The sequence below is a fragment of the Cannabis sativa genome, chromosome 8 (genome assembly GCF_029168945.1).
Source record: "Cannabis sativa cultivar Pink pepper isolate KNU-18-1 chromosome 8, ASM2916894v1, whole genome shotgun sequence".
NCBI classification, from domain to species: domain Eukaryota; kingdom Viridiplantae; phylum Streptophyta; class Magnoliopsida; order Rosales; family Cannabaceae; genus Cannabis; species Cannabis sativa.
Window position 1 is genome coordinate 36,066,288 of NC_083608.1, and position 72,089 is coordinate 36,138,376.

At 37.3% G+C, this 72,089-nt stretch overlaps 4 protein-coding genes across 5 annotated transcripts; 2 read left to right on the plus strand and 2 right to left on the minus strand.

Moving 5' to 3' along the window:
• Positions 1–24,266: 24,266 nt before the first annotated feature.
• On the plus strand, positions 24,267–44,928 carry LOC115700547 (uncharacterized). The gene is made up of 20 exons (XM_030628108.2): positions 24,267–24,624; positions 25,562–27,439; positions 27,597–28,038; positions 28,314–28,702; positions 28,806–29,177; positions 29,444–31,096; positions 31,651–31,764; positions 31,856–31,993; positions 32,069–32,557; positions 32,987–33,970; positions 34,252–34,377; positions 34,477–34,620; positions 34,709–36,793; positions 37,188–38,768; positions 38,963–39,181; positions 39,260–39,379; positions 39,598–39,816; positions 39,895–40,014; positions 40,116–42,473; positions 42,574–44,928. Exons 1-20 carry the CDS (start codon positions 24,583–24,585, stop codon positions 43,216–43,218), a joined length of 14,118 nt encoding a protein of 4,705 aa, XP_030483968.2. The 5' UTR covers positions 24,267–24,582; the 3' UTR covers positions 43,219–44,928.
• LOC115700548 (methyl-CpG-binding domain protein 4-like protein) lies at positions 42,818–44,613 on the minus strand. Its single transcript, XM_030628111.2, has 2 exons — positions 44,307–44,613; positions 42,818–44,222 (listed from the first exon to the last, which is right to left on the minus strand). Exons 1-2 carry the CDS (start codon positions 44,604–44,606, stop codon positions 43,581–43,583), a joined length of 942 nt encoding a protein of 313 aa, XP_030483971.2. The 5' UTR covers positions 44,607–44,613; the 3' UTR covers positions 42,818–43,580.
• Positions 44,929–45,627: 699 nt separating the features above from the next.
• LOC115699110 (pescadillo homolog) lies at positions 45,628–49,686 on the minus strand. The gene is made up of 13 exons (XM_030626349.2): positions 49,536–49,686; positions 49,362–49,447; positions 48,681–48,929; positions 48,461–48,586; positions 48,222–48,306; positions 48,005–48,115; positions 47,762–47,855; positions 47,381–47,661; positions 46,984–47,091; positions 46,773–46,894; positions 46,307–46,526; positions 45,959–46,159; positions 45,628–45,852 (listed from the first exon to the last, which is right to left on the minus strand). The coding sequence occupies exons 1-13, from the start codon at positions 49,557–49,559 to the stop codon at positions 45,769–45,771; spliced, it is 1,791 nt and encodes a 596-aa protein (XP_030482209.2). The 5' UTR covers positions 49,560–49,686; the 3' UTR covers positions 45,628–45,768.
• An 11,655-nt stretch (positions 49,687–61,341) lies between these two features.
• LOC115698659 (protein ANTHESIS POMOTING FACTOR 1) lies at positions 61,342–65,215 on the plus strand. 2 transcript variants are annotated; one of them, XM_030625789.2, is made up of 10 exons: positions 61,343–61,692; positions 61,906–62,006; positions 62,989–63,101; positions 63,184–63,250; positions 63,744–63,843; positions 64,052–64,168; positions 64,245–64,382; positions 64,536–64,617; positions 64,763–64,812; positions 64,960–65,215. In XM_030625789.2, exons 1-10 carry the CDS (start codon positions 61,618–61,620, stop codon positions 65,125–65,127), a joined length of 1,011 nt encoding a protein of 336 aa, XP_030481649.1. In that variant the 5' UTR covers positions 61,343–61,617; the 3' UTR covers positions 65,128–65,215. The 2 variants fall into 2 exon arrangements, with proteins under 2 accessions (XP_030481650.1, XP_030481649.1); XM_030625790.2 differs by lacking the exon at positions 61,906–62,006 and having other exon boundaries at positions 61,342–61,692.
• Positions 65,216–72,089: the final 6,874 nt, after the last annotated feature.

A 72,089-nucleotide genomic window follows, 5' to 3' on the forward strand; every position in this document is an offset into this window, starting at 1 on the left:
ACAAATCATGCTAGAGGTCCACGAAGGGTTCTGTGGAGATCATACGGGAGGACCCAGTCTCTCAAAGAAAATATTGAGGCAAGGGTACTTCTGGCCAACAATGAAAAAAGATTGTATAGACTATGTCCAAAAGTGTGACTCGTGCCAAAGGTACGCGAACATACCGAGAGCCCCTCCAAACGAGATCACCCTGATGACCAGTCCCTGGCCCTTCGCGGTCTGGGGAATAGATCTCATCGGGTCTCTACCAACAGGAAAAGGAGGGGTAAAGTATGCAATAGTAGCAGTAGACTACTTCACCAAATGGACAGAGGCTGAGCCTATGAAGACAATAACTGCCAAGAAGGCATTGGACTTTGTTATCAAAAACATAGTGTGTCGATACGGCCTGCCTCACAAAATAGTCTCCGACAATGGAAAGCAATTTGATTGCGAGTAATTTACTGACTTCTGCAACCAACACGGAGTAGTGAAGAGCTTCTCCGCGGTAGCCAGGCCTCAAACAAACGGCCAGGCGGAAGCGGTCAATAAAATCCTAAAGGTCACCTTGAAGAAGAAGCTGCTGGCCTGCAAAAATAACTGGCCTGAAGAATTGCCAAGGGTATTATGGGCCTACCGGACGACCCCCAAAACCACAACCGGTCACTCGCCTTTCTCAATGGCGTAGGGTTGTGAAGCAATTGTCCCGGTAGAAACATTATTCCCATCCCACAGAAGGACGACTTACGATCCTGCCACAAATCAGGCACTGCTCCAAGAAGCTTTGGATCAAGTCGAAGAACTCCGGGATGAGTCTCAAATACGGATGGCTGCTTATCAAAAGAAGGTGACCAAGTATTTTAACTCTAAGGTTAAAAACAGAAAATTCGCTATTGGGGATATGGTCCTAAGAAGGGTTTTCCCAGCCACCCAAGAACCCGGAGTGGGGGTACTTGGGCCAAATTGGGAAGGACCATATGAAATCGAGGACGAGATCGGTTTCGGCACTTACAAACTAAAAAGAATGGACGGAACCATCGTCCCAAGAGCCTGGAATGCCGATCACCTCAGAAGATATTACCAGTAGCGAAACAAAACTTAGACTTTGTTCAAAGGGTTTGTACCGTCCAAATGTATACCTCCTCTATATGTTAAATAAAACTGAGTGCCTTAAAAACAAAGTTTCTATGCCACTCAGGGGGGTACTAGGGCATACCGCACGGACAGACAGAAAAACAAACTAAGTAAAATATCCTGACCCAAAGGGCAGGTCAAAAAGTATGCACAAAAAATAAAAAGCATAAGTATAAAAACCCTGATCCATAGGACAGGTTAAAAAGAAGTATGTGGCAAAAGAAAGATCGCATATAAAATATCCTGGCCCAAAGGGCAGGTCATATACATATAAATGGCCCGGGGATAGGCCTTAAAATATAATTGTCTCCCCTTCGAATAAAAACTGCTACCTACATATATTGTTCTAAGGCAGCAACAAATATGTACAAAAGAAAAAAAAGAGCATAATAAAAGAAGCAGATGGAATCTTGGTTATACTGGGTCGGTTGTACAGCAGCTCAGTCAGCGCGCGGAGGAAGGCGAGGTCCGATACGTGCCTCTAACACGGCATCAAGCTTCTTCTTCTTTTCCCGGAATTTGGCAATCATTTCCTCGGGTTTGGGATAAAAAGTAAGCTTGATATTTTGGTCGTTGGTGGACCAAGCCATGTAGACCCCATCGTCAAAGCGCTTCGGACACCGGGCGCAGGAAACAGGAGAAAGGAGCTCGGCTCTTTTTGCCTTCTTGATGGATTGCTCCTTGAAGTCCCTGAGCTCCTTCAGCTCCGCAGCTAGAGCGGCCTTGGACTCTATGTTCGCCTGGTGAGTTTCCTCTAAGGATCTCACCTTAGCAACCATCTCGTCCAAAGCCTCCCTGGCCTCCCGGAGGTCCCGCCTGGCCTTATCAGCAGCCTCGCTTTGAGCCCTCAGCTCCTCCTGGTGTTGGGCCTCCATCATGTCCCTCCGCTGGGCCTCGTCCCGGATCATGGCTTCCGCCTGAGCCTCCCTACGTTTGGCCTCCTCTTCCTTGGCCTTGGCAGCAGCCTCCTGGCGCTCGGCAGCCTCCTGGTAGATCTGCCTCTCCGCTGTAAGGTCCTGAAGGACCTTCCTGACATCGTTCATGTCCCCAAAGTCGGACAGAACGAAGCCGTGGTTTATGAGGTTCTTGGAGAGGCGGCCAGCCTCAGCAGCAAGCTGAACAATAACACAAGTGTAATAAAGAAAAATTTCCCAAGAAGAAAAATAAAAGGAAAAGCAAAAATTGCGAAGTACTTACCACGGTGAGGGAATGACTGAGGTCCTGGACCTGGAAGATGGAGTTCAGGGAGGCGCAAGTGGCGAACCGCTTAGGCGCGCATCGGGTAAGCTGAGAAGCGAACTCGCCGGTCATCTCCGCGGCAAAAGGAGCCAAGGTGGGCCCAAGGAAGCGACAGAACCAGTCCGATAGGGGGTCCAGATTAAGGTCCCACGGATCCTGGTACTCCGGGTGGTTGATACTCGCCTCTACCTCAGCCCGCAAAACCCTCCTAATTGCTTCCACCTCGGCGTACCCCCGGGAGTACTCGTCCATGGCATAGTTATGCTTGGCTATCCGAAGCTCTTGCCTCACCTCGTCCCCCGGGACCGGAGTAAGCACGATGTTGGGAGGAGCAGGATTTTCTTCCATGGGGGAGACCCCGCCGTCAAGACCATGAGCAGGAGTGTCGGCTCTCCGAGGCTTCTTGGGCTCGTCCTGGGCAATCATCTTGCCCTTGCGCTTACGAATCAGAGCCACCTCAGGCTCCTCTTCCTCTTCTTCAGCCTCCTCCGAAAGGGCTCGGAGCTCTCCCGCACCCTCAGCGACTTCCTCGGAGAAGTCCCACTGCTTCCCTTGGCCTTCTCCCGGAAGCACCTCCTCATCATCCACTAAATCAATAGTGTCAGGGGGAGCGCTGGAAGAGACCTTCAGGGAAGGGGCCACGGGAGAGGAGGTAAAGGCTGGAGGAGCCACGGGAGTATGAACTCCGGCAAGCTGCTCCAAGATGGCGTCCATGGAGACACCTGTTTCACAAAATAAACAAGTGTTAGGTATCCGTGGGGAACCACTTATGCAAGATACAACAAATAAGCTACTCCTACCCGAACTTCCTAATTCGGCCCTAGCAAAGTCCTGAACTTTAATGATGGCAGCATCATCTCCTAGATAACTGTCCGAAGGCCGGAACCAGCTGGACGTCAGGTAAGCTGAAGGACCTAAGGGAATAGGTTCCGGAGGGCGAGAGCCCATCCGGGACCGACCTAGGAAATCTCCTAAGTTTGAAAAATAAAATTCCTTCAAACGATCCCCCCACCAGGTCGATGGCATCCTAAACCTATGAAGACGCTCGTCGAACCCTACAGGCCTATGACTGGCGTATTCACCAATGGAAGGAACATAACGAATTATCAAAGGAGACTTACCGCCGGCACCAGAGGTGCTAGCACCAGGAGCCCCCGAGTTTGGCTCTGGGACCGAAGGCAGTGGCCGGGGGGTTTGCCTCTCCGAAGAATCCTCAATACGAAGGGGCCTCCTGGCAGGATGATCCCCAATCTCTTCTTGAAGAAGCTTGTCAAAAAATTTAGCTTCGGACTTCCCGGCAATCGCCTGGCTCCTTCGCACCACCGGGCTCCCCACGCGAAGTCCCCTCCCAGAGGCAGCCTGAGCCTGAGAGTATGCCTTCTCCTGGGCCTTCCGGTAGAGATAGTCTTGATATTTTTTCTCTGTCGTGGCAACAAGCTCGTCCCGGAAGGCCTTCTCCGCGACCGGCGCCCTTACATTGGGGCAGATGACCCGTGAGAGGTTAGAGTCCTCCACGGATTGATGCGGAAGGATAAGTTTGGCCTTCCTGCAGTTCTCCGTGGTGACCAAACCCCCGACATCGAGATCGGCGCGGTCATAGGAGGCAAAGGCTTGGGCCCTCCGGAGGAAGGTCTGAGTAGGGGCCGTCCGCTGAAAAGGTGGGATCCTCACCCACTCAGTAAGGAGCTCCGGGTGATCCACTGCCCTGAACCCGAAGGAAAAGAAAAAGCGATGGCGATACTCCTTGACGTGAGTCTGCCTATTATACGGAACCACCCCCTCGTTAGCGGGATGGATCCGGAACCCATAGAAACCGTCCTTAAGTTTGTCCCCTTTCTTAGGGACGGATACAAGTTCATAAAAATACAAAATTTCCGCCGGGCTGGGAGATCCCCATCCGCGGGCGGCATAAAAAATAAATAAGCCTGAAAGCAGGCGATAAGCTTGAGGAATGAGTTGGTATGGCGCAAGGCCGACAAAAACAAGGAAATTAACAAAATAGTCTTGAAGTGGGAGCATGGCACCGGCCATCAGGTGTGTCTGGCTCCAGGCTCCGAAGCCGCCGTAATTGTGGTTAGGCGTCTCCGAGTCGCGAGGTGGCCGGTGATAGGTCCCCGAGGTGGAAGGTTTGATCCCAGCAACATCTATAATATTCTCCAGCTGATGAGGACAGGTTAGGGTGGAATGAAGCTCAGCCGCTTCCCACCCGGTCGCTCGGGATTTATACCCCTCCTGGGCAACGGGTCCCAGGGAAACCTCCTCCAGAGTGGCCATGCGTATCCCGCTCTTCTTCGAAGACTTCGAACCAGAGGCAGACATTTTGTATTTTGTGAAAAGTAAAAAAGAAAGAGAAAATTCCAGCAGTTAGGTCCCATACCAAACCCTAAGTCAAGAAAAAGGGAGTGGGGGTCCCCTAACCGCTGGAAAGAGGCCCCCTCCGGACACGTGTCACACGGGAAACCCTAGAAAATTTCCCTGAACGAGTGTCGGGTGCAGTAAAATCGCAGAAGGCGGTTTTACACAGTAAGGGAAACAGAAAAAGAAAGACCCCATTCTATGCCCTAAGCAACCGTCGAACGAAGAACATGTGGTCTTCTTCAACAAAAATGCACGATAATAACAGAGGCATAATAATGACGATCCTACAACTAAAGCGGTAAACACAAAACATAACACATGGAGAACCTAAACACTTGCATGCCCAGAAATCTCAAAATGTGAACCCAGAAAAAACAAACAAAGCAAGTAAAAGCATGTCATTACCAAAGGATGCAAGAAACTTACAGTAAAGTGTTGAACTGGGGGTCCTGAGTTTAGTCGAGTAAAGACGAGAAGGACTGATGATAGCGAACAAGGAAAAACTGGGAAAAAATGGCGAAGTGTTCAGAAGGTTCGTGCTGTTTTTGAAGAATTTTCTCTCTGGGAAATTCGAGCAAAAATGGCAAGGAATGGAAAGTAACCGAAATGAAGGAAAGATGGTGGCTTTTATAGGCAAAAATGCATGAGGAACAGGCGTCACCACCTACCAATCATACGGTGGGGGAAACGCACGATTCAAATACCCAAAGATCAACGGGTCAGATTGAGTTGCCATAAAGGCGGTGGAAACGTTTGAGTATCCGTCTGACACCATTAATGCGCCGCATCAATCAAAGGGCGTGAAACGAATCGACCTCTGCAAAAAGGCGAATCGCTGCATTTAATGCCATCATTAGAGGCACCCTCACGCGCCCCAAGCTCGTGCCGAGAAACTGAGGAGGCGGCCGGAGACGCCTCTGCAAAAAGTGAATCGCTGCATTAAATATCATCATTAAATGTGCCCCCACGCGCTTTGAGCTTGAGCCAGGGAACCGAGGAGTCAACCGGAGGCACCTGAGCAAGCCTTGGTTTACTTTCCAAGTAAACAAGGCTTGGGGGGTAAATGTTGCCCCTGATTTCGCCCAATATACGTGGACCAGTCAAACAGGGACACGTGGATTAGATAACTTGTAAATATTTGATAAGTCTTTGCACGCCACAAGGAAGCACCCTGGGCATAGGTCCCGGAGGAGGCACCCGGAGTACAAGGTGCTCCCGGAAGCTCGCATAGCATAAAGCCTCTCCAGGAAGTGTCAGGCCTCTCCTGAGCAATCAAGTCGCATTTAATGCCGCATGGGAGGAAGCGTGTTGGGACTGCAACACGCAATAAAGTCTGACGGCACAACCTCCAAACAGCAGCGCCACAGTAATGATCATTTAAGTCTAGCGACGGCTACTCTGCGAAGAGTCACATCAATCACAAGGCAAAAAGGACATTCCTCATAAAAACCTTACAGCACCTAGGGATTTGACCATGCATTACCCATGGCATATTCATTGGGAATACCCAACTTTATGGATACTTATAGATACGTTTGTAAGAACAATTCTAGGGATTACCCCACCAAAACACTATAAATACCCCCTCAACACTCATTGTTATAGTGAGATTTCTCTCACCTAGAAACTCGAGACCGGACTCCTCTTTAAAAGGATACATGTATTCAGATTCCCAATGAAAGCTGAAATGTCCCGGAGAGACATTCTCGAAGTTTAGACCTCGCCCAGGATAAAACCAGCGAGATGTTGCGGGTGCGACCTAGTTCATACCGCGTAACCATAATCCTCATCATGCGGGGTAGACCCAACTCGCGTATGTCAGAACATGCGCGAGTGTCTCCCTCCATACCTCCGCGACGAGTATGGAGACCGATGCCCTATGAGGTAGTTTTTGGTCCTTGCGACCCAACAGCCCTAACAGACCAATATAAGTTCGCATGTCCAGATGTTACCAGCTTCAACATGCGACGTCTACAATGGGCGATTACTTAAGGACGCAGACGCTCCAAACGTATGTACGATCCTACGAGCTCAACAGACGGAACATGAACGGTCAACTCGCAGATGCGAAAGACGCATACGTTGATGAATTCAGTAACTGTCATACATTTATTAATGTTAACGTTGTTTGAGTTTAGTCATTGCAATTCAATGTGTAAATAATGGATTAACAATAAATGTGATCCTCATGTAACCGATTGGACACCTGCTTTGTATATAAAGGGGTGATCCACCGTGAAAAGGCACCTACGAATCCCTTGCTACAGTGGACTAAGCAGAACGAAATCTGACTGAACCACTATAATTCACCGTCTCATTTATTTTTCCAGCTTTGTTGTTTACTTTCGCATTCCTATTCGAGTACTCGCCACTCTAGGTTGAATACTCGCATCTGTCCTCTCTCAAATTATTCTCTCTTTTTCCAGTTAAATTATACTTTTTGGTGTTGCGAAATATCAGTAACAACATTTGGCGCCGTCTGTGGGAATTCACGACTGTAAGTTTCTATTCACTTCAAAGAACATCACTCAAACATGGCTGGAAATCACGCTAACGGATCTAACAATGAATCCATCAACATTGGAACGATGAGCGTACCATTGCCTGGAACCGGAGTGCCACCTGTAGACGTCATCAACGGCGGGGTAGGGAGGAGCAACATCAGACCACTCAACCTATTTCCAGAAACAACTGGTCCTCAAGTCGGAGGCACGTCCACACCACCAGCAACCATGCACTTTCCCCCTGTCACCCCGGCGGTCGTATCCGAAGGAATGGTCCAGCTCACGACTGATCAATACGCCGCAATCCAGGACCAGCTGCGAGCACTGCAAGCCGAGGTGGATGGACAGAGCCGAGCTCGACGCCCTCCTCGGGTCCCTGCCGTTCGTAACGAAAACCCTCAGGTAACGGTTTCTCGACGTCAAACTAACCATGCACGCAGGGAACGAAGAACTGATCCTGAAGTCTTGGACTTGAATCACCCGACGTCAAGAGATCAATACGCAAGGTTGCCTAACCAGAGCACACAAACCGACGAGGATCCTGAACGCCGCAACCCTCGCAGTCGTCACCCTCGGGATAACGACGCAGAGTCAGCCTCTTCATCCTCGCATGACCGTACTCCAAGCAGATATACGAGGTCTGGCTCTGTGCAGACACAGCAAGGAGGACGCTACCGTGTACACCGAGGTGATCTGCGTGATCATCTCAATGCAGTCTTTAGGGCGCGCTCCCGCGGCCCGCATAATACGGAGACGCTCCGTGATCCCCATACGGGCGATCAGGGCGTCAACACAGTTACTAACCCGCCCATCGCGCCGATCGCGACCACTGGGATTAATATCCCTTCGAACCTTGCCGCAGTGGCTGTGGGCCCAACTGTTGTAGCAGCTCCACCTCCTGCTACAGGAGGAATCGACCAAAGTATGCTTCTGCAAGCTTTGAAGATGCTCGAGCAGCAACGTAAGCCCATATACAAGCTGCACGGCACCTCGCCCTTCACCGCAGAAGTGCGACAGGCCCAACTTCCAAAGGGGTTCCGTTTATCCGAATCCCTCAAATATAAAGGTACTTCTAACCCGTTAGACTACCTAGAAAAATTTAACACCATAATGGAAGTGGACCAGGTGCCACAACTCGCGAAGTGTCGCATTCTCGCGGCCACACTCGAGGAGAATGCCCATGATTGGTTCACCCAATTACCAGAGGCATCGATATCGACATGGGAGAACTTCGTCGATCTATTTCTCACACATTTCCAGGCCACGATGACGTATAGGCCACCCTATACGACTTTGGCGAACATCAAGCAAGAACCTGGTGAGTCTTTGCAGAATTATTTCAAGCGTTTTAACGCTGAAGTAACAAAAGTTGAGAAGGCCCCCGAGTCTTCGCTTGTTTGTATGTTAATAACAGGTGTCTTGCCAAGAACCGACTTTTGGAAAGAGCTACAGGCCCGCAGGCCAGAATCCTTGGTAGAATTCTTCGCCATGGCCGAACCTCATAAGAGGATCGAGAACTCCTTGGCGGAATTGGAGAAGGGCAAGAACAAGCGGCGATCACCCATACCGTGGTCGCGGTCCCGCAGCCCGCGAGGAAAGAATTCCAGGGGCCGAAGCCCCAGGAGACGCAGCCCACGCAAACCGCGGAGCCCGAAGTTGGCCAAGTCGCCTCCAAAAAAGGAGTCCTCGCCCAAAAGAAAAGGAGGACCTCGCTTCGTCAATTATACCGAACTTGCCGTACCTCGAGACCACATCTATGCGGTTGAGGAAAGGAACGGCGTCTTCAAGAAGCCGCCCCCCATCAGGGGAAATCGCGACCGAAGGGACCCCAAAAAGTTCTGCAAGTACCACAAGGATATCGGCCACACTACCCTTGAGTGTTGGGTCTTGCAGGACGAAATCGAAGAATTGATCAGAAGGGGAAAATTCGACAAGTATAAAAGGAGCGAGGAAAGTCACCCCCGAGCGGGTGACAAGGAAGAAAACCAGAATGCGAGTGGCTCCAGAGCACCTCGCAATATCCTGACTATAATCGGAGGACCTCACATCGCAGGCGACTCTCGCAAATCACAAGAACGATATGCCAGAGAAGCCAAAGAGAAGCCGCTTACCAATGTGAACAATCTTGGTGAACGGCCAGAGAAGCTCTTCAAGAGAGAATGCGAGGACATTGTCTTTATGGAGAGCGATGCGAGATGGGTTCATCACCCGCATTCTAACGCACTTGTGATAGTCGCCAATATTGGTGGAGATAACGTCCATCGCATCTTGGTCGACAATGGAAGTTCGGTGAATTTACTGAACTTCCAAGCCTTCAAGCAAATGGGGCTACAAGAAAAAGACTTGCGAGCAATGACATCGAGCATCTACGGTTTCACGGGAGATGTCATAGCTATCAAAGGGATGATCAAACTCCCAATCACTTTGGGAACTGCCACGATAACTGCCAAGTCGATGGCCGACTTCGCAGTCATTGATCAATACTCAGCATATAACGCCGTAATTGGACGGCCAATTCTGAAGGAGATGAAGATCGTAACTTCGATCTATCATCTAACAATGAAGTTCCTTACTCCCTCTGGAGTAGGATCAGTGAGGGGAGTCCAATCTGACTCTCGAGAATGTTACAATGCGGCTGTCAAGCTCGCAGAAAAAAGGACGGTGAATGTTATCCACCTTTTGGACGCACCACCACCTCGCCAGGAGATCCTCAGGATCGAGGAGGTACCGCACATAGACAAACCGGATTTGGATCCAAGAATCCTAGATCATACCGCCGCCGCCCAAGCCGCGGAAGACACAATCGAGATATGATCGGGATATCTCCACAGGTCATGTGTCATCGCTTGAACATTGACCCCGAAGTGCGAGGTGTCCGACAGAAGCGCCGCAAAATGGACCCCGCGAGGTACCAAGCGCTGAAAGAAGAAGTTGACCGTCTCCTTGCCTGCGGCTTTATACGGGAGTCATTTTACCCCGACTGGTTAGCCAATCCGGTACTCGTGCCAAAGCCCAATGGCTCATGGCGTACATGCGTCGACTTTACAGATTTGAACAAAGCCTGTCCCAAAGACAGCTTTCCTCTTCCTAGCATCGACCAGCTTGTCGATGCCACTGCAGGCCACGCGCTGTTAAGCTTCATGGATGCATACTCGGGATACAATCAAATCCCGATGTACGAACCAGACCAAGAACATACCTCGTTCATTACTGATCGAGGATTATATTGCTACAAGGTCATGCCTTTTGGTTTAATAAACGCAGGGGCGACTTACCAAAGGCTAGTGAATATGATGTTCGCAGATCTGATTGGAAAAACAATGGAGGTATATGTCGACGATATGCTCGTAAAGTCGCAACATGCGGACGACCATATCACGCACTTGCAGGCCATGTTCGACATATTGCGACGATATAAGATGCGTCTAAACCCCTTAAAATGCGTCTTTGGGGTGAGTTCCGGAAAATTCCTCGGTTTTATGGTGAATCAGCGAGGAATAGAAGCCAATCCTGCGAAGATTAGAGCATTGGTAGAAATGCCGTCTCCGACTAAGCCAAAGGAGGTTCAGAGCCTCACAGGTAAAGTCGCGGCCTTAAACCGCTTCATATCCAGATCCTCTGACAAGTGTAAAGAGTTTTTTCAGATCCTGAAGGGTAACAAGAGGTTTCAATGGGATGAGAAATGCGAGCAGGCTTTTCAAACGCTAAAAACGCATCTGGGGCAACCTCCGATTCTATCAAAACCGTTGCCCGGAGAGGTCTTATCTATTTATTTAGCAGTCTCCGAGTATGCGACCAGTTCAGTACTTGTTCGCGAGGACCAAGGACGTCAGCACCCGGTGTACTACGTCAGTAAGCGATTATTGGACGCCGAGACACGTTACCCTCAGATGGAGAAACTAACTTTTGCCCTGATAATATCCTCAAGAAAATTGCGACCTTATTTCCAGGCTCACAGTATTGAAGTTTTGACAAACTTCCCCTTAAGGCAGGTTTTGGCAAAGCCAGAGGCATCGGGGAGATTATTAAAGTGGGCTATGGAGTTGAGTCAGTTCGACATCAAGTATAAACCGAGAACCGCGATCAAGGGGCAAGCCCTAGCAGATTTTATACTTGAGTTCCCGAGCACAGAGGTAGCGGTTGTAGAGGGTGGAAATAACATCGCCATGATAGACAAAGAGGTATGGACATTGTATGTCGATGGGGCCTCAAACAATGAAGGTTCTGGCAGTGGGATATTGTTAATCAGTCCCAATAATTTCAAGGTACACGCTGCTCTACGTTTCGAATTCTCTGCATCTAACAATGAAGCCGAATATGAGGCTTTAATCGCAGGTCTGAAATTGGCCCTCGAGATGAAAGTCGAATACCTACAAGCATTTAGCGACTCTCAAATCGTGGTATGTCAAGTAAGTGGAGAATACCTGGCGAGAGGCGGAAGATTGGTTAAATACTTAGCCATCGTTTGCGAAATCATGCAGAAGTTCAAACATGTAGTTGTGTCTCGAGTACCGCGTATTCAAAATGCCCATGCAGACGCCTTGGCCCGACTGGCCTCCACTAGAGAAGCCGAATTACTCGATGTAATTCCGGTAGACGTATTGTCTCATCCAACCATAGATCGAGAAACAATCATGGAGATCGATGACGTTCGGGAGATTACCTGGATGACCCCTATCCTCGCATACCTTGACAAGGGGCTCTTACCTAATGATAAAATAGAAGCAAGGAAATTGCGACAACGAGCAGCCCGCTATGTGATATATGACCAGAGCTTGTATCGCAGAAGTTTTAGTCAACCACTTCTCAAATGTATCAGTGGAGAAGACTGCGGTTACATACTGCGTGAAGTACACGAGGGAATTTGTGGCAATCACACTGGAGGTAATTCCCTTGCCTTAAAAATTATGCGACAAGGGTATTACTGGCCAACATTGCGACAAGATGCCCTCGCATTTGCAAAAAGGTGTGATAGATGCCAGCGAATAGCCACTTACACACACCAGCCCCCGAGTAACCTCTATTTTATCACGAGTCCCTGGCCCTTTGCAATATGGGGAATTGATTTAATTGGCGAGTTACCCAAGGGAAAAGGCGGAGTCAAATATGCTGTAGTCGCGGTTGACTATTTCACAAAGTGGGCTGAAGCGAAAGCACTCGCGACCATTACAGCAACGAAGTTGCGCGAGTTCGTCTACACTTCCATCATCTGTCGCTTTGGCATCCCGCACAAGCTCATTTCAGATAATGGGAAACAGTTTGACTGTAAAGAGATGCGACAGCTATGCGATGATTTAGGAATTAAAAAAGCCTTTTCTGCAGTCGCTTACCCGCAGAGCAATGGGCAGACTGAAGCAGTCAACAAAATAATTAAGCACACCATAAAGGGAAAATTAGAAGACCGCAAAGGGGCATGGCCAGATGAATTACCGCAAGTCCTATGGTCTTACAATACAACCCCTCGATCTACGACTGGCGAAACACCCTTCTCACTTTCCTATGGGTGCGAGGCCATGTTACCAGTAGAAGTTGGGGTAGGATCCTTGCGTAGAGATGCTTTCGATATCTCGCAGAACAGCGAGAATCAGTTGTTTTGCCTTGATCTTTTAGAAGAAAAGCGTGATAAAGCGCAACTACAAAACGCGGCTTATCAACAACGAACAGCAAGGTACTTTAACTCGAAAGTAAAGATAAAACCTCTACGAGTAGGAGACTTGGTCCTTAGAAAAGTAATGCCAAATACCAAAGTCCCAGCCCACGGAGTCTTTGGAGACAATTGGGAAGGACCATACAAAATCGCAGATCAAATTGGCGATGCCACTTATCGACTCGCAACACTCGATGGAACCGCGATTCCACGAGCATGGAATAGCGAGAGCTTGAAATTTTATTATCAGTAATATTCGCGTTATTCAGTTATGATAATTCGAGTACTTATACTTAGATATTTTTTGTTCCAAACACTTCCTAAGTATAGGGGCATGGTACCCGCATGTATTACTGATTGCTTGAATAAAATCACTTATTAAGTTTTTTCGAGTAATTTGATTTACCGAGTTTTTCCTACTTTATTACACCAAGCTGTAATTAAAATCGCATATATATATATATATAATTGCATTCACACCAAGCTGTGATCAAAGTTAAATATATATAAAATCGCAAGTACCCGTGTACTGCGTAAATATTAAAATGTAAGCTATCCCTGCGAGGATAGAAATTTGTCCAAAAAGTAAGATAAAATTCTCTAAGTACAGAAGTGCGAGTACCCGTGTACCGCATAAAATTCTCTAAGTAAGAGTGAAATTAAACAACAAAAGATAGAAAGTAATCAAACGCCTGGAGCAATGGGAGTAGTCTCATCAGGAGCAGCCTCGTCTGCAATCTTGCTCACGACTTCATTCTCGACCTCTTCAGCCTGTACTCCCTCGGTTTCATCAGGAAGGTTACCCTGAGTCTGGGTGGGAGACATCGCACGAAAAGCTTCAGCCATTTCTGCAGCTTCGGCTCCAAGCAGCGAGAAGTCGAAGTCAGGGACCTTGGAAAGAGTAGTGTAAATATAGTCAGACACAGCCTGATCGTACTGTTTCTTCCCACTCTCTTTCTCAGCCTCCAAGTCGCGAGCCATCTCAGCGACCGTGTCCTGCGACTTCTTGAGCTCGAGCTCCACCTGTTCTTTTGCCCTGTTGACTTCCTCGAGTTCCTTCTCCTTGGCCTTGTTGAACTCCTCCATCCTCGCCACCTCCTGCTTCAGCTTCTTTATGCTCTCTTGAAAATGGACGTTCTGCCTCTTCAGCGAATCAGTTTCCTTCGAAGGAGTAGCCGCGGCTTTCATGAACAAAGCCATGGATTGCACGGCCAGTTCAGTAGATCGAGAAGCAAGATCCTCGTAAGGAATCTCAGCCAGTAATTTTTCCTGCATGGCTAGAAAATCGCGAGCACGAACAGGAGAGTCGATGACGACTTTCTTCCCCTTGTCCTGGGTAGTCTTAGCCAACTTCTTGGAGGAATCTGCAGCCAGCGAAGTCATGACATCGCTCTTCCTCTTCTGGGCAATGACCGGCGAGGTCGCTGGTGTTCCACCCTTCTGCTTGATCTTCAGGACAGGGGCAGACTTCAAAAAAGTCATGTCTGCAAACACAAGAAACAGATAAGTAAAAATCACAATCCTACCCGTCAATTTATAGCAAAAGGACGAGTTACCTGAAGTTTGTCGAGGAGTTTGCTTCGAAAGACGTTTATCTATCCGCTCCTGCTGTTTCTCAGAAGGTTCTTTATATACTGGCTCCCGTTGAAGACTCGCGTTCTCAGGGATCAGTTTGTGTTCTCGCAATTTGGCAGTCGTACACAGTAATCGCCAGTCGCGATCTTGTACCGGAAGACTCCCAAGAATTTCAGCTACCCCCTTTTTATTCGCGTCAAGCGTTGGTCGAGCTGGTCTATCTGCGATGACAACAAAAAAAAAACGAGTTAGCAAACGATCTCGAAAAATAAAGTAACAGATTTTTTCTAAAATATGCGACATACTGGGTCTGCGATTAAAGTCGGTCCTGATCCCAGGAACCTTAAAAATATAAAACCATTTCGACTTCCAGTCGCCCATGTTCGAGACCATCCCCTCAACACCGTTTATTTCAGAAGTCGCCCATTTACTAAAACAAAAGAAGCCATTATGAAGACCCACGCTCTTTATGTCATAGAAGTAACTAAACTCTTCTACTGACGGAGCCCTATGGGCGTACTCCATGTACATCGCATAAAATGCTAGAACAGTGCGATAACTGTTAGGTGTTAGCTGAAAAGGCGACACGTCATAACGCCTGAGAATGGCTGCGACGAAAGGATGAAACGGGACCGATACACCACATCGAAGAATGGGTATTGAAATAACCACGTCCTCTGTAGGGATGATCGCAGGGTTGGTGAACGGAAGATGCGCTCTCTGAGAGGGTTTGGGACTTTGAAACGCGAGTCGCAACAAATTCAACCTCACGAAGGTAGTGAACTCAGATTTGACAACCCTCGAGACTAGGTCTTCGCATGAGAAAGGTTCGTTCAATTGCGAGTCGTCGACCGAGTCCGTCCCACTCCCTTCCGCTTCCTCTTCTTCCTCACCTGATTCGCGGACCGGAGTAGTCCATTCCTCCTCCACCTCCTCGACCTCGATGTCGGGCGCATGTCTCGTATGGATGAGGTAGTCGCGTGCTGACACTGTAGATTCGCTATCTCGGATATCGATTGTCCCAGGTTCAGCGAGCTCTTGTACCATCCTCTCGATGTCTACAGAAGACATCGGACCTAACTCTATCTCCGCAGCCTCCATTTCGGAGATGTCCGTAGGGAGAAAACTGTCTCTCTCTTGTGACGACTCCCCGTCAAAAGCGCGACCTCCTGAACCGAGCCGCCGTCGTCCGACAGATCGCTCATCTGAAAGATAGAAGATCTTTTCAGCGTGATGGATGTGTGAAAAAATAAAGGTAAGTGATCTCACCCGCAGTAGAGTATAAAAGTCGCATTCGACAAGAAGGTCAGGCTCCATGCGAACACTGACCCTCCTATCAGCATGCGAGAAGAAATGTAACTATCTTTGGGCGAGTAATTCACGCATCCTTGGTTGTGCGGTATACCTCCAGAAACGGCTGGACGTATCACAGTGACTCAAGAAGTATGCATTTTCGAACATAACCCTGAAGTTACTGTGAGACACCCACCGTTTCGAGACAACCTACCAACCAAAGAGTACGATCATTTGAGTATTGACGCACGTCAACAAATGGCTGGGTGTATCTCAGTATCTCAAGGGACATATATTCGAATATATAGCCATTAGAATACTGTGACACACCCACCATTTGGAATGGCAATCAATGCTCTCACCACTTAGCTCGCGACATGTAAAGATCCTAAAAAGTCTAGTCAACAGTAAAGCGGAAATAAGTCTTGGAAATATGCGATTATTCAAGTTGTTCAACCGAATACCCGCGAGCATTCAAATTGTTCATCCGAATGTCCGCGAGCATTCGAGACGTGAATCAGTGCCTATGAATTGTATGCGGTTATGTCAGTTTACGGGTCCTACACTATGAATGTTACCCAGTTTCATTGACCCAGAACACATAAATGCCCACTAGCATACACTCCTAAAAAGTTCTCAAAAACATCCAAACCCAGAAAACAAAGCACATTATCTCCAAAAACAGAAAGCGAAAATGCAATGATTTAGAAGCTAACCTTTAGTTTTGATTCCTGCGGTTATTCTCGATCACTTCTGAGAATGAAAATGTTGTGGAAAGTGGCAGAAAATCTGGGAGTGGATTTTGTCTGAAGTGTATACACTGGAGGGAAGTTAAGAAAAGAGGGAAAAATGGGAAATTTGATTCGTATCAAAGCGTTTAAATACCCATATCCCTTATTAATTGGGATCGTGACACGTGGCAGTCAGAATGCCTAAGGTCGCCCTATCTAACGGCCAATTATGGCCACGCCTACACGAAAACCGAAGGGTTTTGTGACGTGGCATCCTAGAGATAATGAAAATTAATCATTACAGCCGTCATTTTTCGAAACCCTCGATGGGACAACCAAAAGGTCACCTCCTCGTGACAACCTTTCACCTGTCTCTCGAGCAATAGTTTCCCTCAGTGACCGCACTAGTCACGTCGCGAAACTAGGGGCATGTGTTATAGTGAGATTTCTCTCACCTAGAAACTCGAGACCGGACTCCTCTTTAAAAGGATACATGTATTCAGATTCCCAATGAAAGCTGAAATGTCCCAGAGAGACATTCTCGAAGTTTAGACCTCGCCCAGGATAAAACCAGCGAGATGTTGCGGGTGCGACCTAGTTCATACCGCGTAACCATAATCCTCATCATGCGGGGTAGACCCAACTCGCGTATGTCAGAACATGCGCGAGTGTCTCCCTCCATACCTCCGCGACGAGTATGGAGACCGATGCCCTATGAGGTAGTTTTTGGTCCTTGCGACCCAACAGCCCTAACAGACCAATATAAGTTCGCATGTCCAGATGTTACCAGCTTCAACATGCGACGTCTACAATGGGCGATTACTTAAGGACGCAGACGCTCCAAACGTATGTACGATCCTACGAGCTCAACAGACGGAACATGAACGGTCAACTCGCAGATGCGAAAGACGCATACGTTGATGAATTCAGTAACTGTCATACATTTATTAATGTTAACGTTGTTTGAGTTTAGTCATTGCAATTCAATGTGTAAATAATGGATTAACAATAAATGTGATCCTCATGTAACCGATTGGACACCTGCTTTGTATATAAAGGGGTGATCCACCGTGAAAAGGCACCTACGAATCCCTTGCTACAGTGGACTAAGCAGAACGAAATCTGACTGAACCACTATAATTCACCGTCTCATTTATTTTTCCAGCTTTGTTGTTTACTTTCGCATTCCTATTCGAGTACTCGCCACTCTAGGTTGAATACTCGCATCTGTCCTCTCTCAAATTATTCTCTCTTTTTCCAGTTAAATTATACTTTTTGGTGTTGCGAAATATCAGTAACAACACTCATTTAATGGGATCGAGAATCTTGGGTTGCATATGAGCAAGAAGAGCAAATACTCACCAAGAACATTCTCTGTATTTATAAGGGTAACATTCCCTCAAGTGTGGAATCAGTATTAACTACATCCATTAATAACAAAGACTCGTGGACTAAGGCTCATTAACGCCCCAACCACGTAAAAATCCTTATCTCACTTTCTTACAGCTCAATATTATAATCATATTTTAATAGTTGCCGAAAATCTCGGTCAACAATATATATAATATTATAGCTAATAACATAAAAATAATTTAGTTAAAAAAATTATTCTCACTGACTAAATATATATATATCGTAATATTTTGTTTATAATAAATCAAAATATTAATAATATTTAAATTTATTTATTAATTTAAAAATACTATTCAAATTAATATATTGGAAGAGAATAATTTAATCTCACTCTTTTTTAAGGTATCAATATTACTTTCATTAAGGGTACTTATAATATTACTAAGGGAATAACATTTTAAGGTTAAACTCTCAAAACAAACAAAGTAATGTTTCACATTACTATTACCTTATTAACATTAGCTCATTCAAAATGTAAAGTTTAAAGAAAAATTACTATTTAGTGTGGATATTCAAATAAAAAAAAACACCATGCAATAAAAGTAATAATAATAATAATAATAATAATTTGAGGAATTTAAGTTGATTTTTTAATATTGCAGGAATTTTATACCACATTTTTAGTCATTTACTTGAAATTATTATAGTCTTCTCAGTGCTAAATAGATGGTGTATAATTTAGTATAGAACATTATTATCAAACACCAATTTTTATATATATATATTTATATATATATATAATCATGTTGTTAGGCTTGATGACGTGACGGTCTCTATAAAATTTCTTATAATTTTCTTGCTCTCTCATTCTTTCTAATTTTTTAGACTTTTGTTAATTTCTTTCTATTTAATATCAATCAATTTATATGTATTAATATAAAAAACTGATCATAAGAGTAATAACATATATAAAAACATTTCTTTTCTTACATTAATATCATTTAAACCTATAATTGTAAGTTAATCGATCTATATTTATTAATATAAAAAACTGATAAGTGTAATAACATATATAATATATTTCTTGGGTGACTATTCAATGTGTACATTTTTATTGTAACCATATGATTACATTTTTCTTTGACCTGTAATAGCAGGTTACTAATAGGTTGACATTCTTTTTTTTAGAATAAATTAATTATAATTAACTATTTTCCTAAAATAATTAATTAAATATTTAACAAGACTTCTTTTAGCAATAAATATTTATATTTAAATTCTTACTTTAATTATTTTAATAATTAAACCATTTAATTATAATATTTACAATAAAATTTATTTTTTTTACAAAAATTAAACTTCTTTTGACACAAATTAAAATTCTCTTCTTATAATAAATTTTGAAATAATTAATTATTTTTAAATGATATTTAATTATTTTGTTACAATTAGATGAACTAAGTATGAGACCTTAAGCTAATCAATCGATAACAAGTGTAACTATTTTTTTTCTAAAAAATCCTTTAACTTATTTCACCTTTTACTTTTTAAATATTTAAATAAAAAAATTAAATAATTAAGTGTAATAATTTAAAATTAAGATTACAAGTATAATAAAATTTAAATTATGAAATTTTAAAAAAATAACATAAATTATAGATATATATTTTATATAAAATAAAAATTATAAAAATAGTGTTTTTTAAATATTGTTAATTTTGGAGCAATTAGCCAACATCAAAAATGCACCTGAAGAAATGTTGAGAATCATGGGGTTCCAACTCAAAATCAATTGGCAATGAGTGGAGTAGCCCATGTTCTTATATATGGCTCAATTCTCTACCATTTATTCCATGTGGGACATTGTCCACAATATTCCCCCTCAAGATGATAGAGTGGACATGGTCACTATCTGTATAGGTGCGGATCGGATATGATCACTTGCCCGCAAGGGATATGGCTCTGATACCATGTTGAGAATCATGGGGTTCCAACTCAAAACCAATTGGCAATGAGTGGAGTAGCCCATGTTCTTATATATGGCTCAATTCTCTACCATTTATTTCATGTGGGACATTGTCCACAATATGAAATAATAATGATAAATTTAAATGTTATGTAAGCTAAGCTATATTTAAAATGCTGGTGGGTATGGATTATAAGAAGCTGAAGTCATGCAACTTTAATTATCACAAATAATTAAATGGAAAAATCAGGCATGGAAGGAAGATTTAAATAGAATTGAAAAAGCGAAATAAACTATTAAAAAACAGCATTTTTTTTCTTCCCTCTTAAGTTCTATTTTTCGTTATAATTACACCACTTTAAAGAACCATGATGTATAATAAGCTACAAGACTCTGGAAAGTGGCAATAATCAGCCCATACAAATATGACCTTGATCGATTTATTTTCAAAGGATAATAATATCAGGTAATCCTATTTTAATTTTTATTAGGCATACAATTGTAACCTTAAAGTCCACAAAAAAAAAATGATATAATAAAGAATTTAGTGATAATAAGGAATAGTTGATGCACCATGCAAGCATTCTCTCTGACCCACTAATATATTGAAGAGAAATACTAAAGGACACCAAATACAAGCTAAAGACTTTTTTACGCCAATAATATCGCTATCGGCCTAATTAAGTATCGAATTAAATATAATTTAATATAATAACTTTTAGGGAGTATCGTTAACCAAGCGCAACGTGACATGTTAAGAAAGTGATAGCCACCACTGGTACCTAATCACAATACTCGTAGAAAGCTTTCAAATGAACAACAACGTATATGGGCGGTGAAGAATAACAAGTACTTTTGGTTTGGTCGGTTTAATAGGGATTTTTCTCTTGTAATGTTATACTTTTTTTGTAGCTATTATTATTATTATATGCTTACATGAGCAATGACAGAGTGACAGATAATTTGACATGGCACCAATGAAATTTTTTGGCTCTGAATGATATTTGTTGGGTAAAATATTATATTATATTAGTTTCAATTTGTAGTAATAATAATGGTTTGGCGATTAGGGCGGCACAAGTAGGGCCAGGGCCATGACTCATCAAGATCAATTATTTTAGCTGGTGGACCGCCCAACTTTATCAATTCCATTTTCAGCCTCCAGGACCAAGAGTTCAACATCACCATTATAATATATAGAATAGAAATCTACTAATCTTTCTTACTACATTACAATTCGATTGAAGAATCTAATACAAAAGTATTAACAAATTGAACCAATTTTTTATTAAAAAATAACATGTTGGGTGGCAAATTTCTCAAGATTGTATTATATATGTTATTATGTACATGGCCCATGCGTATTTTGCATGCTAATTCGATTATTCTTCAAAAGGTCAAAATCCAATGAGTCGTAGGGGAGTACACTTTTGTACTAAATATATTATATAGTATAATAATATTACTGATCCACATCGGATTGAAGTACCCACTCGATTTTTAAGAAACAAAATTAATATTAGGGGTGTTCATCCGATTCAATCCGCACTTTTTTGGTCAAACAACATCCAATCCGCACTAAGTGCGGATTTCATATTTTGGATCCAATCCGATCCGCATAATAGTTTAAATCCGATCCAATCCAATCCGCAATAGTGCGGATTGGATCGGTTATTTTGGATCGGTTATTTTTTTAATAATAAATTATTTAATATTTCATAGAAAAAAAATTAAAATAAGACTATTGTTTCTTAATCTCCAATAATAATCTATTTCCATCTCCATTTATATATAAATCAAACCCATATACATATATGTCAATATATAATTTACACTAAAATATATATGTATTTATTACTAAAATAAATAAGTTAGTATATATATATATATTTAAATTTGTGTGTATGTGTCTATGTGAATAGAATAATTTTTCTAGTGTTTTTTATTATAAAACAAATAAAATACACTAACTCAATATATTACTAAAAAAGATTAATAAATTAGAAGTATGTGTTTTTTTTTTTTTAATATTACTAGAAAATTAATATATATTATATATTATAATTTTTTAAAAATATATATAATTAAGTGCGGATTGGATTGGATCGGTTACTTTTTGAGGTCAAACAACATCCAATCCGCACAAGTGCGGATTTTAGATTTTTCAATCCAATCCAATCCGCGCAAGTGCGGATATCCGCATTTTGCGGATTGGATTGGATTGGATCGTGCGGATTGGATTGGATCGGATACTTAGTGAACACCCCTAATTAATATACAAGTAAATATATGTATAAAAAAAGAGATAATTAGATAAAATACAATTTATTTTTTCTAAAAAAAAAATTACATTTTTACGTTTATATAATTTTTTTTTATATATTTTTACAATTTTCTATAGAAACAACAAGAAAACTATATAAAAGTAATATAAAAATAACATTAAAATAACAACAAAAAATAACATATAAATAATAAAAAATCAACAACAAATTAATAAAATTACAACATAAAAAGACTGTATTTTCTGTAAATAAAATCAAAAAAATCGTAAAAATATTTAAAATTTCATGAAACCATATTTTTGTAATTTTTTATTATTTTTGTGTATTTGTAAAAAAATCACTAAAAAGATAAGAGAACAGCTTTCCTTAAAAAATAATGGAAGAGAAAAGAGATCATTCATTTAATAGTTTAAACAATTTTTCATTTATAGATTTTTCTTTCTCTCTAAATTCTAACATGAAACTTAATTTTATTTGTTTTTTAAAAGGAATTTAATAAATTCTTTTCGCATATCTTTTTCAAATATTCATAACACGAAAATAAATCAAATAAATTTGTACTTTCTCACTTATTAGCTTTGAATTTGTTTATTCTTTCCCCTTTTTATGTTCCTCGATTTTTTTTTTCTAAAATTGAAGTAGTTAGATGTATTATCAACACAAGTAGTTATTTTCTTCACTCTATTATTATTTCTTAATATACATAATAAAGAAATTTGTGTTAGATTTTTTTTTTTTGAAAACAATTTGTGTTAGATTTAATTTAATGCCAAGTTAACACTATAATAATAGATAAAGTTGCGTGACAAAAAAGGAAGCTTTTATCTAAGGATACTTTTTTGTAAGTTAACATTATCTCCTGGCCTTTCCTGTGTTATTATATATTTAAGTTTTTAAGTATATGTTTCGTCATTGAATTGTAAATAAATATAATTCTAGCTCCAACTTAATAACAATTATTTTTACATATGAAAGAATGAATTATTAACCGATGGTTGGTTTCTCACATTCTTTTACATGGAAATTCTGTGAAGGGAATAATTGAACAACATATATATAACATAAATCTCAACTTATTAGCACACTATCATGTTGGACCTAGCTGGATAAAACTAGTCTATCAATAGGCTTTTATTATGATAAAGAGAATCAATAGATTCTGAAACTAAAGTACAGTAAAAAAACAAATACTAAGAGACATCACAAGTTTCCAGTTAAATCTTAGTATTTCTCAATATACATTGTATCAAACTAATGAACTATAGTATTAGTAACATAGTAATAATTTAACATCATGTTGAGAATGGTGGTTAGTTATAATTTCTAATTATCAACTGTATTGGACAACTAATACTTTTCCAAGTAGGAGTTGATATTCAGTGAGATGGATGACTAGATGGCCTAACGGTGGACCCTCCAACACATGTATATGTTGTCCCACAAGACACAAGATTCAACCCTTTCTGTATGTATTTAAACATAATTTTCATCGTTATCCTAAAAGAGAATAAAATCTTTAGACTCATTTCAGAAATAGCCAATCAGAGCCACCTGCATCTTTGTAATTCTTCCTTTTAATTAATTGCCTTTGGACATCTAAGATCTAATCTCATATAGTAATTATATTACCCTCTGAAATTAACCAAGGAGTCCCCAATTTGTACTGTGAAAAGTGAAATATTTGATATTAATGTGTATTATGTGGTAGACAGCTAAACAAAAATGCCAAGAGCATAAAATAAAATGATGATAATATTTGATACTTCTACTAATAGCTAACTCCAACTCCAAGAAAGTTAAAAGTGAAAAAAGTTTTTAAGGCACTCGAGATCAGCAAGCAAGGACTCAAAAATATTTTCATATTTGATAATGGACCAATCTCATTATCAATTAAATATGGAGAAAAATCAAATTAATACGACCATACATTTACATAATTCATAATCATGAAGCTTGATATTAAAAATAACAACTCAAATAAATAATAAAGTCTAGATCAGCAGTCCAAATCTGAGGTGGTCCTTAAAGAAAATTTCACCATCTCAAGAAATGACTCTATAACCACATATGATCTCCCATTTTGACAAAAAAGGAAACTATTAAAACGTATAGGTAGTCTCTTTCTGAAAGTTAAAAAGAAGTGTTCTCAACCTAAGAAAATTGATGTAAAAGACTGTGGAGTTTCACTAAAGCAGGATTCATAAAAAAGTATATGAATGATCAATGTAGGACCCCTGTATTAGTGGCCAACTCATCAATTACATTAACATATATCAAGTAGCATTTGTCATTAACTGCCTACTTTTTGCAACTTAAGTACCAGGAGAACACTACAGATATCTAATGTTCAAACCAAAAAGTTAAGAAAGAAAATTCAAAATACACAGGTCAACTTAAAAAGTTGACAGAATTATCAGAAAAACAAAAGCCATCAAGCTAGTTTTTGAGTTTGGGATCAAACTATATATTTATTTCATATTGTTTCACCCTGAACACAACTAGTTCCTGCAGCATATGAATGGCAACTGAAGCTGGTATTCCGGATGTCATATTAGATACGGTATGTTATCGTAGAACCTTGATCGATTCTTTGTCAAATAGCTTTTCCTGTGTTTTTGCATGTCATGATTTTGTTTGATGATATAATATCTAGGATATATACTTTATAGAATCCTAAAGATTCTAAACTGCATCATGTTTTTTCTGTACTTGTTTTCCTTTTAGAATAATTAGCATTATAAATGATGACTAATAAAATTGCAAGATCATTTAACATATAGAAGAATAGGGAATTATCTTTACTTTGTTTCACCCCTTTGACTAGATAGTCTACAAATTTGATTTCAATAGAGGAAAAGGCCAGTGCATGAAGTACCCATCAAAGCATAAATAGATTCAACGAACACTAGTTAAACTATATGGTTTAGTTTAAAGCTTTGTTTTTGTTATGCATAACAAATCAATACAGCCTTTTAGCTTTCTTTCACGCTATAGCAGATTCTTTTAATCATTTTTTCATTACAAATTTGTTTTTACACCTGCAAAGTGCTATTTGAATGTGAAAATTATCAAGAAGAAAGAGGTCCAATTTTCATAATATTTACGGATCAAGGTGATTCTAGCTTTAAGAAACTCCAATTGCCATGTATGGAATTGGCCTTTCACTTTTTAGTTGATTCATAAGACAAAGCTAAATAAATCAAGCTTACTCTAAGACAACTCTCAGATCGTCACACAATTTCTCAAGTTATCAAAATCTTTTAAATTGATCTAGGAAAGACATTTATGCCTAGTCTGAAATAATAGTTTCTATGAATCTGGCCTCATTTAAAGTGAAAGAGAGCTATGATATGGTTTTTGTGTGTGTGTGTGTGCAATTTAATTTCATTACTAAAGTAAAAATGAGAGAAAATTGTGACTATAAGTACCTTTTTTCACGTCCAACTTTGGCACTCTGCCTTTATCAAATCTAATGTAAGTAAAATTTCTTCATGCAGAAAGGTCAAGCGGAAGACGTGTCCTTAACTACTGGACAGTTTGAAAAAACTGTCAATGAAGATATCTCTGTGGAATTGAAAAAATGCGAAAGTCATACAAGTGAAAATTCTGAAACTAACAAAGTCGTATCAGAAAACAAGCAAGTTTCAGATAGCACCAAGGTCGAAATCATAAAGAATGTAGTTGGCAAAAACTTTGGGAACTTAGAGGATGGAAGTTTTTTGACAGCACCCTCAGCTCCCATTGTTTGCAAAGAAGATGCTAGTAAACCAGAACGTTGTCTGGTTGACGAACCGAATTCATCTGAGAGAGAGATTTCGAAGAAAGCAAAGCATATGCAAGAAGGCCAAGAATTTGAGGTTTCACAAGAAGCAGCAAGAGACGGTGAATTAGTGGAAGAGAAAAACCAGGAGTCAGATTTTGATGAAAGAAATCATAATATTGGAACGAGTTTGCATGCTGTAGAAGTTGGAGAGACAGAGTTTGAGTTTGAACGAGAAGAAATCATGGAGGATAAGATTATTCTCGATCAAAATGTGAGTGTAATCTTGCATCAGCAGGATTCTGTTGATGAAGAAAGTACTGAAAAGGAGACAAAAGACTCGGAGAAAGATGAAAGAGAGAAAATGGAGGAAAGCCAACCAGAGCTAATTAATAAAGATGTTCCCAGCATATTAGAGGCTACGTCCGATCACAATAATGAGGTCTCAATTCATACCCCTGATTCGAGCTTAAGCAGAGATGATCAATCAGAAGAATATGCAGAAGAAAGGGAATTCAAAGGCATCGAGGAGGAAGACAAGTGCATTGATTTGGTGACTGAGAAGAGAGGGTCTAAAGTAACTTGTTCTAGTGAAGATATTGGCAATGAAGATGAGAAAGATCGTATAATGTGCGACAGTACTGGGGACGCCTCCATCTCAACCACAGGTTTAAGTCAAGAAAGTCAGAGTAATAAAGCTGGAGACCCTGTGAAGGACAAACTTGAAAAGATACTTGTGGCAGATGAAGTGGGTGAGCGAGATGCTGAAATTACAGAAGAGAAGCATAAAGAGGTTTCTGGAACACCATGCCAAGAGACAAACCAAGACGATAATGAAACAAGCAAACTAGAGAAAGATGAAAATCCAATTGAAAACGAATTGCAGGATAAGAGCAGCTCAGTTACTCTCTTTGATACAAAAGAAGAAGATATTAGCTCACGAGAATTAAGCGATGCAGAAATTCTTAAAGAGTACTCTGAAAGCAGGTCAGATTACATTGCCAAAGAGAGCAAAATCGAAGTTACAGAGCCAACTGGGGTCGTTGAGGAAACTGTTCTAGTCTGCACCACTCAACATGATCTTGACAGTTCATCCAGGAAACAAGAAGACATTCATGAACAAGGTGAGAAGCTGGATATAACAAAGGCTGCAGAAGAGGAGGCACAAGAAACAGAAGGATCCAATCTTGTAGCCACCGATGACTTTAATAGTACTGTCGAATGCGTCCAAGAAAAAATTACAGACTTGGATTCTAGAAATCATGGGGCTGAAGCAGAGGAGGCACAAGAAGCAGAGGTATCTGGTTCTGTGTTGGCCAAGGGTACCAGTACTGTCAAACTCATTCAAGCAGAAGAACTTACAGAATTGGATTCTACAAGGGATGAGGAGCACATAGACGATAGTTTGTTGCAGCAAAATAAACCAGAAGAAAAGAAGCTTCAAACAGACTTGAACGTGATTTCTGAGATTAACCATGCAGGTTTTGGTGGAGATTCTGCAACAATTGCCTCTGTCATCAAGGATGGAGAAACTGAAAACATTGAAGAAATCTTTGAGAACAAAGAGAAGGGAGAGGAACCAGACCCTACTTGCGAGTGCGAAACAGAGATTATGGTAATACATGTTTGGAACCTCTTCTTTCAGTTTCTAAAGCTTTTAAACTAAATGAAATTTATATAGTAAATCAGGTCCTTCTAAAAGTTTTATCTCTTGACATTACATTATACTTTTTTCTAACAAATAACTAACGGGTGCCTCTTCTTTCTAGCAGAATCCCTTGTCAATTCATTCAGATAATAAGATTCAAAGTACAGTAGCTGAATTCCTGATAAATGAAGCAGACAATTCACATGTACCATGTCTCTTGGTTGAACAAGCAGAAGTTCAAGAAAAGGTTGACAAAGCAGATCAAGAATCGCATGAAGAAGATTACAAAACAAACGAAACATCCAAAACAGATGAAAAGCCTTATGGAGATGAATCAGTCTATCAAGGCTTAGAGAAAGATAATTTGCAGCATACAACATCCGAGAGAACAGTGCAAACTAAAATAGAACTGGAAATAAGTGAAAGCACTGAGAAGCTTGAGGAGGATTGTGGATTGCACTCTAAAGGAAGCTTAGAGACAGAAGCTGCTAGAGAGGACATATCAGGGGAGGTGAAAAAGGAGACCGAATTTGTTGATGTGGACACACAAGAACTCACTACAAAAAGTAAGTTTTAGATTTTCTTTTCTCTATCTATCCAGTATAAGCATCTATGTTGTGACAAGAAAATGCAAACTTGTATCAAACTATAGGTCGAAGGCCAAAATATGCAAGTTGGGAAAATTGTTTTAGCTAATCAATAATTATAGTGTTTACCATTGGAAACAATAAGGAGAAATTTAAATATGGAGATTAAGAGTGGAAAATAGATAATATATTTTATGAGAATGTTATAATGTTTGGAGTTTATCAGAGAAGTAATGCATTTGCATATGATGCAGGTCATGAAACTGAAGAAGGTTCAATGTTAGATGACATTAAAGTCGACGACACAGTAAGAGAGATGACGGACAACCCAAGTGTTCAAGTGGAGATTCATGAGGATGAAGCCTTGACATCAAGAGGTGATGATGAGAGCCAAAAATCAGAAAGCAAAGGAAATGTTGATAAAGAACACATTGTTGATGATGTCAAATTTTCTATACCAGAAACAATCCAAGGTGAAACCAGTAAGAGAAATCAAGACACGGTAAAAGATGCAGAAAAGTTAAATGAAGAAGAATACACTGCAGAGATCAAAAAGGAAGGTCATACAGCTGCATTTTCACCAGAGAATGTGCAAGAAACATTAAAAGGATATGAAAATGAAGCAGAAATGTCCAAAAGAGAGGTTAGATTATGCAAAACATTATCAAACCAGCTTTGTATAATTGGAAAAGTTTAGACTTTTAGGTTAAGTCTAGTGACCAATTTGAAAATTATCTATTTTGCAGGTTGTTGAAGAGGGAGAAAGAATTGGAGCAGGTGAAAGCATTCCATGTGAAACAAGAAAGGACATTGAAATATTTGTTGATGCTTCATCAGTTAAGGAAGAAGGCAAAGACCTGGATCCCATTAAAGCTTTGATAAAGGAGAATAAAGTTGAGGGAAAATTCTCTACCAATGTTTTGAATGACAATGATAGCGATGAAGTCAAAGAATCAGAAAGACCACTAGAGCTAGCATCAAAATCTGAAGAAGATCATCAACAGGCTGTACAGAAAGATGAACCAGAAGAGAAATTTGAATGTTTGCTACAAGTGACACCTAATGAAATTGGGACAGAACCATCTAGTGAACATGCTAGAAATATAACCTGCGTAGAGGTATGACTTCTAAATTTTTTTAATATATTGGTTCCTTGTGAATCGTACTTGCATAATGTTCCCATGCTTCGGTAACTAGAAAAGAAAATGATTGAGCTTGAAAAGCTTATGGACTATAATTAGGTAGAGAATATCAAATAAAATTAACTATGCATTGCTGCATATTTCCAATTATAATTTTCTGGTTTCTTCATTAAATATCTAGTACATCAAAAGATGTAGTGAAGAAGATAAATTGTACTCTAACTAAACAATTTATTCTGCAGATCTTCGAGGAGTTAGAAACAACTGGAGCAAGTGACAGCATTCCATGTAAGACAAATGAAGATCCTGAAAACTTTGTTGTTGCCTCATCTGTGAAGCAAGAAGATCAACATGAAGTAGATAAAGAGCTAGATCCAGTGCACACCTTGGAAGAGGAGACTAAACACGATGACTCATTATCTACCAAATCAATGGAAGAAAATGAAGACAGAAGTTCAGATGTAGCATCAAAATGTGATACAGATCAACAACATGCTCTAAAGGAAGAAGAACCAATGAAGAAGCTTGCAGAATTGCTACTTGCAAGGCTTGAAGAAACTGAGAAAGAGCCAGCAAGTGAAGATGGTGAAAAGTTTGTAGTTGCCTTGTCAATGAAGCAAGAAGATCAACATGAAGTAGTTAAAGAGCTAGATCCAACAGAAATCTTGAAAGAAGAGACTAAGGTTGATGACACATTATCTACCACAACAGTGGAAGAAAATGAAGACAACAAAATCATCACTACAGACAAAAGCACAAATATAGCATCTAAAGATGATAAAGATCAACAGCATGCTTTGCAGAAAGACGAACCAAGGGAGAAGCTTGCAGAACTGCTATTCGCAATGCCGAAAGAAATTGAGACGGTGTCAGCAAGTGAAGATGCAAAAAAGTTTGTTGTTGCCAAATCATTGAAGCAAGAAGATCAACATGAAGTAGATACAGAGATTGATTCATTGGACACCTTAAAAGAGGAGACTAAAGTTGATGAGTCGTTATCTACCAAAGCAGTGGAAGAAGATGAAGACAGCAAAATAATGACTGTAGATAGAAGTACAAGTATAACATCAAAAGGTGAGATCAGTCAACAATATGCTCTACAAAAAGACGAACAAAGGGAGAAGCCTGAAGATTTGCTACTTGCAGCGGCCAAAGAAATTGAGACAGAACTTGCAAGTGAAGATCCTGAAAAGTTAGATGTTGCCTCATTAGTGAAACAAGAAGATCAACATGAAGTAGATAAGGAGCTAAATCCAGCAGAAGCCATAAAAGAGGAGACTAAAGTTGATGAATCATTATCTATCAATGCAGGAGAAGAAGATAAAGATAACAAAATCATGACTACAGACAGAAGTACAGATATAGCATCAAAATCTGACACAGATCAACAACATGCTCTACAGAAAGACGAACCAATGAAGAAGCTTGCAGAATTGCTACTTGCAAGGCTCGAAGAAACTGAGAAGCCAACAAGTGAAGATGCTGAAAACTTTGTAGTTGCCTTGTCAATGAAGCAAAAAGATCAACATGAAATAGACAAGGAGCTAGATCCAATGAATTCCATGAAAGAAGAGACTAAAGTTGATGACACACTGATTACCAAAGATTTGGAAGAAGAGGAAACCCACAAATTTATAACCACAGAAAGAAGTACAGATATAGCATCAAAAGGTGAAACAGATCAACACCCACTACAGTTTGACGAAAGAAGGGAGAAACTTGAAGATTTGTTACTTGTAACACCTGAAGAAAGTAAGACGGAGTCAGTTATTGAAGCAGCTACAAATGATACCTACATGGAAAGGGAAGGAATAACTGACAGCCATGAAGAAAGCTCAAAAACAGAAACCGAAGGAGAAAAGGCAAAGAAAAACGCTAATGATACAGAAGAAAAGGTATGATTAGACTAAAGTTTTATGTGTTTTAAATTTTTCTTCTTTTTCCTTTTGCGTTAGATAATTTTTTCCCACCATAACTTGTGTGATTAAAACACTCATAATACCACAAATAGTAGTCACTGTATCGAGCGATATCAGTCCATTGATGCTTCAAAAGATAGTTATAATGCCATGCAAAATTGGAAGTTGAAAAGCAGAGGAAACAAAACTTTACTTGAATGATCTCACATATGTGTTTCCACGTGTAGTCTAAACTTCATGCCCAACATACAAATTTTTGTTCCATATTGTACAAATATATCATTGGCCTTATTTTATATTATAACTAATCTTGTCACCCTATGTTTGTTGTGAAAAAATATGTAGCTAAATTTTTCAATATGGGATCAAAATATGTTGTCATAGCAATGATAGCATTATTTTTCTTTATTCTAATTCTATGTTTTATGGTTGTAAGATGAGTGGCACTAGTCCTACAAGATAATGTACCAAGAAAACAATTTTCACTTGTATTATACACTATTTTCAATTGGTGATGATTGGGAATACAGGTGCTCGAGACTACTAGTGCAAGCCAAGAAACCAGAGAACATGCATTAAGGGAGCTTGATGGTGATGAAGACTTGTACTCCAAGATTACTGAGACAGACACCAAAGAAACGCAGGTATAAATTATTTGAGAATGTAAAGCCTCTGAAAGAGAAAATAGCTAAATGATCTTTTAACCAAAACAATTATTTTTTGTCTTTCATTTAGGTAATAACTGGAGTGGAGACAACACCTATAAGTATAGAAATAAAAGAACAAAACTTTGACAAACAAAGCATTGCGAAACAAACTTCTTTATCTCTTCAAGAAGAAATGGTTGAGAAAAGTTCAAAAGAAAGTGAAAAGGTAATGAGGCTTTTGAGTGTATTTTCAGCTTGCTAATACATGTTTTTTGGTCACTAAGAATTATCTATAAAACAGGAACTCGCGATATTGGAGCTCCAAGAGCAAAATAAGGTGACAACATTGGTAGAGGAAATAAAAGCTGAAACCATAGAATGCAGTGTTAAACCAAATGAGGACTTTGATACTACAGATTCTCGTATTGAAGAAACAAGCATGAATGAGGCAGCAAGGGAACCAGATGACAAGAAGGAGGTCTTAAGTCATGATATTACTCTTGAAGAGAAGAGCTTGGCAACCAGTGTAGACGTTGAAGTACAGTCAGATTCTCCCTTATCAGAAATCTTGAGTGAAGAAAGACATGACAAGGAGGAGGAAAAAATTTATAATGGTGTTTCTAAAGAGGAGGGACTGGAAAACATAGAAACTGGTGTTATATTAGACAATGCAAATAGTGTTACCTGCTTGGAGATTGAAGCTATTCAGAACATTGAAGAAACCTCAAAGACGGAATTGAAAGAAGAAGAGGTGAAGAATTCAGATAGTACAATTGTCCCAGAAAAAGAGGTATGATTATAATATAAGTGTAATATATCAGTTTTAGCTTTTTATGGTGTGTTCTACTAAAGATTCCTGATAATATCTTCTGGGAAGCAAATGAAACTTATTATAGATTATGCATCTGCATTTTTTAAAAGTAAATATAGTTTGTGACCATCTGCAACTTAAAAGTTTTTTGTTACATTTTAGGCAAATATTTTTATACATACTACAAATGAAAATATAAATAATTAAAAAAAAATGGAACTCAAAATATGTAATGTTAGTTGCATTAATTTTCTTTCCTAATTTTCTTCAACCTATTGATATAACATTTGTTGTGAAGATGAAAATATAACAAATGAAATGTTAAACAATCATGAAATTGACATCAAGCCTAGTTCTCTTTCTAAAAAACTTAAGATTGACTAATCTAATTTGAAACTCATTTCGTAGATTGTTGAAGAGTTAGAAACAGCTAGAGCAAGTGAAAGTGCTCCATGCGAAACAAAGGATGATGTTGAAGAATTTGTTGGTGCCTCACTAGTGAATATAGAAGATGAGAAGGCAAATAATAAGGAGCTAGATCTAACGGATTCTTTAAAGGAGGAGAATAAAGTTGATGATACTAGTTCTACTAAAGTAGTGGAAGTCGAAGTTGAAAACAATGTTACAACCACGGAAAGAGGTATGAAAGTAGTATCATCAAGTGAAGAAGACAAAGAAGCACTGCAAAAAGATGAAGCAGTAGAAAAGCTTGATAATTTTCTACATGTTATGCATGAAGAAAGTGAGACACAACCAGCAAGTGAAGATGTTACAAGTGCTAGCTGTACGGAGGTGGAAGGATTAATTGAAGACAAAGAAGCACTGCAAAAAGATGAAGCAGTAGAAAAGCTTGATAATTTGCTACATGTTATGCATGAAGAAAGTGAGACACAACCAGCAAATGAAGATGTTACAAGTGTTAGTCGTACGGAGGTGGAAGGATCAATTGAAAACCTTAAGGAAACCTCAAAAGCAGAAGATGGTGTTAAAGGATTTGTTAGTGCCTCATTAGTGAATATAGATCATAAGGCAATTGATAAAGACCTAGATCTAGTGGATGTTTTGAAGGGGGAGAATAAAGTTGATGATACTTCTTCTGCCGAAGTAGTGGAAGTCAAAGTTGAAAACAATGTTACAACTACAGAAAGAGGTATAGAAGTAGCATTAACAAGTGAAGAAGATAAAGAAGCAGCTCAGAAAGATGGAGGAGGAGAAAAGCTTGATAATTTGCTACATGTTACGCATGAAAAAGGTGAGACACAACCAGCAAAGGAAGATATCACAAGTGTTACCTGTACAGAGGTGGAAGGAGTAATTGAAGATCTTAAAGAAACCTCAAAAACAGAAATCATGGAAGAAAAGGAGACCATGGATAATGCAATTGACACTGAGGTATGACTACTATAAATATAAATTATGTATACCTCGATGAAATGGTACTAATGTATTCATGATTGCATTTATTTTTCATTTTTCTGAATCTTTTTTCCTTATGGCACAAAATAATAGTACCATTTAATAATTTGTGCTGCCCAAAAAAAAAAAACAATGCTAAGAAAACTAAAAAAAGGAAAGTAAGATCCATTTAAACTATCATCTCCTTGTTATTGATTCTTTGAGTTTTATATATTTATCTTAGCTCTTATATTTGGAAACACTAATTTGTCACATAGGTGCTCGAGACTCCTAGTATGGGGCCAAAAACCAATGAACAGGCATTAAGAGAACTTGATAATGTCGAGGACTTGCACCCAAATCTTATTGATACAAAAACCACTAAAGAGTCCAAAGAAACTCAGGTTTGCTTTATTTGTGAATTTTAGCCCAACATAAGGTACATAGCTACACGTTTGATCTTCTAAATGTACTAAACATCTTGTTTCCTATATTGCTTTTAGGTAACTACTGAAGTGGAGACAGCACCTCCAAGTATGGAAAGAAATGAACAAATCTTATACGATCAGAGAACTACAGAACTCTCTTCTTCATCACTATTAGAAGAAAAAGAAGTGCTTGAGGAAAGCTCAAAGAATATAGACAAGGTACTGATGCATTTGAAAGTCCTTTCTATTACTTGATTTAATTTTTTTTTTTATTATTTTTGTCTACTAACAATTTTCCATAATACAGGGAGAAGACATGTGCCTTGCACTCAAAGAACAGAATGAAGTGACAGATTTGGTAGAGGATGTAAAAGCTAAAATCTTAGAGGACAGTGCAACGCCAACGGAAGAAAAAGTTGCAGGAGAAAACTCCCAGGAGACAAAACCTGTTGTACATGGATTTGACTCTATCTCAACTGAAATTCTCAACGACAAAACAAGCTTGAGGGAAGTAAAATCAGATAACGAAGACAAGGAGGTCATAAATCATGACAATGTCATTGAAGAGGAGAGGTTGGAAAACAATGTAGATGTTGAATCACAAGCAGTTTCTATATTGCCAAAAATTTTGCATGAAGAAGCAAAACCAGATATCGAGAAGCACGTCATTAGTTACAATGATGTTCCTGAAGAGGAAAACAATATAGAAACCAATGTGCAATCTGATTCTGTATCTTTTGGAACAGTGAGTGGAGAAACAACCTTGAAGGAAGGTCTGGATGATGATGAAGAAGAAGCCAAAAGTTATTATATTGCTCACTCAACTACAACTGCGAGTGAAGAAACAAGCCTGCAGGAAGTTAGGCTTGATAATAGTGAGCAAGTAAAAGGTTGTGAAACGGCTCCAGATGAGAATAATCTACCCAACAATGTTGATGTAAATGTGCAAGATGACTGTATTTCAAATAAAATTATGAATGAAGAAGCAAGTATGAATGAAGGTGAGCCCAATATGGAAGAGGATGTTAAAAGCTTTGATATTGCTCCTGAAGACAACAGATTGATAACTACTGTTACTAGTGAAGTACAATCTATATCTGATATAGAGAGTAAAGATTCATGCTTGAAGGAAGTCACACAAGAGCAAGAAGGGCATGTCAATGGTTCTAGCGTTGCTCTTCAAGAGAATATTCTACCCAGAAATGTCGATCTAGGTGTACAAGAAGGCTTTGTTTCAACTAAAATTGTGGATGAAAGAACAAGCTTGAAAGAAGACGAAGTCAATATGGAAGAGGATGTCAAAAGCTTTAACATTGCTCCTGAAGAGAAGTCTCCGGTGATCGTTGATACTAGTGAAGTGCAATATGTCTCTGTCTCGGATGAAATAGAGAGTGAAGATCCTTACTTGAAGGAATCCACACAAGAGCATGAAGAGCAGGTCAAAGGTTCCACTGCTATTCTTGAAGAGAATAGTCCACCCATCAATGTTTATCTATGTGTACAGGATGACTCTATTTCAAATAAAATTGGGAGTCAAGAAACAAGTTTGAAGGAAGACGAACCCAATATGGAAGAGGATGTCAAAAGCTTTGATATTGCTTCTGAAGAGAAGTGCTTGGTAACTGATGTTGCTAGTGAAGTACAAACTTTCTTTGTCTCAACTGATACAGAGAGTAGTGGTTCTTTCTTGAAGGAAACCATACAAGAAAAGGAAGAGCAACTCAATGATTCTAACAATGCTCTTGAAGAGAACAGTCCAGCCACCAATGTCGATTTAGATGTACAAGATGACTTTGTTGCAACTAAAATTGTGAAAGAAGGAACAAGCTTGAAGGAAGACAAACCCATCATGGAAAAAGATGTCAAAGACTTTGATATTTCTCCTGAAGAGAAGTGCTTGGTAACTACTCTTACTAGTGAAGTTCACTCTGTCCTTGGCTCAGCTGAAATAGAGAGTGAAGATTCTCATTTGAAGAAAGCCATACAAGAACATGGAGATCATGTCAATTGCTCCAACACTGCTCTTGAAGAGAATAGTCCACCTGGCAATGGAGTTGAACCAAATAAAGAAGAACATGGTATTACTCTTGAAGGGAAGAGCTTGGCATGCAATATTGAAGTACAATCAGATTCTCCCTCACCAGAAATCTTGAATGAAGAAAAAAAATTGAAAGAAGAACTTGATAACAAGGAGGAGGACAGAACTTATAATGATGTCCCTACAGAGAAGGGATTGGACAACATAGAAATTGGTGCGATATCTGACATTGCAAATAGTGTTGCATGTTTGGAAGTTGAAGTTGTTCAGAACCTTGAAGAAACCTCAAAGGCAGAAAAGAAAGAAGAAGAGGCAAAGAATCTGAATAGCACAACTGATCCAGAAAAAAACGAGGTATGCTTATAATATAAGTGTAATATATCAGTTTTAACTTTTTATGGGAAGCAAATGAAACTTATTATGAATTATGCATCTGCATTTTTCAAAAGTAAATATTGTTTGTGACCATCTACAACATAAGTTTTTTTTTTGTTACATTTTATGCAAATATTTTCATACATACTACAAATGAAAATATAAATAATTAAAAGAAAAACGGATCTCAAAATATGTAAGGATAGTTGCATTAATTTCTTTCCTAATTTTCTCCAATCTTTGGATATAACATTTGTTGTGTCGAAAAATAAAACAAATAAAATGTTAAGGATCATGAAATTCACATCAAGCCTAGTTCCCTTTCTAAAAAAACTCAAGATTGATTATCTAATTTGAAACTCACTTTTGGTAGATTGCAGAAGAGTTAAAAACAGCTAGAGCAAGTGAAAGTGTTCCATGCAACATAAAAGAGGATGTTGAAGGATTTGTTGGTGCCTCATTAGTGAATATAGAAGATCAAAAGGCAATTGATAAGAAACTAGATCCAGTGGATGCTTTAAAGGAGGAGAATAAAGTTGATGATAATTGCTCTACCAAATTAGTGGAAGTCGAAGTTGAAAACAATGTTACAGCCATGGAAAGAGATATGAATGTAGCATTAACAAGTGAAGAAGATAAAGAAGCAGCACAAAAAGATGAAGCAGGAGAAAAGCTTGATAATTTGCTACATGTTATGCATGAAGAAAGTGAGACACAATCAGCAAATGAAGATGTCACAAGTGTTACCTGTACGGAGGTGGAAGGAGTGATTGAAGACCTTAAAGAAACCTCAAATTCAGAAAACAGGGAAGATATTGAAGTGCAATCTAACTTTGTCTCGGCTGGAGTTGAAAGTGTGGTAGCTTGCTCGAAGGAAGTCAAACAAGATCATGAAAAGCATGTCAAAAGTTCTACTATTGCTAGTGAAGAAAAAGATTTGACAGAAAGTGTAGACATCGACTTACAACATGATTTTGTTTCAACTGAAATTGTGAATGTAGAAACAAGTGTGAAAGAATATGAACTAGGGGATAAAGAACTAGTCAAAACTACTGATATTATTCCTGAAAATGAGGGTTCAATAAGCAATGTAGATGTTGATGTTGTCTCAGGTGGAAATGAGAGTGGAAAAAATTTCTTCGATGAAAACAAAGCAAGGAACGAAGAAAACATCAAAACTTTTGGTGTAAACGAAGGTTTGGGAACTGAAGAAACGAGATTGAAGGAAGTTGATCAAGATGACGCAGTTGATCAAAATGACAAGGGGCAGGTAAACAATTTTGATGTTGCTCCTGAAGAGAAGGGTGTGGCAAGCAATGTTGGTGGCGATGTACAGAATAAGGAAAATTCGGATTTAGAAGACATCAAAGAGAAGATCCCAACAATAACAAGTGAATGTGTACAAAATATAGAAAAAGAAGTGAAAGAAATCACTCCTTTTGAGAAACTTCTTGATGGCTTGCCGAAGGATAACCTTCAAGATTCTTCTACAGTCCTGTCAAAAGAAACTGAGCCCATGATAACTGAAGCAAATGAGACACCAGAGGAAACAACTACAGATAAAACCGAATGTGAAATTGCAAAGCTGCCAATTACTGCACCAGCCCGAGAAGATGGGTTCTTGCAAAAGGAAGTTGACCGTACATTGGAGCCTTGTGATACTGAGCAGGAAGTTGCAAATGAAGACAGTCAAATGCAAATGGACCGAGAGCTGGATATTACCTCGGAGATTACCAGTGACAAAATCAATACTACATCAGAAGATGTAGTAATCGCAAAAAGGGAAGTCATTAAGGACCTAGAATCTCTACAAGAAAAAGAGCAATCAGTAAAGATTTTCAATGTGAAAGAGACTGGTGATTCCTCTGAAAGCAGCTTGAATACAGAAGGGGTACATACATTATTGGACTTGGAAGCAAATAACACAAGGACTGATGAACTTCCTAGAAACCAGGTTAGTTGCAACAATATTACATTCTTGTAATAAACATTTTAATTAAAATGATCATTTTTCTGATTCATTGTTTCCAACTCATATTACAAAAAAACTAGAGTAGTCATATGCTATTTATTGTAATTTCATCTCCTGTAAAAGCTATAGCCAATATTGTTCTCTACTCTCTTACTAATTTATCAGCATGGATCCAGAATCTTGAACCAGGTGACCTGAATGAGATGCTCTCATATACATTTGAATCAGTTCACAAAGATCAAGCTGAAGAAACACTTCCTTTGACAAAGAAGAGTGAAGTATTGGGAGAAAACACTGAAGACACAAAGGAGATAAGCAGGAAATTAGAGCCCACATTGATGGTTGATGATAATGTCAATGAAACACAAAGCACAGAAGAGATCATCACAACTAAGGTAAATTTTTGTCTTATTATAAGTTTAAGCACCTCCTGAAGTTTCCATTTGTTTTAACATTCTACATTTGATAAAAAGGTGCATGAGGGAATTTATAAAGCTAATAAAACTGAAAATACAAAGGAAGAAATCATTGATGGAAAGAGCAACCTAGAAGAATTTTATCCAGAACCCAATGATGATGAAAAAGTCTTCAAGGTCAGCTAAAATAAACATGAAAAACGTTTTGTGCTATGTTTAACTACATTTTTGTTATTAAATATTAATTTATATGACCATTTTATTAATTCAATGTTTTCTAACTTCTATTACAAAGAAGTTAATGTGGTTATATGCTATTTATGTAATTTCATCTCCTGTAAAAGATATAGCCAGTATTTGTCTGTTCACTTGCTAATTTATCAGCATGGATTCAGAATCTTGAACCAGGTGATCTGGATGAGATGCTTTTATATTCATCTGAATCAGTTCACAAAGATCAAACTGAAGAAACACTTACTTTGACAAAGAAGAGTGAAACATTGGGAGAACATTCTGAACACACAAAGGTGACAAGCAGGGAAGTAGAGCCCACATTGATGGTTGGCAATTATGTCGGTGAAACACAAAGCACAGATAAGATCATCACAACTGAGGTATGTATTTACCTTAAGAAAAGTTTAAGTGTCTCCTGAAGTGTCCCTTTGTTTTAACACTTTATATTTGATAAAAAGGTGCACGAGGGAGTTGATAAAGATATCAAAAGTGAAAAGACAAAGGAACAAATCATTGATGGAAAGAGCGACCTGCGAGAATTTCATCTAGAGTCCAATGAAGATGAAAGAGTCTTTAAGGTCAGCTACTATCATCATGAAAAACGTACTTATTTTTGTGCTTTGCTTAACTTAGCTACTTCTTGAAAGTTAACTATATTAACCAGAATCTTACTAAACAGGAGACATGCTCTGACCCAATAATCACTGAATTTCTCAAAGCTACAGACTCCAAAAAGAATACATCAAGTGTGGATTCGCACACAGAAGAAAACACTACCAAGAAAGATGAAACACTTGTCACAAACCCACCTGACGAAGAAAGCATAAACAGACAAACCTGCATTGCATTACCTGAAGAAAAGATTGAAGAGGAAATCAAAGAGGAAGTTGGTAATGGTTTGGACAAGAGTGACATTTTAACTGTCAAAAAGCCAATGGAAATGACAAGTATGGAGGAAGCTCAACAGGTTGATGGGCCGGCAAACGCATTTGATAATGAACCAGAAGAAAGGAATCTAGAGTTTCCCAAATCTGAGTGCTCTATACCAGACAAAGTGGAAACCATGAAACTTGAAGAAAGGTCCTACGACTTGGAGTCTCAGCATTCAAAACAAAAAGACATGGAGATAGAGGATATTGTGGAGGAGAATTTGAATGTAAATGATGTTGAAGAAGCCAAACTATACGCTGCCATTGGAGATGTAGATACAATTAAGCCAATCCTAGAAGGGGAAAATCTGGACACAGATAAAATTAGAGAAGATGAAATAAAAAATGGTCAGAGTCTTGAAGAAGGAATGCCAGAAGAGCAACTGCAAGCACCATCTTCTACATTACTTCCTAAGCACCAAAAACATGAAACAGAAATAGAAACCACCATCAAGACGAATGAAGATGTAATTACAGAATCTGACATGCAAAGTAGCGACTCCATTGAGGAAGAAACTCCCTTAACAAAAGGAGAACACAGTGTGCCAGAACCCCATGAGGTGGCTGAGGAAAGGCTAAGAACAGATGAAAGTAAAGAAGATATCAAAGCAGCTCCTGAAACATTGCCCGAGTATAATAATCAAGAAAGCACTCGAGCAGTTGGAGAAGATGAAGTCACATGCCCAATTTCAACAGAACAAGTTGAAGAAGTGTTGTCATCTGCATTACTTACAAAAGAGCCTGAACCTATAGCTACTGAAGCAGTCAAGAAGACAGAACAGGATAGCACGAGGGAGCTGGGAATTCTTGACAATGAGGTAAACGATTCATTGGCAAAAGATGGAGGAGAAGAGACATACTTGAAGAAAGAGCTTAAGGATTTCAAAGTTGAAGAAGAAATTGTAGAAATTCCAAGTACAGTGTTAAATGGAGATGAAAGCATTACCAACCAGGCCATCTCTGATGTGATATCAAATGATCAACTTCAAATACCATTGTCTGAGGAGCAAGAGAATGATACTACAACCACATTCAAGGATGCAGATGAAGAGGACAAAAAAGCATTGAATATTCTAGACAGTGAGGATATAAAAGACTCTCGTGCTCTAGAAACAGGGGAAGTGACATGCTTGCAGGAGAACCCCAGGGAGATCAAAATCGTGGATGTGATGGGTTCTAATGAAACTGAAGATAAAAACAAAGGTGCATCTCAAATAGTGCATGAAACTAATTTGAAGAGAACTGAAGCTCAACCGGAGGAAAAAATAATCAAATGCTCTGAAGAAATAGCGGAAGTGGAGCTTGTACAAGAAGAAAGCACAACAGTGGTGGAAGTGATCACAAAGGAAGATGAAGAGAAGTGTTCCCAAAAGGAGACCAGAGAGTTTTTAGTCTCTGTTTCAACAGTGGAAGAAATCACAGAATCTACTGAGAGAGAGTCGAAAGAAGATTCTCTAAACAAGGAAGTTATTAACAGAGAGATATCCAACGACCAACCTCTCCCAGTTGACAAAGATGAACTCATCACTGACCAGGCTGGCCCTGCTGGTATATCAACGGAGCAGCTTCAGAAATCATCTTCTTCTACTTTGATTCCCAACGAACACAAGCATGAGGCTGTGGCAATAGTCACCAATATTGAAGAAGATGAAGAGGTGTTGAAAGATTATGGAGTTAAAAAGACTGTTGAAGAGATATGCTTTGACAAGGAACAGCCTAAGAAGATTCAAGTCTCTGAATCTGAGTCTTGGATTCATGCTGGTGACGACATACAGGGAAGTTTAAATGAAGAGACTAAGAAAGAAAGCGAGACCCACAAGGAAGTGCCGAAAACAGAGCCACGAGAAACTGAAGAAGAGAAGGGAAATGCAGAACCAATAAGGGCAGCCATGGAAGCTCCCACTCTCGATATTGGTGAGCGTGAGATAGCTTCCGACTTCATCTCTGAAGGAACACAGAGCCATGAATCGCTCACCACTATTGAAAATGTTGAAATCTTTGAAAATCATCTCAAGTTAGCAACAACCGATTTGACCAATGAAGAAAATCAACGTGAGACCATTACTGAAGCAGAAAAAAACAAATCAAAGGTGATTTTAGACAAAGAGGTTAGTGACGGACAACTCTTTTTCTTTTCCTTATTCTATTCTTTTGTTTGCCCAAACACGCTGTTAGTTAAAATAGTTTAACGATTAATCTCATATGCAGGCATTAACAAGCATAGAACTTTCACACAAGAAAGAGAGTCTCATCGTTGAAGAAGCCCAAAGCACACATGAAACATGCAAAGACCAAACTCCAAAGGAAGCAGACAAAGCAGAGATCAGAGCAGAAAAAATCACAACCAGTGATAAGGATTCTCCACCAATTCTTCCAGAGTTAGTTAAAGAAACTTCACAGAGAGTGGAATCAAAAGACATAAAAACCAGAAACGAAACGTGGGCTGGTGATAGAGAAATCAAAGATGAGCAATGTGGAAAAGAAAAAGAAGCAGTGGTTTCGCTATCTGAACTCATACAAAGCTCAACAGAAGAAAAAACCCAAGTGGTCGAACACTTATCCAAAGAAAAGGAGCCAAAAAGCAGCAAAGAGGTAGAACACAGTCAAATCCATGAAGAAGATGATGAAGAAGAGGAGGAAGAACATGAAGATGAAGACCACCCAGATGCACCAATCCTAGTACATGCCTCAAAAGACATTGATGCCAAAGCTGCACGCAAGAAATCTCAAGGAATATTTTCAGGGGTTGGGTCAAAGGTGAAACACTCTATCTCCAAGGTCAAGAAAGTCATTACTGGCAAGTCTTCCCATTCCACCACCACCACCACCAAAACACAACCCAGCAGCAGTTAGAAAGCTCAGTTTGGGTTCCCAAAAATATTTATTATTTTCGTACATATATGGGTGATTCACAATTGTTTGATTAATGCTTTGAATAAGGTGAAAGAGGGTTGATTGTGTTTTTTTTATTATTATTGAGTGAGAGTGTGGTTTACCAGTTTTGCAGCTTGATTTTGAGTTTTGTTATTTTGTACAAAAACATCTGAAATGTTATATGGAGTTTGCTTAAAATACCTCGGATATATTTTTTTTGAAAGGGAACTAATAATATATCATATCCTTCTTCAACAATCCAAATATTTACAAAGTTAGTTGTTCTGTAAACATTCCTAGTGGATACAAGAATACCCAATAAAGCTTACTAAACTATATTACTACTTGAGAGTGTGAGTAATGCTACAGAGAAAGTCCCAATAATAATTAAGCATGTGATCAGCAGGTTTAACCAAATCCCATTTTCCAGTGCAGAATATTGCATATGCATCAGCTGCATACTTGCCAATACCATGCAACTGAGTGACATGGGTCCAGCCTTCTTCCAAATACTCCTGCGAGAAACGCTTTATCATCACAGCTCTCTTCCGAAACAGACCAAGAGGTTGTATAATCTTCTCTATCTCTCCTGAGCTAACCTCACTAGCAACTTTTGCATTGGGACACAAATTGAACAGATCTGATATAACCTGCTTTGCCTGAATACCAGTAGTCCGATTAAGAAGCATACAAATGACCAAAACCCTCCAAGGGTCATCCACATGATCCTCTTGGAGAAGACCAATATCAGAACGAGGAGGCTTCCATGTGTTATCACAACATTTCCTCTCGTACGCTACGCTTCTCTTCTCTGCAGCAGAAAGCAGAATGCTTTTCTTCTTTTTCTCTTTACCCAAACCCACAACAACCGGATCAACATCTTCTTCTTCTTCTTCTTGTGATTTCTCAAAGTAAGGGGACACCTTTATTGCTGTCTTCTTCTTCTTCTTATGCTTTTCCTCTTTCTTCAAATGAGCAACCACCTGAAAAGCCAACTTTGAAGCCAACTCATAATAGGTCTTCTGAGAAACCAACTGAGAATAAACCAGTTGAGAACAAGTTACCACCTTTAATGCTTCATTCTTCTTGTTCAAATTCTCTGTTTCTGGGTCTTCCTTCAATCTTTTCTTCTCTTGATCTTTCTCAAAATAGGGTGAAATCACTCGTTCTTGCACCACCTTCTTCTTCTTCCTTTTCCTTTTCCTTTTCTTGTTCAACACGATCATTTTTGTGTTTTCATCGTCGTTTGTGAAATAGGGAGAAACCACGCGCCATTTGTGATCGGAGTTGGGTTGTTGAAACGGTGTCGTTCTATCCGAGCGGTGCTTTGTCTTTTCATTCACTGCCACTGCTGCTACTAATTCCATTTTGTTCCCAATACTTCGGATATATAAATACATATATATAACCAAATAAATAATATGCATAACAATTTATGCAAAGAAGAAAGTGGAATTGTAAAATTCATATGAGATCTGTTTAAGAAAAAGGTTTTGCATTCCAACCAGAGAAATCGGAGAAGAAAGAGAGCTTACCACTGACGACGTTGCTTTACTGGTTGTTGAATATTTTGGGGGCAAGTGAGAAAATTGAGTACAACTCAAACTCCATTGACATTCGGGCTCCAAGTTTCATCTCCAGGAGGATGGAGGGTGCTCTTTTTCCCTTTTTTTTTTTTTTTCAAAGTCCTTCGCGTCTGTCGCCATTACGCACCAAATCGTGTCGAGAGGAGGAGTGGTCAATGGTCAATGGTCAATGGTCAGAGAAGCAATCAAAGCAACACCGTTTAATGACTGTGATCACCGTTTTACCCTTTTTACTTGCTCAGCATTTTCTTTTTTTATATAATATTTATCAAAATAATCAGTAAAAAAAATTATTAAAAAATAAGAGTACAAATAGGATAAATTGTTGTATTTATAGTAGCTTTTTTCGTTTTTTTTTCTTTTGAAATTGTAGTAGCTCTTTTCTGAAAATAAATTTTTTGATAATATTTTTCGATAAACTGTTATCCTATCTTCCAAGTTCCAGTACATTAAATCTTCATCAATATGTAAACATAGTACTATATTCAATTCATAACAATACCCAAGTAATAGTATATCGATGCTGTTATCATAGAATAACCCGTACAAAAAGGTTTTTGCATATTCGTTTAGAAATTCTTAAAAGTTAAAAAAGACTATTACACATTAAGCCGCAATTTTTCTAAACTTTATGAAAAGACAATTGTTATTAAATGTCCTCCTATAATTTGATTAGTAATTTTTTATACCCTTTAGCATTAAAAAATTCTTTTTATACATTCAAACAATACTAAAAATGGTTCATCCCTTCGCACGAAATGATAAGCTATAAATATTAAGCAGTAAGTATAAAAATTCAGAATAAGCAGAGAACAAAACTTCTTTTCTATCTGTCTGAAGAAATATTCTGGAATCCTTAAATAAAATACAATTCTTCAGGGAAATAAATATAACTAAAAAGATAAAAACAAGAGAAGACAAAATTTTATGGCCCAATTCAAGTTTAGTTGGACTTTTGACCCTCTTCAACTTTTTTCTTCCGTTCCTTGAGAAGATTAATCTGGTCCTTCTTTCGCTGTTTGCCTTTCTGGTTAACCGAAGAGAATGTAACATTAGTCACAACACAATGTTAAATTTGTACATAGAAATTAAGAAAGAAAAGAAAGCATTTGAGAATCAAGCGAAGATCTTACAGTAATGGCCTCAAGAAGACCTCTCTTTTTACGCGACATCATAACCTTGGACATGCTGGTGGTATCCTCAACAACTTGTTGAAGATCAGGAAGAGGTTCCTCCCCAACTTCCATCTTCTCAACGGGAGTAGTTTGAATGGAGGTTGACGATCGAAGTTCCTTCTCAATCTCCTCATTATACAGCATTTGATGGGCAATCATCTGCATAGAGTTAGAATTTGTCATATCAAGACCCAAATGATGAACAAGAAAAAACCCAATAACAACCAAATGTTCCCAGACCAATTAAAATAACAGCCTGACTGTTTAATTAATTATGCGAAATCCAAAAAAAAAAAAATTGCATACCTTTCGCTTTCTCTCAGCAGCTTCATTAGCCTCTGCTCTATCAATTACACCTTCAGCCAATAAACTCTGAGGATCTTCCATATCTTCTTCGCCCACGCCTGGCAATGGAAGGACTTGATTTTTGGCTGCAGCCTGCAATCTTTTAATGGTCTCGGCATAGTCTGGCACATAACCTTCTGCATCATTGTCAACGAAAGGTGACAAGTGTGGAGGTGGAATCCTGCTTGCAGAACAAACTTGTCAATGATCTAAGAACTCAAAACAGATATTGAAGAGGAATACAGAGTTATTTACTCATGTTTGTTAGGATCGCCTAATAATAATAAAAAAAGGAAATTGCGTTCGAACTCCCACCCAAAGTGTTCCCAATCACTGTAATATTGTCGCTCATAAGTTGTTACTGGTTTCAAAGCTTTTGCATATTATAATGTGATTAACATGATGTAGCCAAAATCACAAGTATTACCTTCCAACCAAATAATCCTCAGTTGGCAAAATAATCCGTGCATTTACAGAATCAAAAACCCATTGTGGTTGAACATAATCTCTGGAAAGAATTCTGCGGGTCTGTGATGGCCTGTCAACAATCTGCACACAAAACCACTTTCGATGTTGATAAAGACAAACAGCATATCAACCTTTTCTAATTTTCAGCCATCTGGTATCAAAAAGCAAACCTGATGGGTAATGTCTTCATCGTTCTCATCATATGGAGCCCCATCGCCCTCCCACGATACCATACCACCAAAAGCAGGAATAACAAACAGCAGTGACTCTCGTGGAACCTAAGAAAAAATAGGTTTTAACTCAGTTTTTCTCACTTCCTTCTTAGCATAAAAAAGTAGACAATCTTAACTATAAAAGGACAAGCACAACAGAAATCATCTAAACATCAATTAGGTGAATTAAATAAAACACCAACCAGCAACAATGAGCTTTACTTTCAATGCCATTAAACATTATTAGCTTTCTTATTTCTCATCCTTCAGTTCATTTACAACACTAGAATGCTCATTTCAACTGACTGATAAGTTATAGAAAGAAACATGAAGGGTAAAGTAATATTGATCTCACCTCACGGCTCAAGAAGAATTTCATGTTTTTAAATAGTTTCTTGCATTCCTTTGTGTCTTCATCCTCTTCATCCTCAGCAACATCTTCAACAAGATGCATCAAAGCACCAGGTTCATTGGAAGGGAGCTGCTGCTGAAGTTGTGCTAATCTTAATTCAGACTCTTCAACTGAAGTCTCTTTATGCTGGCTTTGACCCTGTTCAGTACCAGACACACTAGAAGCCTGACCATCTACCAAGGCTCTAGAGCTAGCAGCAAACCATCTTGATAGCGCATAAAGATCTACAAAACACAAAGCATAAAATAAAATAAATAATAAATAACAAAAAATATGTGTAGCTTACTGCTAAAAGACTAAATGAGAACCACAGATAACACATACCAGCTGCTAATGCTTCCAGACGAGAATCAAGGATTGGCGGATACTTTACATTTATGGAATGATATAGATGACAATTCACAAAGGCAAGAAGAGTCTACACCCAAAAATAAATGGATTCAATAAGATAATTCAAGGGTGGTTTAGTGATTATTCTTCATTTTTTTTTTTTTTTTGATAGAAACAAACTTGTATTGATGACAGAAAGATAAAAATATAAATAAAAGGAAATATATATATAATAACCTCATTGAATTCAAGATATGTTAGCATGACATTGTAATCAATGTCTTCAGATAAAACTTGCTGCAAGGCATGAGGAGTCAACCAAGTGACCTTTTGTCCCTGGACTTCTGCCTGGATAAACAAACACCATGTACATGTAAATCCATAATAACAATGATCAAACACTTTCAGAATAATGAAATTTAAATTTTACTGAACAATAAGTATGCAACTATACCTGATAATATATTCCTTTCACAGATACAAAGACCTTACGCAACTTATGAGTACGGGAGATGTATGCTTGCCACTCATGACTCAACCTAGACAAAAGATCATAACAAACCAAGAGACAATAATAAGATCATAATAAACAAGGAGATAACGTGTCGACAACACTACAACAGCATACATTGATCTAAAGGACAATAAGTAGCAATAATAATATCTATGTTTTCACATATTCAAAAGGTCTACCTTCGACAGTTATGGACACGTCTTACTTCAATTTTTTCCCTCTCTAGTGCAGGTAAGGCCGCAAAAAGATGTACCATTGTAAGACAGTCATCCAAATCTCTAATTGCATCAAGAAATTTTGGATACCTATTTTCCAAAAATACAAAAACAACTATCTTCAGGCACTTTTTGTATCAAGTATGAGAAGGATGACTAATTTAAAAATTGGGCAAAGACAAACCTCTCTCGGATAAGCCTATCAAGTTTGTAATTGGGTTTAGATTTTTCTAGTCGCTTTGCACGTTCCTCATTCTTCTTCGCCTTGGCTTTTTTGATCTTCTTTTCATAAACCCTTGTTTCTCTAAAAGTCTCAAGTAAAGGTTCATGATGAAGAAATGCAATATCCTTCAAGTGATAATATGTATGGTGATTTCCTTTCACCTTCTTCTTTGGCTCCCGGGGGAAAACACCCTTAAGTATGCATAATTTCCTACAACACATACAAAAACATTTAAGGGGCAAGCAGAAAAGAAGTTAAAAAAAAAAAAAAGTAAAGTTCAGTCTCTACAACATAAAAAGAACTCAAACCCAAAACCGGAATCTAAATAGTATAGGACCTCAAAAATCCTTGACCCATTTGCCCAAGATAACAAATATGCGTGTATTAATATCCACATAACGAATAACAACCCAATATATATTTTATACTAGGAAATCCGAAACAGCAAATATAACATAGTGAAACCCAATAAAAACAAACTCCACCCAACACAAATGATACCCAAAAACCTAAAATAAAACCCCTTAACATTTTGAAAACGTAAATGACTCATACAATGAACACCTAAGTTATACCAAATCCCAACATAAATGCTCAAAAGACATGGCACAGCGTCAGTGAGTTTGAGAATAATATACTGACCTGAAAAGAGGTAGATTGACTTGAAGATGCTTGACAGCCTGCGACCTGGTGATGTACCTGGCGGCGTTTCCTTCCTTCTTCTTTCCCTGTAAATAAATTATACGAAAGAAAGTTAGGAAGGTAAAATCAGGAAAAAGTCATTTGAGAAATGGATTGCTGTAATTCGGTACTGACCGGAGGTCTGTAATGCTTCCCCATACGGTGAGATGTTGGAAGAGGCGAAAGTGAGAGCCGCTGAGAGACACGAAGTGAAGAGGAGGCTGAATGGGAAGATAGGCAAGGGTTTAAGGGCACCGCTTTCGAAACGACAAAACCAATTCGGAAACGACAAGAATTAAACGAAACCCTTAAAAATAAAGAAATAAAATGAAACCCCTAAAGATGTTTTTTTATCAAAATAAATAGATAAATAAATTGTATGAACTTTCATCTAATCTAATTTACTTTCGTGGCGTTTGCTAATATTTTTTTAATTAATTTTTTGTTTTTAAAAGTGGAAAAGTGAAAATATTTTTCAAAAACATATTCTATAAAACTATTTTTACTTTTCAATTTTATAATTAGAAATTAAAATTTTAAAAACAAAAAAAAATCACTTTCAATATTTTTTTAAACAGTTTTTTTTTCTTAATCAATCTTTTAGATTACAACTAGACCCGGACCCAAATCCCCTCCTCACGGCCTTGGCACTGAACCTGGCTTCTGACCCGAACCCGAATCCAACCCTGGATCTTGACCTGACTTAAATAAAATCAAAAAATAAAAATGAAAATGAATTTTACAGAACACACTTTTTTTTCTGTTTTTAAAATTGAAAAACAAAAGTAGTTACAGAACGCATTTTTGTTTTTTAAAAATAAATTTTTTAAAAACAAAAATTTACTTTCATTTTGTGATTAAAAAATTAAAAAACAAAAATGTTACCAAACGTCATAGATGAATTTTATTTTTAGGATCAAATTCAATCTACATAATAAATCAAACTCAATCTAATTTAATCTATAAATTTTTAAATTAGATTAGTTATTTTAAACTGATTACTTTTTAATATTAAATTATTGAATATTAATTAAAAAAATTACATAACTAACACAAAATAAAATAAATCATTATTATTTTACAACTCCAACAACAAATTAAAATAAATAAAATAAAAAATAATAAAAACAAAAGAAGAAGAAAGAAAAATTGTATGTATAAAGAAACTACAACTAAATAACAAACCGTATTTTGCATGCGGTTGTATTTTCTTAAGACGATTGTATATTGTTGTAATAATTAAGTTATAAAATAATATTATTAACACAAAAATCTAGCCAACACTAGCTTGCTAGATTGGCGAGATGAATAATGAGAAGTAAATATTAAGAGAGACACACATAATTTATATTACTTCACTCCCCATATCGTGATGGTAATAGAATTGCATCTATTTCGAGTTTTTAGTGTTTGCAGGAATTACAAGAAAATTGACTAAGGAAATAGCTCAAAGTTCTAGAAAGAGAAACTAGAGAGATGCTCTGATCTTATAGAAACTTAGTAGAATGTAAAAAATGAGCTAGTTGAACTCTCATTTTATAGGCAAAGAGGTCCGTTAAAATATTAATAAAATAATACGAAAAATGTGGTCAAATATTTCTGCGATGATCTTGACCATTGATGATTATCTAATGGCTAAAATGACTCTGGATAAAAATTATCAATTTTCGGAGATCGAATTGCATCTGCTGGATCGTTTTCAAGCTTTTTTTACAAATAAAAATTGCACTTGACTTGGGACGAATTTTTGATTTGAAATCTTCAGAACTATGACATGAGTGTGAGACATTTCTTGAAAGAACTTAAAAATATCTTTCAAACGCAAGTTCAATTGCATCAACTCTGAGGTCAATAGTTTGATGCTTTTATTGTGAGCGAGTTGTCAATTTATCTGATCAAACACCATGGTTAACACAACGAGAACTCCGGCTGCAAGTTCTGCCTCATCGGGTCTTCCTCAAGACCCTATGGCAGTTGATCCTAATGTCTGTGTTCCAGCCACAATTGGAATCTCCACAAACCTGACGGGTGTGGCCAACCCTGCCATATTGGCAGACACCACAAACATGGCCACCACGACTGGTCAGGTGGACACTACCAACCTGGTTGCTCTTAATGAACAACCTTTCCCATGTAGGGAGGACCTTCCACTGGTGCCTCGTACTGAAGGAATGGCCAACGTGGAGCAACCCCCAGGCACCACGCCTGGATTTGGTCCTCGGTATTATGTTGGATAGACGAGGCCAGGAATTGGCAAGCCAGCCATTGGCAAGCCTTATGTCCCACAAAACAAACCCATAGAAAAAGTCACATTACTTTTATGGCATGTTTACTAAAAGGGAATAAGAATGGATTGTATGGGATTGATTCCTATTCATTTGTTTACTAAATTTTGGAATAGGAGAAACTAGTGGGACCCACACAAATTAAGGAGAAAAAAAAGTGAAAGGTTCTCCCCCCCCCCCCCCAAAATTTTCATAAGGAATATTTTTCCCTTTCCTTAACTTACTTTATATTAATTATATTTTTATTAATTAAAAATAAAAAAGACAAACCTGCCCTTCAAAAATATATAAATAAAAAATAATTACATGTTCTAACAATGATAATTTAGTCAAATTAAGTCATTCTAATTACTTTTTTTGATTATGTAAACAAAATAAGATGATTCTGATTTCATTTCCGGTCAGTTTAGTAAACAACAAAATAAAATATTGTTTTTGATTTTTTTATATTTTAACTTGATTTATTTATTTCATTGATTATTCTGATTCCAATTACAGTTTAGTAAACGTGCAATTAATGACGAAGATGGGGACCATGTACAAATGCCACATAATGATCCTTGGGTGATAACCACCCAAATCGTCAGCAAGAGAGTGAGGAGAATACTTGCTGACAATGGGAGTGGGGTCAACCTATTATACAAGTCCAGCCTTGACAAGATGGGACTCGAGACTCACAATTTGTAACCATGCCCCACATATCTATATGGATTTACAAGCGAGGGCATAAAAAGTAATAGAAAGATAACTCTCCCCGTCACAATGAGAGAGGCCCCCAAACTGTAACAAAAATGACAAATTTTGTCATTGTGGACATTCCATTAGTATACAATGTGATAATGAGAAGACCAACACTTATCGCACTGGGGGTAGTAGCATCATTGAGACATTTCGTTGTGAAATTTCCTACAAGCCATGTGAATGGAATCGTACGTGGGGACCAGTTGGCAGCAAGAGAATGCAATAACGTGGCAGTGAAAGGACAACCCCAACCTGGGACTCAGCTTTTCAAAGATAGAACCTTTGAGCACACGCTTGTCAAGACAATAAAAGTGGCTAGGAGAAGCCACAAAGAGCCTACTCTTTCTAGTTTTTAATTATTTTCTTAAGATTGAACAATTTTATGGTTTTTAGTTTTAAGTGCCATTTCAAAGGCACGCCATTTAAATTTCCTTTTTAGACAATTGGTTATTTAGGCTTTAATCCAATACTTTTACAACTTGGGAGGCATATAGGTATAGGTCAAAACTATACTCTACCACTCCACAAAATAAATCTCAAAGTCAATACCGACACGTCACTTTACGAACATGAAATTTTAAAAAATTTGCCATGAATATTTTTTCAAAATTCCATCTCGGATAGGGGGAAAAGTCAGTAAATCAATGAGATAAAAATAAATCTCAAAGTTGTTACTAACACGTCACTTTAAGAGCATGAGAGTTCAAAAAAAGTTTTCCATGAATATTTTTTTCAAAATTTTATCTCAAACAGGGGGTACAGTCGATAAACTGATGAGATAAAAGACAAGTGAGGGTGCTCAAAGGAGCCATAACTCAAAAAATTCCACTTAACAAAGGCATCTCGAATGGCCTACATTTGAGACTTTGACAAATTGGTCTCGTGCTAAAATTGAGTACCCAAAGTGTTAAGGGCCATGCTGACAACTCGCTCAAACTAGCAAAAATGCAAGCCACCATTGGTAACAAAATTAATGTTTTCTTTAAAATCCCATGTTACAAAGATAATAATCATCAGAATAAAATAAGCGCAAAAAAATTATGTTCAACTTAAATTCCAAAGTCACCAAGATATGGAATAAACTAAGTTATATATGCTTAAAAAGTTCCATAGATTTGAAAAGGACTTGTTAGTCTTAACTAACGAGTTCTCCACACCAAGTGGACATAAGTAAACCCACCCATGTTGGCACAAGTGTCAATACGCAATCAAGAAACTTGTATATGGCAAAAGGAGACATAAACACAAATATGTTATCGCAAACAAAAGAAAATGCATAAAAACAACCATGGAGAGCGCTACCCATATGCCACAGCTCTTGCATGACACGTCACCCCAAGAGAGAACACTACCAACATATCAACTCTCGCATGAAATATCACTCCAAGGGAGAGCATTGCCAACTTTCCACAACTATCCTGTACCACTCTTTTCCTCAAGATTCTGGGATTGGTTGAGAAGTGACCTCCTCTCCCTTCTAAAGTAATAACTTATGGTTATTATTCAGTCATTAACGATATTAAAACTATTCTAACCCCAACCCAATTAAAAATATTTTCTCAAACTGTTTTTGGTCACTTCCTTCAAATTTTAGAGTACATTATTCATTTCCAAGTCTTGCATGGTCTATTGTTGTCGAAAGTTCAACAACCTAATGAGATGAAATTTTGGGTATTTGTTGCTGGGAAGTTTCTGAAATTTAGTGTATAGGAATTTGTCTTAGTGACAGGTCTAGATTGCCACATTGAATCTGATTTTTTTCATTTCAGTTCAAATAGGACAAGAATATGCTAGTTGAATATTATTTAAAGGATAATAAAAAAATTACCAAGAATTCGATTCAAGTTGTCTTTACTACTAACAACCTTAGGGATAATGATTATATTGCAGTCAAGTTGGCTATTTTGTATTTTGTTTAGTGTTACTTGCTCGGAGGTCCTCTTGGAAAGGTTGTCTCTATTAAGGATCTTGATATTATGGATAGTGGTCGTTATAATGAGTATGGGTGGGGAAATAAGTGTTTTGAGATGACTATTAAATCTATTAAGGGTAAGATTAATGTCAGTATTAGGACTGTTAGAAAGAAGGATAAGGATGGCAGATTTTATAAGTTGTTAGGTTTTCCTTATTCATTGCAAGTTTGATTTTTTGAGTGTTGTCCATACATCGTTGGGAAAATTTCTTTGTATTCAAACATTGGCCTACCTAGGCTTCTTAACTGGCCTAAAATTCCAAAACTTAAAGTTTCTCAGCTAAAAATGGACAATGTGAACAACATCATCTTCAATTGGCCTTTAAAGCAGGTATATGTGTGTTGTTTTTCTTTTATTTTTTTAGTTATTTTAGTGTTGTTTTTTCATTTTTTTTTATGAATTCTATGTTTATTCACTTTTGTTTCTTTTTTTATTTTTTTGGCTTTTTTCGTTATAGTTACAACTTGAAAATATTTCTCTAACTTCTGTTGAGAGATCCAGTTTAAATTTGACTGATTATTTTTCTGATGACACTACTCCTTCCTTTATTAAGGATAAATGTAAAGGTAATTGTGAATTCGGTTATAAATATGTGGCCCAATGATACTGTGGAAGGTGATCAAGTTGGTCCATCATCGTCTAAGGCTCATGAGCATGTAACTCGTATTGAGTACGAGGATTTAAAAAAGGATGTGTCTCTTGTTATTAGCCAGCAACGGATTATTATGTCTGTTTTTGCTGATTTGAACAGAAAGATGGATATTGAGATATTATTTTTTGTTTCTTTTTTTAATGCAGTTGTTGTGTTGTTTTTTGTATTTTTTTATTATTATTTTGTTACGCTTTTTATTCAAATTTATTTTTTTTCCTAATATTCGCGTGCTACCATCGTTCGAGCCAAACAGAGGAGTGCTTCGCTCCTCAGAAAATGATAATGATGTTGTTGGTGATGGTGAAGAAATTGATTTTGGGGAAGACGATGAGCCTAGAGATGATGATGTTGATGATAATGCCAATGACAGCTTTGGTGGTGGTGGTCCAGATGCTGATGAGGATGGTGGGGGTGGAGATGATTGTAGACAGTTTGTGTCCGTTGTTGAAAAGGTAAAAATTGATGAGGTGCATGTTGCTGTTGATGGTGGTGCAAAGCTTAATAAAGATGTAGTAGATGCATTTACTGCACAAGAATGCACAAAAATTGATGATAAATTAGTTGTTGCTTCAAGAATTCTTGTTGAATGATAAATTGGTTTCATCAAACCGCTCAAACCGCCCGTATTGCAAAAAAATGCAGTTTGAAATTCTTTGCGGTACGGTCGCGGTTTGAATTTTTTCTAAACTATGCGGTGCAGTGCAGTTTGCGGTTTTGAATTGTTAATATGCGGTTCAAACCGCACTGCACCGCATATTATAAAATAACTAATTTTTATATTTATTTAGGTCCAATATGTGAAGGTCCTGCCCAAAGCTCACTAATTATTGTATTGTTGAAACTTAAAAAAAAAATCATATTTATTTTCAAGCCTTATGGTATTTTTGACAAGTGTTGCTCAAGCTTTGTTGTATTTGTGATAGTTTAATTATTTGGTGATAGTCTAAACCGCAGAAATTGCAAAAACCGTGCCGCACTATTTTTTATGGCGCAATTTCTATAGTTTTTTAGTTTTGTGGTGTGGGTACAGTTTGAGAAATTAGAAAAACTGCATGTGCATGTTGATTGAAAAAATAGCCAAAAATTATACCACCCGCACCGCAAACACCCGTAGCTTCTATATTATAAAAAATCTTTACTATTTATCCTTAACTACTTTTAAACTCATTAAAACTTCTAAGAAAAATTAAACTAATAATCTTAATCCATAATCCAACAAACCAAAATAAAATTTATAGTCCAAAAGATAAAGTCGATTGTCCAAAACAAACTAAATTCCATAGTCTAAAAAATAAAATCCATAGTCCAAACAAAGTCTAAAGAAAACAAAATCCATAGTCCATAATAATCTAACAACAAACATTTAATCAAACTATCAAAGTTTGATGATCAAAGTCCAAACCAAAACTAAACAAAAAACACGTAAACAAATCAAACTAGAATGTCTAACAAAGTCCAAAATCAAACTCTTGGTTTAGAATAGAATGAAGGTGCCAAAGTAGTACTAGAGTGTGTGGCGGAGATGGAAGCTAAGCCCTGTGAGCTAGTAGGAGTAGCAACAGCAGCTGCACCACCTCTATTATTGGTCTTCTCTACAACTTGTCAATTAAAAATTAAAACATTAGTATAAAAATAATTGTAAATTGAATTATTATTAGAAAACTAAACCAAAGTGTAATAAAGTATCGCTCTTAAAAATATCTTCTGGCTGTAGCTCAGTTTTTTTTTTTTACTTAAAAGATTCGTGTTTTTCATTTTTTTTCTTAAATTTGGGCACAACCCAGTGTTGGAATATATTTTACCAGGATCTAGATTTACTAACAAGTATGTTTTTAACATCTTAAACATAAACTTCTAAAACGATATAAAATAAAGACATAAAAGGTATGAGAAACCTTACATTGGTTACCGCGAAATTAAATGACTCATTCCACTCAGATCTCTAACCCTTTTATCCTTTCTGTAGCAAAGTATCACCAAGATCTGAGCCCGACACTCCTTTTGTTGTTTGGATTCTTCACAGTCTTATACACTATGATTGAGGACTATCTTGCTATGGGTGGGCATGCACTCAATCACTAAGGCTCGAATTTGATAGTGAAGAAGACAAAGAATTTCAAATTAGAAGAGAGAAAAGAAGAAGAAGAAGTCTCAAAACTATAGTTGTCAGATAGAATGAAAACTAGGTTTAAAGCTTTAGAAGCATTAGTTTTGATAGTGAGACCTTACTCTTCTTTTTATAGTAATTCTACTATGGTTAGGATTGAATTATTTGGAATAAAAAAATGATAAAAATAGAGCAAAAATAGGCTCTAGTGGCCGCCCCTATAAGGATCCATCACTAGTTAAATTTTTACCACTTTTTCTCAATCATTTATCTATTTTTTACAAATACCACTTTTGCACTTTCAATCTTATAAATGCCAAAACTATTTATTTAATAATTAAAATAATTATCAAATAAAATTGTCATTTATTAATTAGACTCCATAAAGTCTCTTAATTAATAAAAAACCTTAAAACTCTATTTCTTCACAATCAAGCCATAACTTAGTGAAAATTCATAAACTAGACAAAGTCTAACTTTAGAATTATATTTGATTAATTAAAATCAATTAACTGAGTCTTACAAGCAGTTTGTCTCAACTAGTATAGGGACCATTGACCTATATAACTGAGCTTTTAATAAGCAAATCTAAAATTTATCAAGTAAATTCTCTAACTTATTAATTTCTCATTGCACCACTATAGATTTGGAATTGCACTCTCAATTATATAGAACGATCTATATGTTCCACGATATAGATACACTATGAGATTATCCATTTGTTATTATCCCAATAATCAATGATCCTCTATAGATGATTTACATTGAATAGGGATTAATTTTCTGTTACACCGTCCAATGTATTTTATCTTTAAAATACTTAGCTACCTATAAATGATATTTCAGTGAACTAATATAATCACTGAAATGAGTACTCAACAATTTATCTCTGTTAAGCCAAGCTTGAAGGAAATCATCATTTGACTTCTATATCCGGATATAAGCTATAGATTATGTATCTATGATTAGCGCTCCCACTCAATTACACCAACATGTCCTTAATCTATATGTCACGAACCATTTGGTCGACTTTAACGAATAGATTTAAGAACACAAATAATGCAACTGAACAAGAAGCTAACCATCCCAGGATTGAGATATTTGATCTAGGATCAACTAGGTGATATTGAATTGAATAGATATTACGGTAAGTTTATCATATCTAGTTCAAGTTCAATATCGGTTCCTTCCAATGCATACTTCATGCATCCAACCCAAACTTACTTTAACTAATGCCTTGGAAAAGACATAGCACTTATCCAAGGTGCAAGTAAACTACATTGTAGATTATTCTATCAGTTAAATCCTATGTACTGATAAATCATAGGAATACATTTAATCACATAATCTTGATTACTTTCCATTGTGCTGACGACACAATAAACAAGAATATCAATGTGATAAGAATTTGGATGAATTTATAAATCAAATAAACATATAAATGATCACATGAACCAAATAACACATTAAACAAGTAATGAAAATAAATCTGTTTCTTTATTGATAATTGAATAGAAAAGAATACATTGAAATAGAGTTTTATTTAGGGCACAAAGCCCAACACCCAGGTGATCTCTTATTCCTAAATTATATATGTGTTTATTTATATCATCTATTTTTCATTGTATTTGAGTTTTGAGCTCTCTCTCCCCTGTTCATCTTCTTCTTCATTTTTTTCCAAGTCTACAACATTACCCAAATAAAAGTTAACTCTCTCCTTTTGTAGTAGGTAACCAAAAAAAAAAAAAAGAGTATTTAAAGGAAGAAGAAGAAGAAAAGATAAGAGTGTGGTTGTGTGTGTATAAATCTTTTAGAAACTCCCACTAAGTGCATATTTTTCAGTCTCTTTGGTCTCAAAGCGTTGACTCCATCTCTACCGTGCTTCCAAGTCCACCCTCTTTCTCCAACTTACCATTTTCTGTAACTGGTTTATTTTGTATTATTTTATTGTTGTTTTACTGTTTTTTTTTCTTCATTTATTTATCACATTTTTTTCAAATATTATTGTACCACTCTATTTTTAATAGTAATAGGAAAATAATAAAATTTAAATGTAAGTTATTTTCTTCGTTATCCTATGCCCCAATATATGTTCAGTTTTCATCTGTGTTATTGCATTGTTGTTTTTTAGTTGTCCTGTTTCTTTTCATTTTTGACGTCTTCTCCTGTATGTTCTCTTGTTGTGTCCTATCTCTCTACATTTTGCTGCATTTGTTATGTTGTTTCTTTTTCCAAATAACTTTCATCCTTTTTTTTTATTATTTGGTCTTCCAGATTTACACTTTCAATGGGAGGTAAGACTATTACTGACTATGATTCTTTTATTCTGGTTATCTCAAATAAATATTCAGTGGTTGGTTTATCCTGTGTAATTTGAAACCAACATTTGTTAAACATACAAAAAATAATATAACAACCCAAAAACAACATTAGAAAAATCATGACAACCTCAATATTAATAGTTTTAATGTTTCTGTTTTATCTAGGCAGAATTAATGGTTATTTTTTGGTTGTTCTGATATTACTGTGGCGGTTCTGTTTATGAGTGTGGAAGATGGAAGCCTCATTTTTTTCGGTGTTTACAGTATAAAATAAAAAAAAACCAAGACAGTTAAAATATATTTTTTTTTTTTTATCGTGTGACAGTATAAATATGAATCCTTAACCAAAATTTAATCTATAACTACTATAAAAGTGAGAATATTTTTAGGCTTTCTCTATATAAATTACATAATTAACCTTCATTAAATATTAAATTACAATTTTTTTTTTATGAACAACAAACCCATTAATATTTTTTTATGCTTTCAAAAATAAAATATTATATTATAATCATCTAACTCAATTACATCTAATTAGGAAATAGTTTATTTATTATTTTATTAAAAAAAAATAGAAGTTTGCTTATACATGTATAATTAGTGTATATAAGATGTTAATTTTTTTTTTAAAAAAAGAAAACTATATATTTATATCATACATAAAAAGTGAAAATATTTTTCGACATCCTCTAATTGAATTACATAATTAGCCTTCAACACATATTAAATTACAAAAAAAAAAAAAAAAATTGATAAAACAAGTACCACATTACACTATACTACTTTTTAAGGTTAATGCTAAATAAGTTTGTCATTTAATTGACATTTTGTCTTATGTGAAATATTTGTGGAGGTGATTATTTTATCAAAGTCTCTCAATTATAAATATAATTTTAAATTAATAAGATTTCTTTATTCTTTGAAGTGAATATTTTGCATTTGATAATTATATAACCAATATATATACTAATAATCATACCATATAATAAATGAATTTATTAGTATGTATAATTAAATTGAGACAATATTTATCTATAATGTATAATTGTAATAAAATTGTTAATAATTTTGAAGTTCTATTTTACACATGTACACTTCATTATCATTATTAAAAAAAAATCAAACTTAGTAAAAACCTTATGCATTATTTATTTTATAAAATTAATTAGGTATTTTATGTATTGATTATTTCTCTCTTAAAAAAAAAATCTAAAGTATTCGATTTTATAAAAATAGAATGTGTGTAAAAGATCCTAGATATTTTTAAGAGCCACAAAATTAATCAATAATTTTGACCCTTGTTAATTTACAAAAAACAATGAAGACTAAGAACACATCTCAAATGGAGATGCAAAATATAAGTAATGCAAATATAAAATATAGCATACTTTGTCAAAAGTCTACTCATGGTATGTCAAATTATGATGCAAGTATCTCACATAACAAAAAGTGATCTAAATTTAGATCACAATATAGTATAATGCAAAATTTGTATTACAATGAATGCTATGATTTATAATTACTATTATGCTATTTTTAATATTTTATTATAAAAGTTTAGTTAGCATGTTTATTTGCATTATTATTTTATATTTTTAATAAATTGTTAGATGAATATTTAATCATATATTAAATTTTGCATTAAAATTTATAATAATACATTGGAGCATAATAGTAAAAATTGATACAAAAATATCACAAAATCATTATTTGTACCAAATATAAATCAACTTTTACATCTCTCATTAGAGATGGTCTAAAAAAGTAACATATTACAAATTTATTGAAAAAATATTTAAACTATGGGCTCACGTGCGAAGCACGTTAGACCCAACTAGTATTTTTATAAAAACCCCAATCTATTAAAGAGCATTCCATCCAAAGCCAAAAAATAAAATAAAATAAAAATAAATAATAAAAAAAATAAAAATAAAAAACCTATTGAATTTGAAAGGGGAGCTTTGTTTTAGTACGGGTGGAATCTGAAGGAGCCGGAGCCATCGAGGACAGTGACCAACTCAACTCACAGTATTCACACTAAAAATCTAAATCAAAATAAAATTGTTGTTCTTGTTAGGATACCTTCCTTTAGGGCGAACAATCTTTTAAATAATCTTCCATAATCCATTCATACATACATGACGACGTCCCTTACCGAGCTTCACGATGACATTGTCCGAAGCATGGCCATTGGAGCCGTTTTCCCAGATTTTGTAAGCTCTACCTCTCGAAATCTTTCTTTAATTTTTTCTTTTTCGGTTGTCAGGTTTGCATGGATTTAGGGTTTAGGTTTTTTCATTTTTAAAAGCAAATTCACCTAAATCGACCAAAATTTTTTAGCTGTTCGTATTCTTATGATCTATGCTATATAATTCACATTCACACCCTCTTTTTGAGTTTTAAGATTGATTTTAATTAAATTTCAGGGTGGAAAGGTTAACTGTATCGATTTTCATCGAAAAGATGATATACTAGTCACTACTAGTGAGGATGATTCAGTGCGATTATATGATATTTTAAATGCCAAGTGAGTGCTGCTTGCTTTGCTATAATGTTATATGCATCCCTTAGCAAAATTGACTTCGGTCTACTTTCGATAATTTTTTATAAAATTTATAAGAAAAATTAGTGTCTCTCATAGGCTGCACATGAGCCAGTCCAGCACTTCTGTAGCTGGGTTGCTTGAGTAACCAAGAAATCGGATTTAGTAGCTTTCTTATAAAGAACTCTTACTGAAAAGCTGAAGCAAAACCCCAATCAAACAGTACTTATATATAAATTTGTAACTCTTTTAAATGGTTATATATAACCCAACTCTTAGCATGGTTTGGCTGGCTTCAGTTACAACATTTAAACTTCCTGTATCAAATTTGATTTTCAAAGTTATTCACTCGGTCAAGAAAACATATCAAATTAAAATTTAAAATTCGATATAAAATTCCTATCAAATTTGAAAACATGATCAAATTTAAACATACAATTAAAGAAATTCAAGTATTTGTAATTAATGTTTAACAACACTAAATCTTATTAATCCAAACATAAGTCTTAAAAAAAATTAAAATCATCTACAATACCAACATTAATAATAATTTAAACAAACTAAAAGTTTGAATTCATCGAGAAGTTTTTTAGGTTATAAGCCATTTGGGCCATGGCTTGTTCGGGTCTGGTTGCTCGACCTATTTTTCCAGATTGAGTAGGGTTGGGTGGCGGGTTTGGCCATTTATGTGCAGCCCTTACTTTGGTCAAATTGTTTAGACAACTAGTTAAATTTTCAGACTAAAGCCATTTTCTTGTTGAATATTTAACTTGATGTCATTTGTTAAAGAATTATCAAAATTAGGCCAAAGTACAAAATAATTTTGAAAAAAGAGCTATTTTGTTAATTATTTCATGATATATAACTATCATATTTTGGAAATTTTTGTGTGTATCAAATTTTGAATTCTTATAAAGATCTTGCTTAAAGTGTGAATGCTAACTTGCATGATTGTTAACAATTGAAGGTTGCTTAAGACCACATATCATAAGAAACATGGGGCTGATCGAATATGCTTTACCCATCACCCAAGTTCTGTTATATGTTCCTCCTCGAGATATAATTTGAATTCTAATGGAGGTTTGATTCTTGTTCATTGTTAATAGTTTTGATGAGTCTAGTGCCTACATGTGAGAACTATGGTAACTGTTTGATTTTGCAGAATCCCTCCGGTATCTCTCAATGTATGATAACCGATGTCTACGCTATTTTAAGGGGCACAAAGAGAGGTTAGGTTCTTATCTTTTGCTACTTTTATGACAAACAAAAATGATTTGAGCTGAAGTTTTTTTTTTTCCTTTGAAAGAGTTTGATTCTTGTCTTTTCATTTATGAAAAGATTGAGGCTCTAGAAATCTTTTCTCTTGGTTTAAATATGTTTAAAAATGATCGAAATTAAAGACTTGAAAATAGCCTCTAGCAAGCGTGGGACAAACAAGATCTTTCTTGTCGATTTTCTCAAATAGTTGATGAGATAAGCATATATGTTGTCGATCAATTTCTGGATTTCAACGTTTTAAATTTTAGTTGCAAACCCTGTGTTAATCAAGACCTCTCTGTCTCCCTTTTATGCATTCTTTTTATGATATGTTCTTCCTTTCAAAATCTAGAGCTGCTCTCAAATACAACAGTCATCAATTCATCTGACAAAATGTTGCATACATTTAATGTTTTTAGTCTTTTTGGGGGTATGCTGATCTTGTTTATTTAATTGTTGCTGTAGAATCGTGTCCCTCTGCATGTCTCCAGTTAATGACAGCTTCATGTCTGGCTCACTGGATCACAGCGTCAGAATATGGGATCTTCGTGTAAATGCTTGCCAGGTCTGTTTCTTATATTATACATGTATCTATTCTTCTTTAAATTACAAAGAAGGTAATCCATCCATACAAGAGTAGGAAGAAAGCACTGGTTTCTAAATAAAGGGCATGAATTTTTGATATGCCCATTTAGAGTCATGCAACTTTTTAATCTTGTCTTTTTTTTTTTGTTATTATCCTGTTGTTGACTGTAGTTGCTTGTAATTTTCAGGGAATATTACGGCTGCGTGGTAGACCGACGGTTGCTTACGACCAACAAGGTCTGGTGTTTGCCGTGGCAATGGAAGGGGGTGCTATAAAATTGTTTGACTCACGTTCTTATGACAAGGTTGATAGCTATGTAGTTTTCTCTTAGTCACTTTTTCATCTTTCATCTCATGGATCTAACAAATTTCCATCTTTAGGGTCCCTTTGATACATTCCTAGTTGGTGGAGATACAGCTGAGGTCTTTGATATTAAATTTAGTAATGATGGCAAATCAATGCTCTTGACGACAACAGACAACAACATCTATGTTCTTGATGCGTATGGAGGAGAGAAGGTAAGTTTCTGTATGCACATATTTGTTAAAATGTTCGACTGGGTGTCTCACAGAAAAATTTAAGAAGGAAAGAAAAACAGTTCATTCTGGAATTACACAGATTCGGTTCTATTGCAGTTATGATTTTAATAACTTGAATTTTGGTTTATGCAGCGTTGTGGGTACAGTTTAGAGCCCTCTCCTAATAAAAATATAGAGGCAACATTTACTCCGGATGGGCAATATATAGTGTCAGGTATCCATGTTTACTCCCTTATGCTATTATCCTATCCTATGATATAAACAGTATGTACTATTGTAGCAGTGGTATAGAGAAACTTCTTTCCATGTATCATTGGGATATCATTTCTATGCTAAGTTTGATCTTTCTTTCGTTGAAGGCTCAGGAGATGGAACTTTGCATGCATGGAGTGTCAACAGCAGAAATGAGGTATCATATATCTATCTATCTCCATCACTCTGAGCTCTCCTATTGTATTCACACCCCCAAATACAACAACTAAGTATGATCATGTACTGTATAGTATAAGTTTTTTGTGTCATCAAAGTTGTAATTTCATGGATTGGATATGTGTAGGTGGCAAACTGGAACAGTCACATTGGAGTGGCATCTTGCTTAAAGTGGGCGCCTCGCAGAGTCATGTTCGCAGCTGCAGCATCCAATGTTCTTACGTTTTGGATTCCAAACAACTCTAATGCAGACAATGGTCCAATGGACACTGAAACTGAACATCATTCTCATTGAAAATCTCATTATTATTTTTTCATTCTTTTTCTCGAACGAGTACTGTTGTTCAATATTTGGTTCTAAAATGTAGTGATGATCTTTCATTTTTCCCTTTGCAAACCATAGTGGAAGCCTCAAAATTAAAAAAAATATATATATAAAAGAAAATATTGATCACATAAACATACTCTTCTAATTGAGAATTTATGATTAGAAAGAAGTATTAGTAAAAAAAATAAAATAACAAATAATAAAAAATTAAAAATCATCAAATATAAATAATAATAATGTAAAATAAATAACTACTAAAATTATTTTGAGTAAATACAAATATTTTTTGTCTTAATAGGGAAAAAGAAAATGCTCTTTCGCACCTTGGATTTAGTTTTGTCAACAATTTGTTTGTGTATTTGTTAAAAAATCAAAGAAGATATAAAATAGAATTTTAACCCTCCTTAAATTTTAATTAATAATTATAAGCATCAAATTTATTATTGAGGAAAATTTTGGCGGTAGACCCTTTAACGGAGGCATTCTATTCTTCATGGGTATCCAATCTAGTACTAGTATCCAAATCCAATAAAAAGTGGAGAGTATGCATTGATTTCACCAATCTGAACAAAGCATGTCCAAAGGACTGCTTTCTTCTTTCTAGAATCGATCAGCTTGTAGATGCCACAGCTGGCCATGAAATCTTGAACTTCATGGACGCGTATTCAGGTTACAATTAAATAAAGATGCATCCGCCAGACCAGGAGCACACTAGCTTCATAACAAACTTAGGCCTATATTGCTACAAAGTCATGCCCTTCGGCCTGAAAAATGTAGGGGCCACGTATTAGAGGCTGGTGAACATGATATTCAAAGATCTCATTGGCCGAAACATGGAGGTGTCTATGGATGACATGCTTGTCAAGTCCAAAAAGGCTGGGGGCATGTGGAGGACCTAGACGAATGCTTCAAAATCCTTCGTAGCTACAACATGAAGCTAACTCCCTCAAATGTTCTTTTGGAGTAGGCTTTGGAAAATTCCTTGGCTTCATAATCAACACCAGGGGAATAGAGGCAAACCCAGACAAGATCCAAACTCTTTTGGACATGAAGTCGCCCACAATCGTCAAGCAAATATAAAGCCAAACAAGACACATTACTGCACTAAGCAGATTTGTGTCCAAGTCTACAGACTTATGTGTACCCTTCTTCAACATTCTCAGAGACAACGAAAAATTTAAGTGGACAAAGGAATGTGAAATTGCATTCTAGGAGCTAAAGAAACAATTGGCTCACCACCTATGTTGCCTAAATCCCTAGACAATGAAGAGCTAGGCGTGTACCTAGCAGTAACAAAAGCTGCTATGAGTGTTATCCTCACAAGAGAAGAAGGCAGTGTACAACACCCTGTATACTACATCAGTAGGAGACTAATTGACACTGAAAGTCAGTACCCACTCATGGAGAAGCTGACCTACATCTTGCTCTTGACTTCAAGAATCTAAGGTCATACTTCCAGGTACACCCCATAAAGGTGTACACCGATCAACCGTTGCGGCGGGCTTTACAGAAACTTGAAGCATCAGGCTGACCATTCAAGTGAACCACTAAGACTCGGCCAATATAAGGCGGCTTGTCAACCAAGCATGACCAGTAAAGGCCAAGCTCTCACCAGCTTCATGGATAATCATAAAAGCAGATCTCCCCAAATCTCTCCAAGTTCAGGAGAAAAGCAGTAGCCAGAGAAGAAGCAAGAGCAGGAGCAAAATAACTAAACCCAAGAGGTGCATTGACCACCTGCCCGATCCAGGCATGGCTTCCAGGGCACCTGGCGCAATGGATGCACGAGGAAACAATGTCAGTTTCAAAGCTTCTAAACACGAGGCTGAACATGAAGCTCTAAATGCTGGTCTCAGGCTAGCGCACAAAGTGCAGGCTAACCACCTAGACATACACCACGACTCTTAACTAGTCGTAGGTTATGTCATAGGTGAATATACAACTCAATATGAGAAGATGATGGCCTACTTGAGCTATCAAGTCAGCTCAAAGGTTGTACTAAAAGGCAAGTCCTCAAAGACGACAAATAGCCGACTCACTCGCTCGAATAGCTAGCTGTGCCTTGATAACCAAGGCAAACTTAATACCTGCTCAGTTCTTCAAAGAACTAAGCCTCCCTATTTCAAAAGAAATAGACATGTTGGACAACCAACATGGATAAACCTACAGTAACATACCTCCAAACAAAAACCTTGCCAAAAAGTAGGGATTAGGGGGATGGCTGCAGGATGTCCAATTCTGAACAGCATAACACACAGACGTGGTATCCCAACAACACCTCTAAGGAGCGTTACCAAGAAAGAGGTTGAATAGTTATTGGCAAGAGTGCACAAAGGCTCTACGGCAATCATGCCGGGGGGCAAATCCAACCGAGTGTAGATGAGATCAAACTACAACATCAGTCGGGCCTCTGAAATACTGGCCGACCTTGGCTTTAACAAGCTGGCCGACCATAGAATCATCAACCTGAATGACCACCACCTCCACAAGTTGGCTGGCCATAGAGTTAACAACTTGGCCAGCCATATCCTCCTCTAAATGGCCAGGCAATGCTTCAACGTGGCTGGCCACCTGGTCTGTACCATGGCTAGCCCAATCCACCAACAATCTGCTCTCATACTTCTGGTCTACAGTAACCAAGAGGTAAAACCCCATCTTGCTAGCAGGATCCCTTGACGAAAGGGAAAGAAGAAGAGACCAAGACAACTCAAAATAATATGTCTGCCCACAAAGAGTTACCATGTCCTTCAACAAACAGATCGAGGAAAGAGATTCTTCGTAAGAGGCTTGATCCCTGAAGAATATCTCTTGACAACAAAGATCCTACAGCAAGCATGTTCAGACTAAACTGAAAAGGTCTACACCATGTTACAACGTAACAATGAAGGTGCATACAAGTCTGGCGAGTACAACGAGAACTTAGAGTTGGTACTTCTACCCAAACATTGAAATAGGAAACATCTCGGTAAGTACTCTCTCTAGCCAACTTGTCAATTGGTTCCTCTAACGTTTCACCGTGCAAGGACCTGTAAAAGATCTAGTATCCATTGCTTTTCAGCATGGCCTCCCATCACTCTTCAGTGATGGTCGTTGCGCAGTAAGCCGTGCAGGGATAGCCACTACGTGATTTCAAAAGTGGACACTAAGCTGTAAGCTTTTGTTACACGTAAGACTAACTGTGTCTAAACCACTTGCTAACAAAGATAACTTCTTAAAGTTATTCTTTGCCAGTTCCACATGCGTACACCAGGCAACACCCCAAGAAAATTGCTAGGCAAGGTCTATGAAACTATTGGGTTTTGTGCCCTAAATAAAACCTATTTCAATATAATCAGATTTACTAATTAATAAAGTTCAGAAATAACATTTTATGTTGCATGGTTCACATGATTTCTTTCATGATTATTTAATGTATAAATTCTATTAAGTCCAGAACATATGTATTTGCTAATGATTATAGTTTTGTCAGCACAGTGGAATATAATCTTGATTATATGTTCGAAAATTTAATTCCCTGATTTGTCAGTTCACTGGATTTAGACTGGCATGGTAATCAGCGATAGGTATGCTTACACCTTGGATAAGTGTTATGTCCTTTCTAGGGCATTGGCAAAGTTTACCAGTATCGGATGTATGGAGTATACATCAGAAGGGACCGATATTGAACTTTGATTAGATATGTTAAATTTACCGTAATATCTATTCAATTCAATATCACCTAGTTGATCCTAGATCAAATGATCTTAATCCTGATATGATTAGGTTCGATCTCAAGAGTATTATTCATGTTCTTTGATTTGTTAGTTAAGCCTACTTTTGGGTCAGGGTGATACGTACATTTTGGGAACATGATAGTATAATTGAGTGGGAGCGCTAAACATAGATATGAAATCTATAACTTCTATAGGTATTTAGAAGTGAAACGATAAATTCCTTCGAGCTTGGCTAAACAGAGATAAATGGTTGAGTACTCATTTCACTTCGCTGAAATATCATTTATACGGAGCTAAGTGTTTTAAGGATAAAATACATTGAAGGGTGTAACGGTAATTTAATCCCTATACAATGTAGATCATCTATTAGAGGATCATTGATCAAATTAGGATTATAACAATGGATAATTAATAGCGTATCTATATCGTGGAACATATAGAGCGTTCTATATGACTGAGAGTGCAATTCTAAGTTCTATGCGTGGATTCAACAAGGAATTAATAAGTTAGTGGATTTACTTGGTAAATTCTTGATCTGCTTATTGGAAGCTCGGTTATATAGGCCCATGGTCCCCATACTAGTTGAGACCATACTGCTTGTAAGACTCAGTTAATTGATTTTAATTAATCAATTATAATTCTAAAATTAGACTATGTCTAGTTTATGAATTTTCACTAAGCAAGGGCAAAATTGTGAAGAAAAGAGATTCTAGGTTTTATTTATTAATTAAGAGACTTTATATGTCTAATTAATAAATATATTAAATGACAATATTATTTAATAATTAATTTTTAGTTATTAAATAATTGAAATTGGCATTTAAGTGGTTAAATTGGAAAATTGGCGTTTTTGAGAAAATAGGATGGAAAAATGACAAAATGGAAAAATTGCAAAGTGGGGCCCAATCCACATCCTATGGCCGGCCACACTAGGCAATTACCATTTATTTTTCTATTATTTTAATGCCAAATAAATCTAACCTAAACCTAGGTAGTTACCTATAAACAGGTAGTGATGGCTTCAGGAAAAAGATGATGCATCTCATTCCTTTAGAGAAAAATTTTAAGCCCTCTACCTATACCCTAGCCGCCACTCTCTACCTCTCTTTTCTTCTTCAATTATTCGAACCTTGAGTGAATGAGTGAGTGCCCACACACATCAAGTGGTATCTCAATCATAGTGTGGAAGATTGTGAAGAATCCAATCAATAAGAAGGAGAATCAGCATCAAGGAAGGAGAGAAAGAGATCCAGGTTCAGATCTTGATAATGCTCTGCTACAGAAAGGAATCAATGGCTAGAGATCTGAACGGAAGGAGTCATTATATTCCGCTGCACCCAATGTAAGGTTTCCTAAACTTTATATGTGTTTATTTGATTGTTTTAGAATTCATATTAGGATGTTAATGAAACATACTTATTAGTAAATCTAGATCCTGGTAAAATATTTCCAACAGAAACTTAGTAAGTTGCAAGTGACCAAGAGATCGTAAGTCTGTGCGTTCACTGAGGGAGCACCCTACATCGTACAATGCATTGAAGTAGCACATAGAACTTATGTAGAGAAATTTTAACGCTTAGAATAAGCTACTAAATCTACCTTTAAGTCAAGTACAACCATACTTCAGCTTGACATAAAGAAAAGTAAATCTAGATACTTACGTGTTAAGGCCATAAGAAGATAGCCAGGACGATCATATGTCCATGATAAAAGACTTTAAGGCTAAATGATAGTAGTGTTCGAAAATAGAGGGCCTATAGGCCAAAAGCAAGAACATGAAAGCCATAAGGCTAAATATGAATAAAAAATCAGTTCGCATGCATAAGGCCAAGGCCCTGCAAGAACTGTATAGCCAAAAAAGAACTGAACAGAGTTTCTATATGGGCTACGGCTAAGGCAGAGTTCCTTACAGGTTCCAAGCCATAGACAAAACTCTTGACAACCGTACCCAAGGGTACTTTCCAGACCATGTCAGCGTATAGGCTGAATATCAACGAAGTACAAGTCTCAAGTGTAATAACTTGGACAAATATTGAGTCTTAAGTTGAACATTCGACTATAATAGACTCACCATTAAGTTTCATATAGAGTTTCTAAGGGAACCACGTATGAGATTAAGGTTGTATATGCCTACAGGGCCATGATAGATTGTTGCCGAAGTCAAAATAGGACAGAAAATTGGTAAACCACTTGGAACTAAGACCCAGGCCGGCCAAGGTTCCTAAGCCTTGAAAGGGTCGGCCAGGGTTCCATGACTCAACCAAGAACTGGCCAGGATCACTAAACCTAGGCATGAATCAGCTAGCCTTATAGGGTGAAAACCTTAGAGCTGGATAACTCCCATGATCAAGTCCTAGGACAGGCCATGTCTCAAGAAAGACCTCCCAAGCTGGGCAAGTTTAGTTTTGAATCTAAATGTCTGTTTTTCTTTCAAAATTTGAATATGTGCCTCGTGTTTTTTATGACTCAATGAGTTAGGAATCACAACGAAGGCCAAAATAAAAAAATTTCAATAAAAAAAATCACACATTATACATTCCAAAACTGTCATGAGGATCAATATACCAAAGAGATTACAAACTAACATGAGAATCAAAAGGTTTTCAAAAGCTTAAAAAGCTTGAAACTTATTAATGACAGGTACAAAAAAGAGATATCAAAGAAAAGAAGATGAGACGTATATATAGAGAGAAGGCCAAAGATCTAAAAGCATGCCATGCAAAAAGCCAACACTTAGCTAGACAAGGCTGCTCAACGGAGATTACTATAAACAAGATGAGAGCTAGAAAGTCCATATCCGACCAGATGTGCGAATAGGGACTCAGAGGGAAAATGTTCTCCCAAAATTTATTACCTGACGTGGCATATCTACGTAAGCCAAAACAGAGTACATGTAGAATACAACCTTGCCAATAGCAATACAAGGTCTCCATATAAGTTATGGCAAAACCATCAAGCAGCAACCGAAAAGAGCTGTACCAACATGTTTGGCCAGCCAAGAGAAGCCTATAGGACGGCTAGGGTAAGCTTGTATGGCCGGCTAGGATTTGGGCACAAGTTGGTCGGCCAAAAGGTAACTTTCAGACCAAGGGAACCTGATCTTTACAAGGAAAAGGTGTACAAAGCTAGCCTCCACTTGCCAAAGGTTGGCATCCGCATCCAAAGGCTGGCCTCCTCTTGGTAAGGCTGGCAGGAACATAACCTGCCAGACCCTGA

Excerpts from the sequence above, each read along its gene's own strand:
- LOC115700547 (XM_030628108.2), top strand. The coding sequence starts at position 24,583 with ATGGCAACTGAAGCTGGTATTCCGGATGTCATATTAGATACG. Across the intron at positions 31,097-31,650 it reads CTAATGATACAGAAGAAAAG|GTGCTCGAGACTACTAGTGC; the intron begins GTATGATTAGAC and ends TTGGGAATACAG. Across the intron at positions 42,474-42,573 it reads AGGTGATTTTAGACAAAGAG|GCATTAACAAGCATAGAACT; the intron begins GTTAGTGACGGA and ends TCTCATATGCAG.
- LOC115700548 (XM_030628111.2), bottom strand. The coding sequence starts at position 44,606 with ATGGAATTAGTAGCAGCAGTGGCAGTGAATGAAAAGACAAAGCACCGC. Across the intron at positions 44,223-44,306 it reads AGAAGAATGAAGCATTAAAG|GTGGTTGCTCATTTGAAGAA; the intron begins GTGGTAACTTGT and ends TTGGCTTTTCAG.
- LOC115699110 (XM_030626349.2), bottom strand. The coding sequence starts at position 49,559 with ATGGGGAAGCATTACAGACCTCCG. Across the intron at positions 48,930-49,361 it reads GTCAATCTACCTCTTTTCAG|GAAATTATGCATACTTAAGG; the intron begins GTCAGTATATTA and ends TATGTGTTGTAG. Across the intron at positions 46,160-46,306 it reads CTGCTGAGAGAAAGCGAAAG|ATGATTGCCCATCAAATGCT; the intron begins GTATGCAATTTT and ends AACTCTATGCAG.
- LOC115698659 (XM_030625789.2), top strand. The coding sequence starts at position 61,618 with ATGACGACGTCCCTTACCGAGCTTCACGATGACATTGTCCGAAGCATG. Across the intron at positions 61,693-61,905 it reads GAGCCGTTTTCCCAGATTTT|GGTGGAAAGGTTAACTGTAT; the intron begins GTAAGCTCTACC and ends ATTAAATTTCAG. Across the intron at positions 64,383-64,535 it reads ATGCGTATGGAGGAGAGAAG|CGTTGTGGGTACAGTTTAGA; the intron begins GTAAGTTTCTGT and ends TGGTTTATGCAG.